At 38.8% G+C, this 72,089-nt stretch overlaps 1 protein-coding gene across 1 annotated transcript; it reads right to left on the bottom strand.

Moving 5' to 3' along the window:
- Positions 1–23,008: 23,008 nt before the first annotated feature.
- Positions 23,009–47,835, bottom strand: SPMIP7 (sperm microtubule inner protein 7). The gene is given in 12 exon segments (XM_071554228.1): positions 23,009–23,132; positions 26,778–26,885; positions 39,095–39,202; positions 39,778–39,819; positions 40,912–40,979; positions 41,456–41,566; positions 41,568–41,595; positions 42,277–42,473; positions 45,428–45,736; positions 45,738–45,784; positions 45,787–45,880; positions 47,734–47,835. Coding segments are annotated over 12 exon segments (1,338 nt in total).
- Positions 47,836–72,089: the final 24,254 nt, after the last annotated feature.

A 72,089-nucleotide genomic window follows, 5' to 3' on the forward strand; every position in this document is an offset into this window, starting at 1 on the left:
TAAAAATCATGAAACAGCAGGAAGAATATCTTTGAACCTGTTTCTGACTGCCTTCTCTCTGTTTTTAATCGTTTCTTGGGACAACATTCAGTTTCATCAATCCCTTTTCTTTCTCATCACACTACAAGAGAATAAACTTCTAGAACCAGAGGTGAACAAGCACCTCTCTTGTTACCAGAGATTGGATTTGTTCCTAAAAGTTGTCTGTAATTCCCAGCATGGGCCAGTCAGCTTTGTCGAGTGCAGAATCATTTGCTTTTCCAAAGCCATTTCTGACCATTCTTTACTTGTGATTGTGATTGATGGCAATCCTGTGCCATGTGCTCTAAAATCACCCTGCTTGAGCAGGAGGTTGGACCAGATGACTCACTGTGGTCCATTTCAACCTGGCCTATTCTGTGATTCTGTGATAGCTACCATTAATAATGTTCAAATTTTTCTACAGAAAAAGAGTGACACTTCTATGTTGTTTTGCACACTTTTAGTAAAGGAGTCAGAACCTTCTTGTGAAACAGTAGTAGCTTCACTATGCTGAATCACAGTTTCAAAGGTAGTCTAAGGTACTGTTATCTGCATAGGCAACACATTTTCTGTTTGCTTCAGCAGGGAGGCTACTATTGAGACTGAAAAAATGGGGTTGTGGTCTCGTGTCTTATTCTGACATCAGAATGTAAGTGTTTCAGTTCATTGCTTCTGCATCTCCATATGAGAATTTTCCACATTTTTCTAAATGATGGCTAAAATCTCTCAGAGGCAAATATACAGCCCACCCAAACTCCTAACTCCATGTTGTCACAGGCTTGGTTAGCGAGTGTGGGCAGGGAAAAGGTTATATAAAAAAGAAACTGTGAAAAAGAAACGGAATATGTAGTACAGAGTTTAAAAAAATTAAGTCTTTGAGTGTGAAGCATTGTTTCCTCTGGAATGAAGTACTCCATTCTTCTTCACATGTCCCACTCCTACCAAACCCAGCCCCTCCCTCCTATGCCACTTTGACCTTCCTGTGTGACTCTCTGTCACTCACCCCTCCTCCTGCTCTCTTCCCACATCCCTTGCCCACTTAGCTGAGATGGAGGTAGTGTGCTCAGTAGCCACCTCTGCATGACACATGTGTTGGCAGCCAGGCAAGGAGCACATGCTGCCTGGTCACCTGCCCTCTACCATTAGTTTGGCCAGGGCCCAACCTGTCTCTTCTTTCTCTCAGTTCAGACACTTCTCTATGTGCAGACAAGAATTCTCTAGAATGGCTGGAAGGAACTTAATATACTTGTGATCCCTACATCATATCAACTTTAGCCAAACATCACTAACCAGTTTGCCTGCTGCCTAAGGTGGTGTAAAAGGACAGCCCCATAACCTTCATGTTCTTAAGAAGGAGGTCAAGAAGAAAGGAAGATCAACTATAAACTTCTCTGCAGCTGAGGAACATGGTAAAACTTAGGTACTGGAAAAACAAGATCAAAATTCAGCAAATGTGTTAATCTTGCATTGACTACAGCAGCATTTCATAGACTTTCTTCATTTCCCTGCTTTTCCTGACAAGACAGGGGCAGCATAGCTCTAGAGAAACCAAGAGCAAAAAGTGCTTGGGCTGTTTTTTCTTCCCTCTCCACAAACTGTCCTGTTCAGATGAAAACAAATCCAGGTTTTTTTCACCCCATGGTGGGACTTCATTATATCACAACTTGTCCGTTCTGAGCCAAACCCTCTTTGTGTTGTAACCACTGGCAGAACTGATTTCACTGGGAGCAAGAGGTTCCTACATCCACTCTGCCAAGTGAGTTCAGAGTTGGGGCTATGAAGTCATTCTCAACATCGGGGCTCATTTCCAAACTCATGAAATCAATCCCATGCAATTTTCCCACCAAGCTCATGTGTGGAAAGCACAAACATGTATTTCCCTGTAGAGGTAAAAGTATGTAATCACCCTATCTACTTTTAAGGTGTAATAAAGTCTGCATTTTAGCATTCATTCTATAGTCCAGTCCTTTGGTATTAATCATTGTGTTGCTTGCTTTTTACTCAGGAATTACTTTGCTTAAACCTTTCCTTCATATCCTCAAAGGAAACCGGAATAAACGATTGCCAGATGCCACATTTCCCATTGGGAAACAGCATTCTCAACCATCTGAACACTTGGTGTACCACTGTACTGCAAGGCTGTGCTACAGATAGTATTTATAGTACATTTTATGAGACCAAAAGTTGTCAGTTAAACCACTAGAAACTAATAAATGGGCCTAGTGTCATTTGAGCTGTCAACAGGATATAAGCTGATGTAAGGGGAACACCTACATTTTGTAGGTTTCTTTTGCATGAATAAATGTACCGTTGATAGTCATGCTTGACTTTGTAGGAATGTTTTGAGTAAGGAATATAGTAATTTCCTCCATTGCTACAGTAATGATCATCAGACCACTAAAAGGCACTCACTCTATAGACATGCCTAATTCTTATATGTTGCTCAAAAATCTCTTTTTTACAGTAAGAGTTGTCACATACTCTAGTTTTGTTCAGTGAGAGAGCCAGCAACAGAAAAATGACAGAGCTGAAAACTGTCTCTGTGATGCAAAGGATGGATGCTAAAACACACAGCCAAGGGAAATACTATTTCATTTAATCTGAAAACCTTTTTGAATTAAATTACAGATTTTCAACGAATTAAAGCCAATGAATGCATTCTCTAAAGTGTTGTGAATTTGCATTTCTGTAAATATACACACATTTATATATAAAAGGTATATATATACATATAACAATAGAAAAACCGTATTTAAATAAAATAAATCAATTTCTCAATTGATGAGATTCTTTCCTTTGTGTCCCCTCCCCCTCTCACCCCAATCATGTGCTATGAGAGTAACTATTTTGAACAGCTGCTTTGAAGACCCAGCATCAAGAAACTATGGATGAACTATAAGCTTAACCAAGGGCAAAGGCTTGACCACAAGGTTTGAATCTGCCAGTTTCAGATCAAGAACTCTGAGTGCCAAAATATGAATCTATTTCTTCATTTGGTTCTACTTCTGGTTATTATTAATGCTTATCTTCATGATCATAGAAAATCAAACTTGATTACAGATCTCTAGGATAAAAAGCAGTTTAATTAGGTTCTGTAAGTTGAAAAATCTCATATTTTCAGTGAAAGAACAGCCTGACTTTCTTGTGTGTTAAAGTTTTGAAAGTTTAGAACAAACATTTAAGTGCACCTCATTCCCTCCTAGAATTATAAGATAAACTACAGGAGGCACCCTGAAAATGTAAATTACTATCTGCTCAGAGAACATGTGCTTTTAAACAAAGACAGATTTCCTTGAAAAGGGAAGCCAAGGAACTTGCTTGTGCACACACTTATCAAGAAGAAATCTGTGCCACATTCTTTTCAGTTTGGAATGGGAAATGTATGTAAAAAATACTGTGGGAAAGATTTTTCTAGAAATATATTAACCTGTTTGAAAAAAGGAACTAGAGAGAATCTCAATAGGTAGCAGGATTTTTAACGATTTCTGCTATTAAAATTTAGATAGGGTTCTGATAAAAGATCCAGTGAACCTTTGAGCTATGCTTTTCCTTATTAATTCTCTCCTGTTCAACAGAGAGAAAACACTCCACTCTTCAGTGTGAGCTCTGAATTTAAGTCAATTTGATGTTAAAAGGACAGGCAGTTTGAGGAAACTTGTATTTAAAGCTAGGAAGGACAAGTTCATCAAATCAAGCACCTCTGTTCCTATGATTTGAAAAATCCAAACACAATGACAAAGAAGAAAGCCAAATCTCAGAAATAAACCAGAAATGTTAGATTTATTTCACACTGGAATTGAGATAATAAAAGAAAACATGAAGAGGACACTTCATTCTGCTACAGCAATGTTTCCAGCACACCTGAAATTTTGCAGTGTGGAGTGAGGCATCTGGTGGGATCATGCAAAAGTCTGGCTGGGAGAAACAACTGTCATTAGGTCAAAATAACTGGTGGCCCTCTGAAAACTCACAGGGCACGTTAGCACTTGCAGATAGAGATACAGCCCTCTAGCAAGGACAGACCTAAGCAAGACAGCTTCAGTCTGGCAGTTCTGCAACAGCAGCAGGGACTTTAGCACAGCCTTGCTCTGGCTGCCCCTGGTACTCCAGGGCAGACCTGCACAGTCCAGGCTGATTGGTGTTTTGCTGACTTGGTTACAGTGGCACTTGGTACTCGAGCTTGGCTGAGTCAAGGCAGAGCTACAGCTGTGATCACGCACAGCACGTCCCAACTGCTGTGCAGAAACCATTCAGCTGTCTCTGGGCTCTGGTGGTTCTGCTGGTAGAAGAATCTTCTTTATACAGGACATCTCTGGCCCTGGCTCCTCTTTCACCAGACAGACAGCACATCAGAGCTACTATGCTGGCTTCACTCCAACCTAGTGTTCCTCTAACGTGAAGGGAAGGGAACTGCTGATCTGTGGGCTTTCTTTGGTGTTAAGCTATTGACGCCGAAAGGGTTTCTGATTTTTCATTTCTATAGATTTTAGGAACACAGTAACTGTAGCAAATGTAATGTTCATATTTGTAACAGCCTAAGTTCATTGTTTATATATCCTAACCCCTACCACAGATTAGTAGCTCAAATTCTTTTAGCTATTTAGGCTCTTTTCAAGGTACAAGAGCTGAAGACTATCAAAAAGGCCTGCAAAACAAGACCAAACATAAACCAACAACCTTGAGTCTAAGAACACTGGAAAAACTCCAAAGCCCAAGGAAGAAGAGAATGAAGAACAGAGGGTCCCAGTGACCCCAGCCCCAAAATCCTGGGGGATGACACAGGGGTGGGACTGGGGCTGGACTGAGAGATGTGTAAAGTAAGGATTGGGTGGGCAATATTATAAAAAAACCATAGAAATTAGTATTCGAGAGAGGAGGCATGAAGATGTCATCATGTATTCCTAAAAGCCCTAAGCCTGGACATTAAAGAATGTACCTTTTTATCTTATCCCACATTAACTTGTCTTGGAGTCCTGTTTTTGGGGGCACTCACGGCATCACTATGGAGGGGTGCAACCCTGCTTGATTTCAGGTGATCCCTTCCTGCATCCCATGCTAAGACAAGGTGCTTATCAAAACAGCTTTATGGGAAGACCTGCCAGTTTAGTGAGCTGTGAAGCTGGATGACCCTGGGTATTTGTGCTTTGCATAAATATGCAATTTTTCATAGGCAAATAAGCACAAATTAGTTATTGCTAAATATGTTTTTTCTTGTTCTTTTCTATTTCTTTGATTCTCTTTTTTTGTAGAGTGAAACACAGATGCCTTTATGCTTAGTCATCTTGAAACTAGAAATGTTCATTACTACATACAAATGACTGGTGTTTAAAACTGCATGATATTCCTCATTGTGTACCTAACTGGGACGAGTCACTATCTGGGACATTTATCCCATGTCCACAGTTTAGTTCCTATTTGAAAGCCCACAGGAAGGAATGAGGATCAGTCCAAAAAGTACCTGATACCAGAAACTATTTCTGTTCCTCTATGGAGAGTTAGGATATACAGGCAAAAGGCTACATTTGCAGAACAAAGGCACTGACACATTCCCCGTGTTACCAAGCAGAGCTTATTGCTCTGACTTTTGGGCACTCAAAATCCTGATGCAATGCAAGCAGAGGAGTTAAGTGACTAGCATGGAACCCCTCAAGAATCACTGTCTGCCTAGAACACACAAAAACTGCCAAGGAGGGAAGTGTAGCTGGAGCCCCAGCTAGGAGAGCATGAGGAATTTTTCCTACAAGGAGAAACCTCTCACTCTGCCCCAAGAGCGCACACTACGTAGCTGTGAATCAGGGATCTAAGCCAAACACCTCTGCAGGAGGTGAGCAACCTTACTTGTAACTCAGTGCTCATGAGGGTCTTTCAAAATGCTGAAGTTTTCTTCACCTGTGAGGACTCAGAATCATCACAGAATGAGCAAAAGGAAAGGACCACAGGAGGTCATCCTGTCCAATCTCCCTGCTCAAGCAGGGTCATCCTAGAGAAACTGGCCAGGATTGCATCCAGAATTCAGATATTCAACCCAAACCTGCATCTCTGGTGAAAGTCCTTTGTTGATCTGACCATAAGTTAATTTGTATCTAAGTTTGTATCTAAAGCTGTCTTAATTCCATGTTGCATTTTCAGTAATTTAGGGAAATATTTATGGGTCAAAAGATGACTCCTAATTTAGAGCCGCTGTTTCCAAGCTGGGGAGAAATCTCAGTAGCTACTAAATATGAAATGGCTAAATATATGTTTACTAGATCTTTTCTTGTCAAGCTCCAAACTATCCATTTGAGTTCACAAAAAAAAACCTTTTCATGTGCTTTTTGTATATCTGAAAAACTGAAGACTATGATAATTCATTTTTATTTCTTGACTTGCAAGAAATATCTTAGAAAATAAGATATCTAAGAACAGACCACTGGTATATCAAATTGCTGCTATAAGAGGAAGAAAGTGAAAGTAAGTGTGAATAAATTCCCAAATAAAAGGAAACTAGGAGAGGAAACAGAAAGCAAGGAGTATTTCAGTACTTTTTTCTTTTATATTTTCTTCTTTTGGCTACAAAGATGGATTTACTTTAAAAATAAGTAAGTTTCCCATGCAAGAGCTATCCTAAGCAATTATCTGTCTACTCTCTAGCACCTGGCTACCAATCCACTAGTTTGAATTTTTTTCACTTACTTGCACAACTTTCAGCAAACTGGCTGCTCCAGGGATTCCACTGCATGAATTCTGTGACTTCAGTAAGAAACTAGCTGGGCAGACTTCTCTATCAACTGGTATGATAGTGTGATATTAAACCTGTGGCTCTGATTTCAGTGCAGACATGGTTCATGTACCTGATCTATCTGCCAGGAAATGGGGCCTGTTCCAAGCTCATGGAAGTCAGCAACAGCCTTTCTGCTGGTTGGCCACGTCACAGTTAAATAAAGTTCTAACACAAATAAATCAGAATATTTAACTCAATGTGAGAATGCAAAATGAGGACAGATCTGTCAAAGTCATGTCTTTGAAAGAAAAAGAAGAGGTAAGGCTTTAGGTCACATCATTGCTAAGTCTACCTTACATCCAGGCGATAGTCATACAGGTTATCTGAGTATTTTTCCAGGTCCTAACTACCATACATGTCTGAAATAAAAGACTACTCAATCCCTAATAACCTTTCATGAAAAAGAATACATAAAAATAGCAAGGTGGTAGTCAAGTAACCCACTGCTCATTCCATCTGGCAGAGTTCAGAACAGTAAGCCTGCCAGTTACTACAGATGTCCACAATCAGCAGTATGGTGGTTACTGGGACAGAAGCAGTCTCTTCCAGTTTTATGTATGATATTCTTTACCTCTGTCTCTTGAGGCTAAAGTCTAAAGTAGAAAACAAAACTCCAAACCTGTTCCTATGTCTAGCTTCATGGCATGTCAGACAGCTTAGTGAGGTTAGGGTTGTTTTGGTTTTCTTAAATGTTTTGTTTTGGAGAGTGGGGTGGAGGACACACACTCTTGAATTTTTCAGTAACACTGTCTCTAGATAATGTGTGGGGGATTTTCAGGTAGTTAGTATTTGCCCAACCCTGCAATCAATGGTTAACAACGAATTCACTAGTAACAAAGTTTCTCCATAGATTTTCTTGGTTTCCTGCAAACCCAAGACCATCTGTTTATAAAGCCATGGGGTTTTTGCTTTTGCCCTTAGTAGAAAGAAAATTTTACATACTACCCCCATAAACCTGTCCTTTCCTACCTGTTTACACTCCAAGACATTTGCTTCTTTACTTCAACAAAGAGATATTTGTGCTCTGTCCCTTAAGTCACTTTCATCTCTACAGCTTTTCCCTTTACCATTCCCCTGCTGTCACGAGCCATTTTGTTCTCATCTCCACTTCCCCCAGTCATTGCATTTTTCAACCACATCTCCCTCTTTCTCAAAGTTGTCAAGGCCCAGCACTTCAGTTGTAATCTTTCCCACACCATCAGTGTGCTCATTTCCTGACCTGCCCCAAATCTTGATCATCCCTTACTGCTTCTTCCTTGAGTGAGGAATTTACAGACAAGTAGTTATGGTTCAGGAATGAAGGTTGTGTTGAATGTGGGGCACTGATCCATTTTCTGCTTGGACGGGTTTTCCTGGAGCTATGGTATGACATGGGAAGGCTTGACAGTCTGTCATAGAATCATAGAATCAATTGGGTTGGAAAAGACCTCTGAGATCATCGAGTCCAACCCTTGGTCCATCTCCAGTCCATTTACTAGATCAGTGCCATGTCCAGCCTCAGTTTAAAAACCTCAAGGGATGGTGAATCCACCACCTCTCTGGGCAGGCCATACCAATGGCTGATTACTCTCCTTGAAAAGAATTTTTTCCTGATATCCAACTTCAATTTCCCCTGGCAGAGCTTGAGCCCGTGCCCACTTGTTCTATTGCTGAGTGCCTGGGAGAAGAGACCAACTCCCACCTGGCTAGAACTTCCCTTCAGGTAGTTATAGACAGTGATGAGGTCACCTCTGAGCCTCCTCTTCTCCAGGCTAAACAACCCCAGCTCCCTCAGCCTCTCCCCATAGGGCTTGTGCTCCAGTCCCTTCACCAGCCTTGTTGCTCTTCTCTGGACCTGCTCCAGCACCTCAATATCTTTTCTGAAGTGAGGAGCCCAGAACTGAACACAGTACTCAAGGTATGACCTCACCAACACAGAGTACAGGGGAAGGATCACTTCCCTGGTCCTGCTGGCCACACTATTTTTGATACAGGCCAGGATCCCATTTGCCTTCTTGGCCACCTGGGCACACTGTTGGCTCATGTTGAGCTTCCTGTCAATTAGTACTCCAAGGTCCCTTTCTGCCTGGCTGCTCTCCAGCCACTCTGTGCCCAGCCTGTAGTGCTGCATGGGGTTGTTGTGGCCAAAGTGCAGGACCCATTGGTGCTGATAATGTTATGGAGGAAATTGGCAAAGGGTCCCAACCTTGAGCTTCCCCAGCACTTGGGAACGCTCCCTTCCTCAGGAGACCCTGCAGTCCTACTTAGGCCTCTCCCTCACCAGTAAAGTCAAAATATCTGGAAATGGGATTATGTAGCCATTTGTCAGGCCTGCTTATGTACATATTTACTGGGATAAACAATGTTATTTCAATTAACAGAACCTCATGTCACGATGAAGGTCAGCACATGTGTAATTACTCACAGAACGGGGCCGGCGGTGGCTGAGCTTCAGGCCATGGCGGTGCTGCCTTCCCACCAGGAATGCTGTGGGAGGCCCCAGGGAAACATGGGGCTCACGTCTGAAGGGAAACCCAACCACCCCCTATTGTGTTAGACCTTCTCAGCTATAATAAAACATAATTATTAAATTAAAGCCACAAGCTCATCTGCTGAATGACAAGAAAACCAGAATTGAAACGAATTTAACTCAGAGGAAGCTTTAAGGTAGAATCTGTTACAGAGCAACTTTTTGAACATTAACTTAATATAAACTTTCAAGCACACTTTCCACACTCCCATACTTGAGAAAAAGCTAGTGCAGTGTAAAGCACACACCTGTGAGCAGCTGGGAGGCCTGCGCTGCTTGGGATGGCACCTTCTGCCCAAGGGGCTCCGGAGACGCCCGGCACCCACTGCGCAGCCCTGGCCTGTGCCTGTGGGGTGGGCCGAGTCCCCAAGGAGGCTGCTGAGGCCCACGGAGACCCATAGGTGTTCCCACACCATTCCACAGCAGCTCCCCAAGGGGGGAATTAACACCAGCAAAGGGTTCTTCAGCAGTGCCAAATGACTGTCCCCACATCAGGCCAAAGGGCAGCCCGGCCATGCCTCCCTGACCACTGCCCAGGGCTGGGGAAGGGTCACTCCTGTGGCCTGTGTGTCTGTCCCAGCACCCCTGCCATGGTTGTGTGTCTATCCCAGCACCTCTGCCAGGGCTGTGTGTCTGTCCCAACATCTCTTCTGTGGCTGTGTGTCTGACCCAGCACCTCCTCCATGGCTGTGTGTCTGTCCCAGCAACTCTGCCATGGCTGTGTGTCTGCCCCAGCACCTCTGCCATGGCTGTGTGTCCTTCCCAACACCTCCCCCGTGGCTGTGTGTCTGTCCCAACACCTCTCCTGTGGCTGTGTGTCTGTCCCAGCACCTCTGTCAGAGCCATGGCCCTCCAGGGGCAGATGTGTGGCTGTGTCCTGGCAGACAGGCGGGAGGGAGGCTTGCCATTTCCAGAAGCCTATCCTAGAGCCAGTGTCTTTTCTGTCTCCTCAAAAGGAAGCAAGATGAGAAGGTGTTTGCCCTTCTCCCTCAGCCAGAAGCAACTAACTTTCTTGTGGTTCCCAAATCTGACTTTAAAATCCATTTTCCATTCAAAAAAATGCTCCCTTTGGATATGTCCATGGCTGCCCACGGTGTGCAGTTACAGGCTCTGCTTCATGCAGCTCTAGCCAAGCTCTGGCCAAGAGTATCCTGGACCACATGTTTTCACCTTGTGGGATTGTTTTGTGAATGATATCCTGATGTCTTTTGAAGACCAGGAGTTCAAAGTCCTCAGGCAGAGAGGCGAGACTCAGGTCTCCCAGGGAAGTCCATGGTGGATTGGTCCCAGCTCTGTGCAAGTGTAGGGGATGTCATCTTTCCTCCCAGGACTAAAAACAGTGAAGAAAAACACACAAAAACCCCCTCCAAAACCCCCCAAAAAGTAAAAAAGAAGACAAGAGCACCCACCAGTTTAAAAATGGTCTCTCATTATCTTTCAATGAAAGGTAGATTTTTTTAAGATACTGAAATGATACAGTATGCCCTGCTCCATATTCTCATTAACCAACTAGTCTATCTCAGGAGTAGTATCCCCCTACGTGTCTCTGCTAATGTTGCACAATAATTTCCACTCTAACCCACTCTTCTCAGTCACCCGCCTAAATTGTTTGTTCAAACTTTCATCCTTCAGGTTAAAAATTTCCATGCCTGGCCTCTGCATGAAGATACAACTTTTTGGAATTATGAGATAAAACTCGCTTCTGAGAATAAGAGGGAAGGAAAACACACTCCTCTGTGTCAAAAAGCATCCAGCCCAAAACAGAATAAAAATATTTCACTGCTTTTCCACAGCTCTTGGGATGGTGTAAGATGAAAAAAAAAAATTATAAAAAGAGTCTGGTAAAAGAGGAGAATATTGCCTGGGCTAGAAGGCTGCTGGCTTGGACTTGATAGAAACATGTGTCTGAATGCTTTAGTAAACAGCTGAAGTGTGAGTTTATATACTTTTATATAGAGACAGTATAAAGTACATACTTTTATCATTATGGATGCATTTCTATATATGTTTATACATATATATAGTAAAAATGTGCATAATTATGCATAAATGTGCTCCCTACAGATACTGTATACGTAAGTTTGTAAGGTGCCTATTGAGAATCATGTGTTTGAGAGAAGGTGATCCAGCACCTGGCAAAGGCACTTCTGGATGTCTGTCACACACTAGCCAAGATCCTGTCTAGATTTTCTACGGTAAGCAATGATTCATAAAGGGCAGTCAGGGACACTGAATCTCATGGTATTTCATCTAATTATTTTGAAACTTTGGGGACTTTTATTTCTTAAAGACTGTGAACACCTATGTGAGGAAGGCCTTGTAGTGTACCTCCCCCATATCCTCAGCTGTCAAGGACCCCCTCTTTCTTAATCACAGACAAGCCAAGCTCAGGCAAATATCTACCAGGCAAGATCTCTTCTCTGAGCAAGGGATTTTTATGCAAGCTGATGAACTTTAGACAAGCTTCAGAAAGGGAAATAATTCCTTTGAAACTACTGTTTTTCTGTTTTAACTTCATAAGAAATTATGTGGAAGAATTTTTCTAGCAGAATCTTGATCATGACTAAAAACTGGGGAGAAAGTGTTCTCTGTGGTAAGTGGATCTACTCATTTAGAAGAGAAATTGCTCAAGAGACCATCCCAGCAGGCAATGTCCACCATACCCACTGAAGTTTCCTCTTGCTTCCTCCATCCCTTGCTAGCTGTCGCCCCCAGGTAAGCAGTGATCTGGGAGAGATACTGACTCTAATGACGTGCAGTCCCTTCAGACTGTGTAAGAGCACACTGTCATATCCTCTGTGCTTCTGCTGTTGTTGACTGACCCTTTTCTGCATTTTGGGGCATTCTTAGAGCTGCAGTTTTTAAAAAAAAAACAACTGAGTTGAAGTGAGTGCTGATGTCATTGCTGACATTATGCTCTTTCCATTTTACATCATGTATCTATGGCTGTAACTAAAAATGGCACAGTTTTACATTTTATTTTAGAAATAATACTGAGTCACATAATTCCCTCTGCCTATTTACAGTTTCTTACCTCCTTTTCTGCAAACATGAAAAGCATACCTTTGACAAAGCTGTTTCAAAAAAAGATAGAATCTATTTTTAAGTAGGCATTAAGAGTTGGTCTTATTCTATTAATAATAAAGTAATTCTTTATTTGTTTTTTTATTTGAATAATAAAGAATAAGACAAAACACTGTCTGATCAGAAGTCCCCTGAACCCTACAGATATGCTCATCAGACCACGGGTGATCAGGAGTTTTCTCCAGTTCCAGGCCAGCAAAGGTTTCTTGTCCTGACTGTGCCGCTAATGGGTTGTCAGTCAAGGTTTTGACCAGCATAATTTCCAGAGTGTCATGAGATAGGGGCTTCCTGTCTTCAGAGAGGGCACTTCAATCCAGAATGAAAACTGTGTTCTCAGAGAGTATTTTAAATCAGCATCAGTGCTGTTTGTACAACAGTTGTGCAGACGCTATTCAGATGCTGTTGACAGATCCTGCATCTTGCAGATACTCATCACACACTCTTGACAGTTTTGTAGATTTTGTTCTCTGACTGCACAAGCTCATGACAAAGTGAAACATGGAAAAGTTGTCTTAAAATAGTTAGCAAAACTTCAAAGAAACAAAAAAGAAAAAAGAGAAGGCCTATAAAATTCAGTTTCTCTAGTTCTCTGATTTAAGTATTACTAATAAGGAAGTTCAGTGGTCAAAGCAAAGCTTCTGGACTTCATACAGTAATATTTTTCAGGATTAAAAAAATTTCTTTTTTCCAAAGACCCAACATTTTGGGCCTTTCTGGTTGTGCTTTGTGTGCTCTGCTTTCAAGGTACATATGCTGTATGTTAGAATGCTTTCTCATGAAGAGCAAACAGTTTTACAGAGATAATTAAATTAATCTAATTCTAAATCATGTGGATTTCTATTTAAGTAATCAACTCCCTGAAATTAAGTATAAAGTAATCACCTTGTTTAATTGGGATCTCAACAACTCTTTAATGGTTCCACCATTTTTTGAAACATTATAAGCGATTTTTATTTGTGAATAGGACAAAAGAGGCTTTCCTGACTGATGGATTTGAGGTGGAATGGGCTGATAACAAAGGATCTATTAAAACATCATTGGAAAAAGCTCTATAGTTCATGCATTGGCTCAGTTAATCTCTATAGATTTTTTTAATGCTGTTGCTGGAAGGCTGGTGTTGGAGAGGGAGAAAGAATGCAACCTTCTTTTCTGTACTTCATGGATCCTTAACCCTTATTTAAAGACCACTTTGGTTTTCAGACCAAATAACTGTTCTTGTAATTATATCAAACAGTTAAAAAAAAAGCTAGTTAATGATGTTCAACATAAGTAATCATGTTAAATAGTGAAATTTAATTTCTTAAAAACTTAAATCCTCATATCTTTTGGAATGCATTGTACTGTAGGATGTCTGAGTAAATTAAATTCTCCCCTGCACACTAAAACATCAATTTCCTTATGGTAATTATCTGCTAGATTGGATCTGTCAGTAGCAGGGAAGCATGCCTGACATTATACCCTTTTTACAAAAAAATGATTACAAAAAATTAAGACGAATGAGTAAAATTAAGGCTGCGGCTGGTAAGCCCATATAAAGCTCTCATAGATCACTTTACATAAGCTACCATTGTACTGGATACTAAGCTTTTAATGACTAGTTGCATAATGAGGTGAAGGCCATTAAAGAACAGCAGGGGTAACCGATCACAGAGATAAGAGTTAAAAAATGATTTTCAGCCAACTAGAAGCAATTTATTATACACAAAAACACAGGTCTAAATGAAATGTCTGGATAGATGAGGAACTTTTGAAAATTGACAGGATTTCCTTCCTACTAAAGTTTTACAAATATGGTTGGAGCCCGTCTCTGTCATATTAGATTCCTTTGCTATTCAGTACTCCAGAATTGGGGTAGAAAGTTTTTTTTTTTTTATTTTTAAAGACAGCTGGACTGTAGCAATGCATTTCATTAGCCCACTTGAAAGGTAAATGAGACTGAAGAGTAGCTGATAACAAGGAAATTCATAGCACAGTGCCAAGAAGTGGTATATGGAAGAAGGTTAGTTGTTGCAAGTCAACTGACACCCTGTTCTGGGTTGAAAAATAACATCCAAAGTACAGAACTGCCTTTAAGGAAGGAGGCTTAGGGTTGCAAAGTACCATTTTGCTCTTGAGCCACTGTGACAATGAGTATGTAAGTAAATTACCCCACAAGGATCAGTCACTTGGGCCCAAACAAAAAAAATCAACAAACCAACCAATCAACCAAACCCCCCCCGGCCCCGCCCCCCCTCCCCCGCGCCAAGTATCTTGAAGATTTTGCAAAGTCAAATTTTAAGGTAGCCTCATCTCATAGGGGAAACCACATCCCTAATTTAGATAAAGGACATGTAGGAAAGAGTGCCTAATGGGAGGCAGGAATGGCAGGCACAGGGGAAAACCTGAAGCTGGGCTGTCTGAAACACTGGGTGAGTAGCCACTTTAACCCAGGCAGTGGGAGATAGATACATATGTGTGTGTCTATCTATCTATCTATCTATCTATCTATCTATCTATCTATCTATCTATCTATCATCTATCTATCCACACACATAGATATGCACACAAATGCACATGCATATGAGCAGATTTACTGTGTCTATTTACTATCTTGTCAAACCCCTATTGTTTACCAAGAGAATAGCCTTTACAACAAAAGAGTCTTCAAGAGGTTTTCTAATAAAATAGATCCAGGGAAACTGCTTTCTCTTCTTTCCTCCATCACCTTACATGGTATGGGAGTTCATTAGTCTTCTGGCTTATAGGATTCAACAAGGCTGGATATACCATAAGCTGACTGGGGACAGGGGATGTTACTACTGACAAACAGAAGTGTCCGGAGCAGGGCCACAATAATGGTTGTGAAGCTGAAAAACATCATCCGAGGACTTGGGAACTGGATTGCTTTGGCCTGAAGGAAAGGAGTCAGATGAGAGGGTGTAGTAGACAGGTTACAGAAGAGATGAAGCCAAATGTCTCTGTGAGCTGCAATGCCAAGTAACACAGCACAGTAGTTGCAAAGAATAACAAAGGCACTACAAAGAAAATATGCTCTCAAGGACAGTTGGGAATCACTGGAACATGTTGCCCAAAGATGTTGTGGAGTCTCTATTCTTGGAGATTTTTCGTAATGCAGCTGGACAAGGCCCTGAGCAATGCTTTGCCTTCACTGTTAGCCTCATTTTGAATTTGTAGTTTATGACCTCCACAGTGCCACTCCAAACTACATTTTTCTATAACTTCATGATTCTTTTCTGAGGCTCATGGCCCTCTAATTCCCATTGGAGCTGTGAGTCCTATCCATATCTCTTCTTTCCAAGGACATATCCTAATTCTCAGGTGACAGGCTGCTTGGGGAAATGGTTTCTTTATTGTTATTCCTTTCTGGAACTTGATCTGGCTTATGCATACACTTTATCAAGTAATTCTGTATAAGCTCTGAAAAACATTTCTGCAGTTGTGTCTATGTGAGCTAATGGAACACCACTGGAGCCTGTGCTTGGCAACACAATTGGAGCAGCTATACTGTTAGATTTTTAGAATGATATTAGCATGGTTTTGGTTCATGCTGAACAGCATTCTTCACACATCAAAGGATATCTCAAACATAAATTTTGAAATAGGCAGGAATTACCAATTCTTCTTATTGGTGGCACCCTTGTTTTGGAGTCTTGTCAAGTTAACAGTCCAAATATTGGCTGTTCCTTGACCCAAGTGTCATCAAGTGGCCCTTGATGTGTTTTATTTCATCAGCGTGGTCACAGCCTCACTTTCTAGGCAACTTTCAGGCCAAAGGGTCAACTTCAGGATGTGCTGGCAGTTGTGCAGCTTGATGTATATCATGAGGAGGAGAATGAACCTGTTTTTGAGCCAAATAACTAAATTCCATCTGACTTCTGTTTTAGGCATATGTTGCCCGCTGTGCACCTAATCTTTATTTGTTAGAAAGTTGCAGCCTGATTTACATAGCATTGGAGTCAGTGGACACTGTCATAAATGCTTTTCTTTTTAATTGCTTGCACTCGTGATGTGCCTTGCCTTCTACAAAATCTTCAGTCATTTCAGTAATTTCTCCTTTATTGTCTAATTGTTTTAAGTGTAAATTAGTTTGATCAACAGCCTGCTGGCTGTGTCATTATTTGAGATGTGTACATACCAGCATATTTGCTGTTTCATATTGATAGTGGCTAATAAAATTATATGTTTTTTTACTGATATCTGATCTGTTAATTAACTGGAAAATATTTTGATTGGGGTGAATGCTTACCTAAATTATTTAATTGTTCCAAGCAAGGCTGTCAGAAAAAAATATGCAAATGAGCCTAGGAAGTTCTATGAGATTTCACAGTAATAGCTCTCCAGTTAGGGCTGGAATGAAACAAACAAATAACAAGAGAACTTGGAGCCTGCAATAAAAGAAATCAGCTCACATTTTAATTTCAATACAGAGTAATAATAATAGAACTTAGGTTTTGTCAATCCCTTTTCCACCTTGATTTTCTTCTCTGCAAAGACAGACTCTCTTATCCCAAAGGAATGTGTGTGTATGAGATGAAGGTCAAGAGAACTCGGAGCGCTATGTAGGTAAATTGGAAAGCCCTCTTAGGTCTGTTCCTGGTTAACTGGACAGGACTTCTTTCCTATCTTCGGGTGGCTTTTTATCCTGAATTGTCCATCCGTCACTGTTGAACTGAACATGACAGAAAGTTGCAAGTAGTTTTGTCAACCAAGAGTTTTACCCCATGCGCAATACATTAGACATTCTTTTTTTTTTTTTTCAAAAAGTATAAGGATCCTCCTGCAAGAAACCTGGTTCAGTTTTTTAAGGAGAAAGTCTAAGAATATTGTTTTCAACATAAAAGTAGTGGACTAACTGAATATTCAAATGTTCTTGCTGAAGGAAATTCATGGATTTAATTGTATATTAGACTTCATATCAGCAATGAACCAGCTAACTACTTTAAGTGGTGTTGAGCAAGTCATCTATGGGATTTTTAGAGGACATTAACATAAACAAGAAGGTTTATACCACAGGATTCAGGAGGGTGTATGCTGTTCTAAAACTGAGAGACAACAATGAGCTTGTGCTCTGTGTTGTCTGTAAGTATTTTGTTATATAGAAATAATTTCTTGGACCAAAGGGACACATCAAAGATGAAAAAAACTGTACAAATGCAATTTTATTCATGCGAATAGTTACACTGAATTCCTTTACACTGCTATGAGTGTCATTTAAATCTTTATTAGCAAGTCCTGGGAATGTAATTTTGTATTCCAATTAAGAGAATGTTGAAGTTCACATAAAAATCCTAAACTAATGAGTGTACATATAATTTACACATATAGTTTTGATTCATGTAGAATGACAACAAGAAGCCTTACAATGACTTTTATCTAAAGGTGGAACCTGATATAGGTATAGGTATATGCTGTCAGAGGCCTGGAGTATAAGCAAAAGCAGCATCACTTATGACTGCTGAATGTTACTCAGATGCAGAATTAGTGATGTTCTAAAGTTGCCCTTGCAGGCAAACAAAACCACCAGTCAGTGGAATGGGGATGCCTAAAGCCCTATGACTTTTAGGACCAACATGTCATAAACTTACTAAATATGCTCATTACTAGACTAAGTAACAAGCACAGAGCAGCTGCAATGGCTTTGCCTGGTCCCGTAAGCAAGTGCATTCAGGTTTGATTCCTATTTCTCTGGAAGCCCCCAGTGAAACAAAATTTTGTAAACGAGTGATGATCTGGGGGCTTATTTCCCTTCTCAGTCTTTACAAACACATTTTCTAAGGCTGATCTCAGAGATTATGTCTTTCAGAGAAAATATGAGGCACAGTCTTGACTTTTTTCTGTCATTAAACGTAACACAATGGTATTCGCAAGAGAAGGGGTGTCTTCACTCCTTGCTACAAAGGCAGCAATTGCATGTTCTAAGGACAAATGGACCATGGATGAGGTGATAAGCAGCCATCCTGCCTCAGCACAAGACAGGTCTGTATTTTGGGAACAATGTCATCTAGTATGGCTTGATACATACCTTACAGGGCTGTTTTGCATTACTGCACACTAGGAAAAACACAGAGGCCTGTTCTAAAGCATAAGTCAAGCCTCTCGAGTCCTGCATTGCTGGGGGGGCAGAAAAGAAAGCAAGGGCTGAGAGATACTGAGACCCAAACCAAGATTTTAGCCACCAATGGAGGGGAAACCCCACTTAAACTTTGTTTTCTTCTCTGCTTTCCCAGACTTCTCCAAGGAAATCATACTTTATCTCTCAATTTCTGAAAGCAGCACAAATTCTCTACTTGGTTATGATGTTTTTCTGTTTTTAATTGTACTTATCAAATAAAAAATGCTGTCATCTACAGTGAAACAAAACAAAGTTTCCAGTTATTAAATGCTTTTGGTTTCCAACTTCTCTATAAGTACCTTATTTTCTCCAGTTATTTTCAAGATTTCAGGCTAGGATCACCACAGACTCTCATATTATTTTCCTACCATGAAGTTGTTTATGTGTATTGTTTACCCAACAGACATTTCTCTTTCACTTGGTATTTTCATTACTAAATAATTCTGTGAGAAGATACAGGCCACTGAGTTTTTGCAATTTGCATCCCCATACTCTAAGCTACGTTGAAAGCAAAGCTTTTTGGTCCTCTTGCTTTGGAAGTACATTAATATTTCTATGACCTTTACTAGATGGCAGATGAGAAGCATTAGGAATAAAATAACAAATAAACCAAAGGAAACCAATTTTTTAAAATGTGTATTTCTGAAAGGAGAAAGGGGAAAAAGAATCTAGTCTAAGAAATATGAACTTTAGCTAGAGTTATGATAATTGTTCTATTTTATCTACTTTTCCATGTCAAAATGCTTCTTTACAATCAATCCAATCAACATAATGCAAAAATCTATTTGAAGGGCATACAAAAATATGTGGATATTATTCAGAGGTATTTAGAAAGAAATAGAATAGTTTAAGACATGATTATTTACTGTGCATATCAAAGTGGTCATATTAAAAGCATATCAGATCTCAGAAGCTCAGCAGGGTCAGCCCCGGATTAGTACTTGGATGGGAGACCTCCTGGGAAATGCCGGGTGCTGTAGGTTCTAGTCCTGAGGACTTCACTGGCACTGTCCAAGCTCGCTCGGCCGTGCCAGATGAACCTCAGGATTTAAACGGTGGGACCAGTTCTGCGCACGCTGAGCCTCACCTGAACAATCCACTGTGCAGGCTGGAAGGGCCCACCCACATGGGGACAGCCCTTCCCAAATCTTCGTTCACGAAGATGAGCCACACAAAAGCATGGTCCCTATACTAACAACTACTTTACACAAAATGACTTCAAATCATTTAACTTCCAAAGCCTGCTGGTTAAAAAGAGAAATTCTGTTAAAAAAGCTGCAAATGCAGTGACTTTGTGTGTGGTGTAAATCCTCTGCTTTAGAAGACTATACTTTCTGAGGGCTTTAGAAGACTGTAGGAGGAAACCCACCTAAATTCTGCCCAGGAAACCATTTCTCACACTGTTTTTCAGTAGTTCTACTATGCACCGGAAGCCTACTCTGTTCCTGTTCATCTAGTTGTCGATGCTGAAACTCAAAGGGACAGATCCAAAGTTCATTTTTACTGACTTGAAATTTGACTGCTTTATGAACATCGTGTATACATTAACACTACCTGAGATTCAGCAAGTCATTTAACAGGTGGAAAGCAAAAGTTGTCCCATGAACAGAAGTATTTGTTTACTGGTTTAACTGGAGGCAAAGCTGAGATTATTTATAAACAACTCTCCTTCATAAACTTTCTAACATATACTTTATATCGTATGCCACAGTATTCAGTGAAAGGATATTCAGAGAAGGGGAAGAGGTGTGGGTTATTTCTCTTTAGGCTAGTGTGGAAGAGTCAGAACATTTTAAAATAGCAATAACCAGATCATCATGACTCGAATCACATTAATCTAGAAAGGTACAGATGAAATCAAATGGTGCTAGTTACAGGATTGACATGATGGCAAGAATCCCCTTCTGTTTTTAATAACCAGTGCAATGCCATTGCAGCCAGTAGAATCAGGCTAGACCTTATATTGAATGTCACATAACTATTTTTTAATTATTACTTTTACAAGTTGTTCTGTAGGAAAGTATTCCCTCATTGAGGTTTCAAGGAATACTATATTGTAATCTTAGGGATGAAATAATGGAGTTTTATAATTATAAGAATTTAATGGGAAAAAAGTTTGAAAACATGCTTATTATTGTTTCAGTTGGTTTATTTTAAGTGTAATGAGGGATTTCTTTATAGTTTGGATACAAGCATTTCCCTTTCCCTTGCTCTTTAAGTCCTAGAGCTTATTGGTCTTTGCTCAAGTTTTCACAGAAACCAAAAGCAACTGGAAACTGACTTTGAAAATATCTTTCCTTCCCACTGTTTGTTTGTTTTACTTTTTAAAAATATTTTTTCTCAGTTTGATCTATTAGTAAATCATCCTTACCCTTTTTGTTTGTTTGTTTTTTACAATTTTCATTTATCTAGAGGATTTCTATAACACAGATTCTGCTCATTAGATGTAGACATTCTGGCCCTTAACCAATATTCAAAGTCAGGGGAAATGATGCAGAGTCATCCAGCTAAGAATCAACCCATTTTAAATATAACTCCCATATCCTTAGGTTATTTTGCTTTAATTATGCCATGTGTAAAATGTCTTTATACATAAAGCATCAAATCTGAACTTACTCAAGTGATGGCATCTGTCTTTGAAGTCACTGTTGTCAGCCCACTGCTGGTCTAAAATATAATCATTTTCATCTGCTAGTTTGAATGCAAATAAACTTTCGTTCAAGATATAGCTGTGATAGTGCATTGCAGTGCACAAAGACAGTTACCCAATATCACATCACTCCTTTTGCACTGCAGAATTTGGGCTCTGAAAGATTTAATTGGAATCCCTCTCAAGCATATAACAACATAGCCTTTGTAACCAGTAACAAATTTGCAAATATTTTTGTATGGTACGTAATAATTCAATAGGACACTGTAAGCCAAATTTGCAATAGAGGCTATGTTTTCATTTAGAATAATATCCACTAGTTTGTGTTCATGTGTAACTCCAAATGGACAAGCACAAAAGGCAAAGGCAGGTTGCAACCTGCCTGTACCTGTACATATGCTTTAACTTAGCATGTGTACATCTCAGGTTAAATGTAATACGTACAAAAAACTGATTAGATGACAGTATACCTTTCAAAAAATCCTGGACTGGTGATTTGTGCACGATGAAAATACAAAAAGTTAGAAGTGTAGAAGTTTTTTATAGGTCAGACATTTCAAGTACTTTCTGCCTCATTTCAGGATAAACAATCTGCTACAGTCTTATTAGAAGAAATGGTATATCCTAGTGTCTTACTTAGCTCTCATCTCACCTTCCTTAGGGGGTTGAGACATTTGCACAGCATTTTCAGGGATTTGGGTGCTCAGTTTCCATTATTGTTGCTGAGGATCTAATGCCTTTGTTAAGGGATATTAGTTCTTCCAGTGGATTTTCTGTCTTTTGGCTCTGTGGTTTAGGTTCCCTACCTTTTAGGATTTTCAATGAGTGTTCAGTCTGCTCTAGAAAAGGCCTTTATTATTGGTGTGCTTTATAATCCTTCACAGAAAGCCCTTCAGTGGCTATGGGAAAGCTCTTTCTTACAAAGTTGTTACACATGTACCTACCTCAAAAGCCTAGAGAAGCCTGTACTAGAGAAAGGCAAACGGGAGAGGTAGTGGAGCAGCAATATAGATTATCTGCATAATACCAGAGACCTCTGGACAGAAACTTCTGAGGAAGCTGCAAGGCTGTCCAAGTTAGTATAAATGGTTTGGACTATTTTGGCCCCTGGAGCACAGTAGAACTCTCTGATCTACATATTTGCATTTGATCTTCTCTTTCTCAGGGCTGCTCCTTCCTCATGTTGTCTATGCTAACACAAGAAAATAAAACAGTACCAAGACAAATGCTTAAGTACTGGTCCTCCATCATGCCTATTTAACTGTTTTCAGATTAAGCATATAAGAATTTAAGCATGGATACAATGCACACAGTCTTAATTAGCCTCCAAACCAAAGAACATAACCTGGCTCCTTTTATTCACTACAACACATAAAGCCAGTACAGGCAAAGGTTAAAATCTCACTCTGTGATATTTAATCATCTTTGCAAGGCATACTTAGGACAGCTGGTGATAAGGGCTGTTCCCCTGTAATGATTTCATAGTTAATAATATATTCACATATTTGTGTCCACATGTGTGTCTGTGTGTACACAAAATGTTTATGCCAATGTATGAAACAGCTACAGCATCATTTTTAACCTTACTTGACAGGGCAATCCAATACAAGGCAATCCAGTACAAAGGACATGCTTCAAGTCTTTGACTTAAAACTGTACTTGTTTTTAATATGGTTTTAACTGTCGATGTTAGGGGGTCATAAATATGAGAATAATGCACAAAAGACTACCACAAATGCCCATTTCTGTTTTTTCTGTGTTATTTTATTCTTGTTTTCTATTTAAAGTGTCTATGCATCTTCACACATGTCATTCCTGCTCACTGTCAGACACTGAGGCTCTCAGTTATCCAAGTAAAAAGACTGACACATTCTAAATAGTAACAGTTTCTTGTTCTGCCTTGTTGAGAGAATTCTGAGGACCAACTGGAGTCAATACTTGAGAAAAAGGTCCTTGGTGCTTATACTGAGACAAGATTCCATGTTTTGCTATGTATCTGCAGTAACAAAAAACAGAGAAAAATATTTTTAAAAACATGTTCTCATATTCCTAAACACGCTTTCTTTCCCCCCTCACTATTTTCTTCAGCAACACTTATTCCCACTGGCCTCAGAGAATATTAACACCTTACATTATCCCACAGTGTTAGAATCAGCTGCCTTAAGAACAACGGCAGTAAATCTTCCTAAAAGTTTTAAATCTTACTTTCTGAATATATGTAACATGCTGTAATAGTAACTGTAATAGAGTGTGTTATGCCCTTTGCTTCTTTTCAGCCTTTCTGGAACACACACACGCACACGCACACACACAGAGTTGTTTCACAACTAACCTGCACAGTATCTGCAGAACTGCTGAATGCTTTCAGGCACATAAGGCCCAGTGGTGTCTGGAGAAGATGCTGGAGATTTGGCTTTCAAGCGTTTTAAAAATACTTTGCTGGCACCATTGCATCCCTCCTTGAGATGCCCAGTTCTCATGGTCGGCACAGAACACTCCACAGAGCTTTATGTTCATTAACTCTCCAAACAAAAATATTGTTTTGACCTAAGGATACCTTTTGAAATCTTCAAAACTACTTGCTAAAAGGGCACAATCTTTCTAAAATCAAACTAAATCTAGCATTATCTTACATTAACTATGGTGAAGTCAATGAGTTTCTATACAACTTGAGATGCTATTGGATTTGTATTTTCTGTGTAGCAATGGACAGTTCTTTTAAACAGAAAACAAAACAACACCTAAAACATTCCTTCCTATGTGAAAGCTAAACAAATCCTTCAGAATTTAATTGCACAAAAGGACTTTGAAACATAATTTTCTGACTTCACCTTGGGATTACCTGGAAATAAAAATACAATAAAAATACATCAATAAAGCTTGACATATAAAAATGCTATTCATATTCAAAGATGAAGAAATCATATTTCTACTGTTTCATATTCCATACAGCCCTGTTGACTTCTGAATGCTTAACACTGGTATGTAGGATTTTGCCCCACATACTGTGGGAATGCTGTGCAATAGAAATACAGTGCAGTAGTGGTTGCATGCCACCTGCTCTATCTGATACCACTGATACTTTTGACAGGAACATTTATTAGACCGTGTTAGCAGTAGACAAGAGATTCCCTCTGATATCTGTAATTGTCTTCTGGAGACTGACCATATGTTGTAGACATGTCAAATAAAGCAGCTATAAAATATCCACCACATGCAATCACTTGGTACTTTCTGAGAAATTATTACAATCTTGGCTTGAGAATGATCAAAGAGGGAAAAAAGGGGCCACCATTTTAAAAAGAGTTAGAAGGAGAACATGTCCTACATGAAAAGCACACAGAGGTGAATTGGGTAATTTGGCTCCAAATTCCAGGAACAATCTCCCTTCACTTCACCTCTCCACTGCAGTCTAGATTGACCTGTGATTACTGAAATCAGCAGGATTTTTTTAATAATTTATGTTACAAAGAGAGAGAATCAAATGTTAAGCATCTCTCCTTTATGGGCACCACTAACTAATGTTGAGGGCAGATCCTCAGCATTTCTCATACTTTTATATATTAGTTTCATAGAGGATGGAATGCGCCATCTTAAGTCAGTGAACATCAACTTACTCAAGTAGCACCAGTGCAAGTAATATAGAACTGTTACAATTTTGCAACCAGAGATACTATCTACTCAAGGGAGTATACCACACAGCTCAGGAAAAGGGTGGCAAAACCTGCTCTATAACCTCTGTCTGGGATTACCTTTGGTACCTGTTTCCTACACAAGCTCATTCAAACAAGTTGGGGGATTCTGTCCTGCTTCTGGATAGCATCCATTGTGTGTATGGCCAGACTTCGTGAACAAAGATTTGGGAAGGGCTCTCCCCACGTGGGTGTGCCCTTCCAGCCTGCGCAGTGGATTTTTTAGGTGAGGCACAGCGTGCGCAGAACTGGCCCCACCGTTTAAATCCTGAGGTTCATCTGCCACGGCCAAGCGAGCTTGGACAGTGACAGTGAAGTCCTCATGACTGTCACAGCACCCGGTACTAACCAGGGCTGACCCTGCTTGGTATCCAAGATCTGATGGGGATGGGAGAGTAGGGAGGCATTGAACTGCCAGGGGACGGTCTCCACTGAGACTCGAACTCAGGACCCTGGGATTTAGAGTCTGGAGTGCTCTCCATTACACCACAGGACCATCCCCATAGTATCCATTAGGAGGGAATGAAAACCCTGTTTTTGATATCCACTAAAAATGAAGAAAATTTATCCACTGTGAATTACATCCACAGTAACATCTGTTTAAACTAGAAGGAAGTAAGTGATGTTGTTTTCCATAGATCACAGGGGCACCTGTCTTTTTGCTTTTGAAATCTGGTAACTCTCTGAAGTCTGTCAATGATCTTTTCTTAGTCGCTTTTGCCTTTTCATTTGCCTGTGACATTTACAAGCAAATTAGTGCTGCATCAGGCTGCTGTGAGTTCAGCTTTATTAGCCTACAGAGACTCAGGACTTTGTTGCATCTTTTCACTCCCTGTCAATAACAGCCTGTGACTACAGCTGACTGTCTATTTTCCAAGTTTAACCACAACAGAAAAAGAGCAGGGGTGACATGGATGGAGGGAAGCAGAAATGAAAATCAGTGCATTCATCACAACAATGAAATACTCGACAAGGTGAAATCTAAAAGCTCCCTAAATCTCCTCAAGACTTTTCTGGATACTTTACAGTGGCAGTGCTGAAAAAGAGTGGGATGTGTTGTGAACAGAATACTAAGGCAAATGAAACAGTTTAATTAGAAGATAAATTTTACATGAAAACTCGGAATAGTGTTACTGTATCCTAGATCATTACAGATAACAAGAAAGCACAATCTAAAGCACAAAATCATATAAGAGAGAGAAGAAACAAATAATTACTAAGCTGTTCCAAAGCTACTGGAAGAAAGTCTAGGTTGGTCCTCTCCCAGTGTCAGAAACTCTTTGTAGTAACAATAGGAAAATGATTTTTCAGTTGCTTTGATGTGTCCAGCTCTTTTGAAACCAACAAATTAAACATCTAAATACTTATACTAGCTCATACTTTTAAAAAGCCTTGTATGGAAGAGCAAGAGAGAACAAAGATTAATTCACTAATTCACTTCATGAGGCAGCCACAATAGTCATGGGCAGCTATGATGATTTTGTACCACAGGGTCCTGAGCTGTATCAGTGTGGTGACATGGCGTGATTTTGTCTCTCACTGACTTTTAAGTAAACTCACTGATTTGTAGCAACTATTTTTGTAGAAAATATCAATTTCATAAGTCTGTCAACACTAATTTGGAAATTCCACACAGTTTTCTTTTGGGAATTTGTAACTGACATTCATGAGCCTCTTTGAAAACACAGAGTTTAGTTATATATATATGTGTATAAAAACCTCACGTTCCCAATGCATACCTTACAACGTTCCAGAAAAATTCGAAAACCTCAAAGGGATTTCAGATTAGCATCACAATAATGTGGTGGAACCCAGAACAAACTGTTCTGTATTTTTTAAACAAATAGAATGTCATTCTTAACATTTAATTGTTCTTTAACTAAATAAATGCAATTATGATTTTCCCTGTAATCTTTCTGAACAAGCTGAGAAATATACCTCATACCTACCCATGCATTTGTACAATTACTGATGGGGTTGTTGATGGAAGATTAGAATTTGCCGGGTGAGTTGCTGACCAATGAACCTTTTCAGTGTATCCAGGGATATTTGGAGTGCTAAAGGAAACAGTTAAAGGGGGGATGGGGGTGGAGAAAGGGTAAATTAAATGACTATCGGCTTGAAATACAACTTATAGATCAGTTATAAAATGGTTAGTGTTTATCAAAGATGGATGGGGTAAAATGTCTTCATTATATAATAAGTAGTCTGTAGAGTGTATGAACTGGCACAGCCTCTTTAAGGTTCGAGAAACAACTTTATGATGATCTAGCTGATGATCTGGGCCAAAATCTCTGGTCAGACATGGTAAAAGTGATTTCTTTAGAGAGTTTTTTCAATTTGTTTAGGTTAATAGCTGTATGATATTCCTGATTATAAGCAACATTTAATCACAAAGAAGAAATGGAATCACAGGGTTTACACAGAGCACAAAAAGCAAAAAAAATTCTATAAAATTGTGATAAAGATTCAGATCATATTTGGTTTCCAGGTTCAAATATGGAAGTTAGATAGCAGACTTTATGCCATCAGGTGTGATTTCTCATGGGTTAAAACACAAATGGTTTTTCAAATTAGAGTTCTCTAAATTTCCCCTAGAATCTATTAAGATGTAATATTAACAACACTGCTTAGACACATCAACTTAAATTCTAGTTCGAGCGTATCAGTGGAGTGAGACAGTATGTGCCACATCTTAGAAAAATAAAGCCTTTTATTAATTCTGATGATAAGTTTTAATGTGAAAATGAAAAGCGGAGTTCCTTAAGGAGATAGAGTTAAAAATTTCTACCTATCTAAGGCAGCACAACAGAAAATTTTGATAACTACTGTAAAATGAAGACCTAGACAAAATTAAATTTAAAAAGTACTAATTCAGACAAATAATCCATGAATATTAGAATCAAAACAATATAAACCCCCAGTATGGTATGGTTTTCTGCAGCTCAAAGCTATTCAGAGAGCATCATCAATATTGTTCTATACTGACAGCTCAAAATAGGACACTGTTGAATTATACTTACATCCAAAGTGCCCACACACATAGAGGTAAAGGCTCATGACAGGCTGTTTCATCCACTGAATTGACTAAATATGTGGAATTATACACCTTGTCTCCATTAGTCCCTTTGGGTTTTCACACCATATAAATCCCTCCTTCAAAATAATTTCTGAGGTACTTTTTGGTTCCCCTGTACTCTGGTAAAAATAAACAGTCCCTTTAAATATAAAGTGCATAGTGCTATTAGTTTCATACAGCTGATCAGCTACTTCTCCACGAGGACATTCAGCACAGGATGCAAAAATGCACATATGTGAGAGATGTGGCTTGTCAGACTTTGTGTATCTTTGACTTATGTACTTGGAAACTTGGCTCTGAAATTCCTCACCATAAAAACAGAGGTAATACAAAAAGCTGTATCTACATAACAGGATTATAAAAAAGGACTGTGGGGGAACTATATTTGCCATGGGAGCATTGGGGGTAAATGTTACAGTCTTTGTACCCATAATTAGTGGAAGCACTATCAAGGTCTTTGTCTTACTTTGGAGTAGCCTTACACTAACTCATACATTCACACACTGCTACACTCCCTGGGCCACGCTCCAGTATCCAACCCTCCAGAGAAGGTGGCTTTCTAGAATCAGTACAGAGGTTTTGTAGCACTTGGGAAGTTGTTGCCTGTAGAGAATCACCAAGTAGCTGGCTGAACAAGTAATAAATCTGCTGTCTGTCTTTACAGCAGCCATGCAGGAGCAACAAGAGGCTTGAAAATCTAGTACACCAGTATTTTCAGAATTGGCCAAAATTATGTGCTGTTTCATGTTAAAGCAGACAATTAAGTGACTCTGTAGGAAATTTCTTCTGCATATCACAATCCCACCAAGGGACGCAATGGATATTGGATGCCTGTGAGTATAAGCACATGCATCCATCCAAACCTGAAAATATACCTGATACTACTTTGAAGGACTCAATTAGACTCTGAATACAGTTTAATTACCCTGGTGATAGGGTATCTTGGTGATAGGGTACATACCAAGATACATCTCTCACATGTCATGGAATGCCATTAACTTCCTTGAAATTGTATGGTTGTCACAGAAAAGAGAAGCAAATCACAAGAAGTCCCATATTAGCTTGTAATATTTTATAAGCCTATTTGAAGTTAACTCACGCAATAACTACACAACTGTGGAGATATTAGAATATACTGTAAAGTGTCTAATAAAATCTTCTCATCTGTAAAACTTGCAAAAGTAGAAGACAAAAGCATCATAAATGGCCAAACAAGACCCAAAAGTCAGTCTGAGAGATGACACAAGATGAAGACTTGTTGTAAACTGTCTGTTAGAAACAACTGAGAGAAGTTGGTATGTTCATAACACATGGGATGAATGCAGATCTGAGAGAGAAGAGAGGTAGGCAGAAAGAAGATAAAAGCACCAGGAAAGTAAGTAAGCTTACACTAAAGTAAAGCAACTGCTCTCCTGGGAACCTGCGAAGAAGATGCATAAATGTGCTGTGGTTATGTAGGTGATAAAGCAGAAGAAACTGAGGTTAAAAAATATCCCCTTGGGTTTTTGTTTTTTGGATCATGCTGTTTAGCTCTTGTGTGCTTTCTCTGATGAGCTGTTAAACCATATTGCTGCTTCTCAAGAAAACAACTAAGTGCCAAGCTACCACTGGCCAACACAAAACTCCTCTGTGGTTATGTTGTCGTCATCAAGCTTTCTTTCTGTAACCATGACAACTTTCTTGTTCATACACTTCCTTGTTATTGTCCTAGCAGCTCCTAGTCCCGACAGTGAGAAACATGTAGTGTTGACAGTTGAATCTGCATGAACACTAAGATTTTTCAAGTGGTTTGCAGTGATTCTGAGTGCCTCTGCTTTGGTGTGCCTCTGTTTTGTCTGTCCGTAGAGTGATAGAATAATTAAGGTTGGAAAAGGCCTGTGAGATCATCTAGTCCAATTGTTAACCCAGCACTGCCAAATCTGCTACTGAACTATGCCCCTCAGTGCCACATCTACATGTCTTTCAAGTATCTCCAGGGATGGTGACTCAGGCAGCCTGTCCCAGTGCTTGACAACTCTTTCCATGTAGAATTTTTTCTGAATATCCAATCTAAACCTCCCGTGGTGCAACTTGAGACCAATTTGTCTTGCCCTATTTCTTTTTACCTGTGAGAAAAGACTGACCCAAAATGCTCCCCACCTGGCTTTTGGGCAGCTGAAGAGAGTGGTAAGATCCCCCCTGAGCCTCATTTTCTCCAGGCTAAACAAGTCCAGCTCAGCTCCCTCAGCTACTTCTCCTAGCCTTGTGGTCCAGATCCTTCACCAGTTGAGGTCTTCTGGACATGCTCCAGCACCCCAATGTTCTTCTTGTAGTAAGAGTCCCAAAACTGAACACAGCATTTGAGGTGCAGCCTCACCATTTCATAGAATCACAGAATCATAGAATCAACTGGGTTGGAAAAGACATCCCAGACCATCAAGTCCAACCCTTGGTCCAACTCTAGTCCATTTACTAGATCATGGCACTCAGCGCCACGTCCAATCTCAGTTTAAAAACCTCCAGGGATGGTGAATTCACCACCTCTCTGGGCAGCCCATTCCAATGCCTGATTACTCTCTCTGGAAAGAATTTTTTTCTGATATCCAACTTCAATTTCCCCTGGCAGAGCTTAAGCCCGTTCCCCCTTGTCCTATTGCTGAGTGCCTGGGAGAAGAGACCAACTCCCACCTGGCTAGAACTTCCCTTCAGGTAGTTCTAGACAGTGATGAGGTCACCTCTGAGCCTCCTCTTCTCCAGGCTAAACAACCCCAGCTCCCTCAGCCTCTCTCCACAGGACTTATGCTCCAGTCCCTTCACTAGCCTTGTTGCTCTTCTCTGGACCTGCTCCAGCACCTCAATATCTTTCCTTAACTGAAGGGCCCAGAACTGAACACAATACTCAAGGTGTGACTTCACCAACACAGAGTACAGGGGAAGGATCACTTTCCTGGTCCTGCTGGCCACGCTATTTTTGACCCAGGCCAGGATCCCATTGGCCTTCTTGGCCACCTGGGCATGCTGTTGGCTCATGTTGAGCTTCCTGTCAATTAGTACTCCAAGGTCCCTTTCTGTTTGGCTGCTCTCCAGCCACTCTGTGCCCAGCCTGTAGCACTGCAGGGGGTTGTTGTGGCCAAAGTGCAGGACCCGGCACTTGGCCTTATTGAACTTCATCCCATTGGAATCAGCCCATCTCTCAAGTCTATCCAGATTCCTCTGCAGAGCCCCTCTGCCTTCCAGCAGGTCGACACTCCCTCCCAGCTTGGTGTCATCAGCAAATTTGCTGATGATGGACTCAATCCCCTCATCTAAATCATCAATAAAGATGTTAAACAGGACTGGACCCAATACTGACCCCTGGGGAACACCACTAGTGACCGGCCGCCAGCTGGATGCAGCTCCATTCACCAGCACTCTCTGGGCCCGGCCAGCCAGCCAGCTCCTAACCCAGCAGTGGGTACTCTTGTCCAAGTCATGAGCTGTCAGTTTTTCCAGGAGTATATTATGGGAGACAGTGTCAAAGGGATGTCTTTGAAGACCTTTTTTCCCCTGTGGTAATGTTCAGGAAAAGCAGTGTGGACTTAATTTATCTGGCTCTCCATACCGATATTTATGGCTATTTCAGATGCCTTAAGGTATCTGAGATAATCACCTATAGCACAGGACTTGCAGGAGATACAAATTGTTCCAAAGCAGCTGGAAGTGATGGTCTAGGGTGCCTCCAGGGTATTGAATTCCTAGGTTTGCCATGTAAGCTCCATGTCATCTGTGTTTTGGAAGAAAAATCAAGATTCCCCCAAATAATTTGTAATTCCTGAAAACTTTGTGTTTAGCACTTCAGCTTGAGCAATGGTAGTATCTGAATTCTTTCTGCACAACTTCTGTCTTGTGAGCACAATCCAGTAGATTCTTACCTTGCACTTAAAAGCAAAGAGTTCTTAACTTCTTAGAAATACTCCTGTATAAATGTCAAAGAACTAAATCAGCATATTACGTTATTAACTAGCTCTACTGGTTACTGTAATTATAATCAGATCTCATTTCCAGTACATAAGACTTGCAACTGGCTTCCACCTCAAATTCCCTTCCAGGAAGATTGATATGTCCCATATTTGTGGCCCTTCTCAATCCTATTTATATCCATGATCCTACTTGCTAAACAGAATAACCTGTGATAAATATACCTCATATACAATCCTGTTTCAGGAAACTCAATGTGTTGGGAAGTAATATACCTGAGAATATTTGTGAAGTCAAAACAAAGTTCTTCATGCAGAGAATGAGACTGAAAGGATTTTTGAACAGTGCATTCTGAATTGTATTTCATACCCTTCTTCCTCAGCCAGAAAAGCGAGATGGCGAATGGGTACTTACAAATGGATTTGGGGTTCCTAAAAGGATAAAACCATCAAAATAGCAACTCCCCTGGAAAATTTTTAATCTTGTTGAAATGGAACATTTTGTTTCTACAATTTCAAACTGTTTTATTCTGCTTTCAAGTTTTGCAGCAGCCCCTTTTATTATGGGGTAATATTTTTCAGAAACAATAAAGCATTTCAGGGCAGCAATGAGATATCATTTGGAAAATGTTGAAGTAGGATCCTTCAGCACACCCATGCCCTCTGCCTCAAACTCACCAATGAGTCAAACTGGAAAATCATAAAAAGGCATACATGGCAGACAAGCTGCTAGTTTCTGAAGAAAAGATACATTGTGAGAAAGCTTTTAGGCAGTCCATGAAAATGACTGTGCAAGGTGCAAGGCAGCAGAGGGTCCTGTTCCCAGCTAATTACGGCCTGTGAGGTTTCTGTTTTAACTTGAAACTATAAGGAATGCATGCACACAGTCAGTCAGAAAATGAGTACACTGAAGAAATATGACCAAAATTGCTACAGATATATTGATGTGAGAGCATTTTGCTCAATGTGCTTGACAAACCATTAATAAAGGGGAGTTTCAGAGAGTAGCTTTGTGCAAGAGCTGCAGGACTTGAAACACTTAGGACTTTATCTTCCTAGAAGCTGTATATATTAAGTTCCCATTTCAATCAAGTGCTTTTGGTCAGATCCTGCCCTCTCTCTGACACAAACAACCTCTGTGGCCTTGGACAGGTCACTTTAGCCTCGCCAGTCCATATGCTGCCAATATTGTAACGTATTTGCCAGTGTTCTGGTGATGCATAGTTGATGTTTCAAAAGTGCTCCCAAGTAACCAACACATAGTGAGAATATACATGCATTGGGTAGGCACTGCCCTCTACTGTGGATTATGAGAGCTGAGGAATTACAAATAGCAAGTTTTAAAAAGCTAATGACTGCCAGATTTTTTACTTAATTGTGGAGGCAAAGGCTTTTAATGTGGAACAAGAAAACATAATTACTCTTCTGCTTTTGTCGAATTTCAAGGGGCAGGTTCCAATAAGTATCACAGTGAAAGTCAGGAAGTTGTGCTATAATACAAAAGATACACAAAAGAGGAAAGCTCAAGTCAGACACAACACTTGCTTGATCTGAACAATTGCTGTGCATGCTGGAAAGCATTGTGTGCTGCACGATTACTGCACCAAGTACTGCCAACTTCCCAAAGGTGTAAGTGAGCTCTAACCATGTGAAGGAGTGTTATTTGTGCCTAAAATACCAGAGCCCTGCCCATGAATGCTGCAGAGGAAATCCCCATCACCAGCGTGGGAGGCTTTTTTCCATTGACCCTTAAAACACCTGCAGAACTAAAATACCACATAGAACATAACCTTGTTTCAGCAGCTGATTGGAGAAGAGATCAACAAAGGAAAAAAGCTGGTGACTAAGGGTGGAGGAGAATTATACAAAATTACACATGTATAAAGATTTTTCAGAAAAAAATAGCAGCAGATGATTATGTTGGAAACACATATGATGCAATAAAAGCACCTTCTCTATAGTTATCTCTTAAATAATTAAGTTCAAAATGCATTTCTGGATAAGAAAGAGAATTTTTCAAAATAGCTGTTAGTAACAAATAATTGGCTAATTGTTTATTTTCACTTTTTAACAACATGGAATATCTCAAAAGTGCCCAGAGAATTTATCAGCCAGCCTTCCTGGAAGTCACTGTAGCTGTGCTGCAAAGTTTCCTCCCCTGTATAACTTGCACAGGGGAGAAGAAAATACAGTGTTTCTCCAGAATTTGGACTGTCCTGCTCTTCCTTGATACACATTTGGGTTGAAGCAGCAGTTACGCACAGGAGATAAGATTGTGGTGTTTGTGGGCAGGTTTTCACAGGAGCTCAGTGATCAACGTGCACTCTTTCAGAATTCTGGTTTTCATATGTGGTTGCTGAGCTATTTTTGAAAGCCTGGCTGGCTGCACAACACATACTTGTTAGCATTTGGTGGCTTACCTACCTAGTATATGGTTAGTTATGTGACATATAAAACCAAATGCAGTATTCATCCTTCACAATTAAATAGATATTGTAAGCAAATAATTAATAGTCAAACCAGTGAGAAACAAATTAAAAATAACCAAGGAAAACAGACACAATCAAATCAGAGTTTAAAGGTTTGCAAAAGAAATCACAGAGGTCTCAGTTCTGCAAAATACATGGACACTCAGTTCTATCCTTGTTCAGGAAATCATGCTAGGCAGATACCTTTAACTCACTGATTCCAATGGAATTTGCACTTCATGGGTTTGAAAATCAATGAAGCAAATACAAGAGAGCTTAAAGACAGACAAGTAGAGAAAAAAGGAAAAAAAGACAGGAAAAAGAAAACATGCACAAAAAAAAAAAGTACATTTCAAAATACAACAAAAGACGCTGTCCATTGAGCCACTGGACAATTTTTGTTTGGCATACCTAATAAAAGCAACACACAATGAAGATGCAAAAAAGCATCAATGCATTCAATTTGGAACCTCGCTATTTAGCAGCATAAAAAGATGAAATTCAAGTCTGCAACACCCATGCTCTGACAATGTAGTCTACTCAATGGAAGCTCGGTAAAACAAGATCATACTCTCAAAAGTGTATAAGTGTAACTCAAAAGTGTAAAATGATGGCACTCTGTAAAATGAGACAAGTTTTATAAAAGATTTTTGGTCTTCTGTTGGTGAAAAAGGACTGCATCAGAAAGATTTTCAGAGTGCTCTTTCACAAAAACTTCCTAATTTTTTGACCGTCTCTTAAAAAGAACCCCAACAAATTTCTATGTTACCCTTGGCAAAGAAATGATATATCACAGCTTTTAGGCATACATTGCAACATAACCAAGAATGAAAGGGAGGAACGTGTTCATTTTAAAACAAATTCAACAATGCATATACTAAACATGGATATTAAGAATGATGCTACATTCCAGGGCTGGAACAGACGGCAAAAGATTATGCCACTGATAACTTTTCCTCAAGACAGGTTTTAATGTAAGCCTGGAAGAGAATGAGAAGAACTGAACTATGGTCCAGACCTTTTGGTCAAGTGCAAAGATGAAGCATCTGACCTGAAAAGCCACAGCTCCCTTAGAGAAGTTCCCACTGATCATCCTACACTGTCACTAGATCATAAACATAGTTATGATTAATAAGTTCAGATTCATAAGTTAAGCACTTCTAGATGAATCACAACACTTATGACGTGGCTTTTTATTCATGCTGAAGGTTCCCACAGTTATTCCATGTCTGAACCACTGAGACAAATTGGATACATGACTAAGGTTCCTAAGTCTTCACTTATGTCTCAGCCTAACTTTTAAGAACTATGGCCATCATTTTGCGCTAAATAATGTTATTTAAAACCAACTTTCAGGAAAGCACCATTTCAAAAGCTTAAGGATGGGAGTTCAGTTCAAAAAAAAGCACAAGCTTGGGCTCAGGTTATATGAAGTCTCATTCCTAAGTGTGTTACAGATTCTGAATGGGATTCTGTAAACTACTTTATCACACTGTACTTGTATTTCCATCTGTAAAACTTCCAAATTCCATTGTAAGGATTTCAGAATATTACCTGGAGTGCTGGATATAGGCACAGCAGCTCTTCACAGCACTGATCTTATATTAAGGGCTTTTAGACTAAGCTACAGCACAAGTCAAGACTTTTTTCTAATTCCTTAAGAAAAAAAGAAGAAAAACAGAAGATGGTTTCCTGTTCTGCCAAAAGGAAGAGAGGGTGGGTGCAAGGCTAACATACAAAACATGCCCAGGTTCACCACTCTTCCTGTTTGTCTCTGCAGTTACATGACAGATGACTCTTAGCTACTTGCAGCTTTGCTAATAATTTGAATGGCAACCACTTTGTTGCGTGGTCTGGGGAAGAATAGTGTCTCAGTCCAGAGCAATGCCTGAACACTGATATTGTTGCCCAAGTGCTACAGGCAGGAAGTGTATTTGCTAGTCCATGAGAGTGAAAGTGACTGTCTACAAAGGTATTTTTACACTTTACACTTACAAACCATATTTAGGCTTCTAAATCTAAAGCAGATATCTAACTTTTCAAGGATTTTAATGGGAGTTTAGTAGCATTAATACCTTTATACTTCTTTCCAAAACTACTGGCAAACACACAAAGTAGGACAAACAAATTACAGGCAACAGTTTTATGCCTTCTGACTTTCTTCTTTCTTCCACTTAAAATCATAGCAATCTTGATGTCTGAAAGTCATAGACAAAGAATGAATATGAAAAACTTAATAGTACTTTCCAGATGGAATTGAGTTTTTCACAGCTTTGAGATGTCAGAATCTTTTAAGTCTCAGAGATCTTGGTCTCCTGGTTGCTGGAAATCAACAAAATCCATAGCTTCATTCCCTAAAAAACAGAAAAATGAGATACAGCACACCAGAGAAGGTAATATAGAACCAGTTACTCAAACTTATAAATCCACCATGGTACCATATGCTGCAAATAGTTCCATACAGGATGTCTGCTCGCAGCAGAGCGTACGCATCTGCCTCTATTCTTCAAAGCGCCACAGCAACAGCAATACAATCTAGAAGAATTAAGGGCTAACAGCTCTGTAATTTCACCAGAACACAGACATCTCTGTTCAGCACTATGTTGTATTCTTTACATGCTGTATTTTTAAAGCACATTCTTTCAGAACAATCATTTTATACTATGTTTTAATGCAAGCAGAAAGATTAGATGCAGGCTATGAGAAACCAGATGACTTGTGCAGCTATTGACTGAGATAGAACAATTGGACTAGTGCATCATGTCATAAAAGCTTGGCATTAATAGGCTTGGTTGCAGTAATATGGGTCAAATTTTATCACCTTACAATGCTTGGCACCTTTCTTTGCCTGTGAACCTACCCCTGCAATGTGTAAGCTGTCTGAAGAATGATGTGCTGTTTCCCACACATGGATGCCAGCATTTGTTGCATTGTAAAAGGATAGACATGCACCCTGAACGTCATGTAAGAAACATAAATGAACTGACCTAAGGTGGAGCTCAGAAATTCCAGCAATTTACAAGGCCATTCCCAAGAACAAGGAATGTTTAGCAAATACACTGACATAAGCAATTATGATACAGCATTACATCTTTTCTTCAGAACAGAGAGGGCAATACTTGTACAGCTTCTGTCCCTCTGCTCCCCCAGTGAAGTATCTCTTCTGTAGTTTCTTCACAAATGTGAACTGTGCAAGACCAATGCTTGGACACACAGGAAAGGCTGATGCAAAGACAAATTCTGATTAACTAAACAGAACTAAACAGTCTCTTCCCTCTTTTATCATTTTTAGTTTTGACCATTAAGCTGTTACTTTTACCATTTTACTTTCTAATAAGTTTGAAAATAAATACTTAATATAAACACAAGTTACGAAAGACAGGATTAGAAAAGGCTTAGAAGGAAAAGTTTATCATCTAGCTCTAAGTATGATGTTCTAATAACATTCAGAGAGCTTTTGCACACTCAAAGGCCATCTAGTGACTAAAGCTGAAAATCACACACTGTGAACATGGCAATATTTAAGTCATACTATCAAACAAGGGCACAGGCACTTCTATGCAACAGACCTGTTAATTAATACTAAAGAACAGAAAGCATGTGAAGTATGAAACTATGGCATAGTTTGAAAATAAACATAATTTTTCTGGAAGTAAGGACTGTATTCAGAATGGCATCAGCAGAAATTCCTGGTGCATGCTATGCTCAGAACATTCTCTTCCATGTCCTCCTCAATGGAGCCTTGAATGTAACATAAATCTACTTGCTGCTGCTGGACAATTGCAAGAATGTCTGTGTTAGGTAGTCTCAACATCATTAGGATTCACAAGCCAGGTGTTTTGGGGTACAAGCTAACAGATGTGTGCAAACAAGCTTCACATGGAACCTTTCTCAGCTGAGAAAAATGGAAAGGTGTCTGCTGAGTTCTTAAACCTTGGCTGTGCAATTAGTGTAGCAAGATTGACAGCAAGATTAACAGCAGGAGAGATATGCTGATTTCCATCTCAGCCTAGGTCAGAGCCTGCTGATTGTTAAGAGTTCAATATACCCTGACAGTATATTGCACTGATGTTACCACAAGCAGCTTTTATGTCACAGGATGGGCACACCAAGGGTAGCTTTTGGTCTGACAGTCAATTATTGTCAGTTCATTATGACCATTCTGTGGGTGGCAGGGTTGCTTGGGCCACAGAGCAACTCCTGGATGATAGAAAAACCCCCAAAAACATTTCAGGTTGAAAAGCATGATGAGTGGTCTTAACAGCATAATTTCCCTGAAACTATAACATTAATGCAATACAATAAAGAATCAGGCCTTAATGTTCTATGAAAAATTCATATTTAGTCAAACAGGTTTGTATTTAAGCTTACCATAAGACTAGTAGATGGATAAAATCTGTTATACTATCATCTCAGCAGACATCCCCCCTGCTCATTTTGTATCAGCCTCCTTGATTATTATTATATATATATATATATATGCTGGATGATCCTTTAGATTTATACAGACCTACACAGACAACTGGAGGCAGCTACCACTGCAGGCCATTTACTACTGACTTGATTATTAAAAAGGACTCTCTAAGTTCAGCCTTGAATGTGAAGGCTCACCGTGCTTCCTGTGTTAACAGACTTCATTCAAGTTATTAAAAAGAATAAAGAGCGTTCCCATCAAATTTTTCCATTTCTTCACCAAGATCAGATTTTTGACTATTTTTCCCCCTTCTCCAAGTAACAAGGACTCAAGATGCAGTATAAAAATCATACAAATAAGTGAAACATATTGTGAAGTGCTTGTGTAGCAAAACTTTGAGGTTTTGAAGTTGGTAAGAGGGATTAAGTCTACATTGGCATTGTCAATGTCTTCAAAATATATTGCAACAGCACAGCCACTCTTTGGATAGAAAGGAAATCAAAGATATGTACATTATTCATAAGACAGTTGGTGGAGGCAGCTGAACAATATACTGCATGCTCCTAAATTCTAGGTACTTATTAAAATGGTCCACAAAAAACCAAACAAAACCAAACCAAACCAAAAAGCAACAAAACCACCAAAAACTCACAGAGATGAACTCCCTTGGCATGTCCCAAGATGAAAACAATCATCTGCTGAACTTGCAGCACATAACAAATGACAGCTCAAGTACATATGTGCAGACAGGATGCTTGGGAAAAATGGAAATAAAATAGAAATGTGTCATTTCTTTTCATTTTGGCTATGCTCATGATCAGATTGGGATATTCTTACAAAGAGACTCTGATTTTGAGTTTGCAGGTAAAGGGCTGGAAGCACCCACAAGCCAAGGAAACTCCACACACACTCTTCCCCTTTGGCACCAGAAAATGCCTTAAGGTTAGATATTATAGTCCATCTAAAACTCTTGTTTCAAAATATGAGAAAGGGACTGCTTGGGCTAAATAAAAAATGTAGAAAGTAGAAAAAACCCAAGGACATTGTACTTACATATACAAAGGGATATGACAGGGTCAAGAGATTTGCCTTACACTTCTAAAGACAGACTAGATCAATCACTTTTTTTTTTGCCAGACAGAACATTCTGATAGAATATTTATGAGGTCTTACAGGTGGTAACAAGTCAAGGTTTTGCTCTTGGAATGATGCAGTGCTCATTTGAATTTGGTCAAAGACTGTGGTAAATGATTAGGTTGGCATGTATGCTAAATGAAACCAGTTCTTCAGGAAGAATCTTAGCTTTTAATCTCCTTGGATACTGGGACTTCAGTAAATTTTGTAGAATAGTATCAGCACGTTTTCTTTAAAACTGAACTACTTCCCTTCTTGTAATACTTCTCTCATCCAATTTTTGAGAACACGGGGAAACTTTACATCAGGTCTGAATTTCTCTCTTCGTCTGTCTCTGCAAGCAACTCTTACTGTCCATGTCTATATTCCTTTGAAAAAGCAACATTCAAGAAACCATGACAGCATTTTCTATCTACTTATAGTATTTTTCTTCCACCTTGAAGAGGTACCTGTCTCTCCTATTGTATGTCTGACTGTGCCCAGTAGCACACCTGTCCATTGATTTTGTCTGAGCAAATCTGCTGGCTCATGACCTGGAAAGAAGGCAAGTTCTTACTTTTCTGTCATGCTTTGACCAACTTTTCTTTCTCCATCTCTACTTGGCTCTTATTTCAGCCCTTTTGAAACTCCTGTAACCCTTTACCAGGCTCATCTGAAATACACCACACTGTATAGAATAGAATAGGTGAAATACAGAGTGAAGGAAAGACACCAATGCACAAGTGATTGATTTGGATTCTACAGACAGCAAATAAAACCTTAAGTTTGTACATGTGTATGATTACTATGGTGTTTCCATAAATGTCATGTCTTAATTAAAACATCAGATATATGAAATCATGACAATCAGTCCCTTTACAGGTTTCTTCCATTCTGCTTTTTATATTTAACTCTCTCACAGGAGAAGCATGTCAGAACATATTTTTCATATGGTTATTGGCCGAGTATCTTAACTTTTCTAGTTATTGAATGCTGCTCAATTGATTAACTGTACACAGACTTCATAAAGGAACTGTTCAGACAACTCCAATATTCACAAACTCAGAAATTTACAAATCGACAGATCTCTGTGGAGAGATAAAAGATCTTGTTTGAAATCTGTCCCACTAGCCTCCAACAACCTCAAATCATAATTATATGCTTCTTGTAGGCAGTATTACCTAATTAATCTGACTTAATAGTTTTTTTCATGCAGCAATGAGAACCAGTTGCAGGACTGAATTTTAGTTTAGTAAAAATATTAATAATAATTATTACAGTTAATAATCACAAGTAAACTAACTTAATGTGAGATTTGTTAAGGTCCAGCATCATTCCTATCAGCCAATTCTTCATCAATATCCTTGTCCTCTGTTTAGATATTGTGCATGCATATCTTTTTCTGTACCAATATACAGGGAAGGAGGAGAGGAAAATGATGAAATATGAAATTATTTTGAGTCAATTACTGGTCTGTACTGATATCCTTAAATGCTCACTTGGGGCTGTTTCTATTTAAAAATACTTTTATGGATTTATGTGTACAATCTACACAAAATTTAGGCTCCCATTCCATTAGCAAAATCAAAATGCACGTGGCAAGAAATTGTTCGCTGACCTGGCTTATTTCAGGTTCAGGATTGTATCTCCTTTTTGTGAAACACTGGGAAACAGAAGTAGCCAATATTTTCCCTGTTGATTCCGGAGGCTGAATTTTGGAAGGCAGCATTATTATCCCAAGGAACTTCTTCATAAGCTCTAGATCAACAATAAAAAAGTAGATAAAAAATTTCCCAAATAATCGTTAATGAATGACAATGGTAGGTAGATACAAGGAGCATATGACAAAGATAACAAAGGTCTATGTTTGTCTTCTAATGGGAAATGAAAGCCTGGAATTACATGCTGCTAGTTAGGGAAGAAATAGTTACAATGAAGTTTCACAGGCTTATCATCTTTAAAATGGTCTCACTCACTAATTTAAAGAGGTAGTTTATCTTCCAATAAGCTTACAGTGGTGATAGGATTTATTTTCTCTAAATTTGAATAATCAGTTAAGTGAGATGGGACATAAATAGAGATTGGACACCAGTCATATCATGCCTCTGACAGACGTTGGAGACAGATGTACAGCACGCCTTTTTGGAAACTCCAGTTTCTCTTCACTGCCCACAGAGGAAGTGGAGATGAAAGGCACAGACTGGACACAAGCTTCTAGATAACTAAAGTTCATGGGCTCAATCATATGATAAAGGCTGTTAAACAGCAGAACTTCTGAGTGATTGGAAATTTGTTTATAGTCTTATATATTCTCCTACCTAAAGGTACTTAGTAGGCCACCTACCTCTTTAATGTAGAGGGTAGTAGTATATGTATGCCTATTAAGTAAATAAAACAATTCAGACATAAAGTTTAGTGGAAATGTTCCCATATAAGTACACTTCCTCAAGAGCCTCTTCAAGTAACAATGGAAAAAAAGACAAATCTTCACAAGAATAAATAATTGGTTCAAAGATCAGAGATGGAGTGGAGGGATGAATGACCAATTTTCCATTTGGACAGAGATCACTGGTAAAGACACTCTTGGGTAACCATCTGAACTTCAGTCTTTGTTGCCTAACATATTCACAACTTACCTGGAAGTAGAAGGTTGGAATTTAAGTGATGTGTTAAAAAAGCAAATGGACATATTCATGAAGAAAAATCTGTGAATCCATGACTATTAACTAAAACCACACCATCTCCTGATCACAAATCCATGATCAACAAGCCATCACATGATAGGAAAATATGCAGAGGAAGGATGTTGTCTTTACTACTTATGCACACTCTTGGACAAAATACCAGACTAGCTGGGCTTTTGGAGAAATCCAAATATGGCCACTCTAGTAGCAGCATACATTAACTACTTATTTCCTAAAGACAAGGTTTACTATCAAGTCTATAAGTAAACTCTATAGTGTTTCCCATTTTCTAGCTTATGCAGAAAAGTGTCTACACATGCGTTAGCTTCCAGCAGGGGCAAGAAGTCATCTCTGCTCCTTATCAGACTTGTCAAATAACCAGGTTTGTTCTGCAATCCCCACGCTCATCTCTCTGTTAAAGCTCCACAAATAGAATAACATTTACACCAGCTTTGTCACCAGGTTCTCAAGTATGGATGAACCTGCATGGTCAAATTCTGAGGTGCTGCTAAACACTGCAAAGAAAACTTGTGACCACAGAGAAAAGGGTAGAAAATTCTGTTGTCATGTGAGTGAGAGAAGGGGACTCTACAGGCAAACACTATCAAGACCTTGTCTGCTAGCACGGAACACCTTCTCTACTGACTCAGAACACATGAAGAATAGTTCTTCAGCTGCCTCCTTCTTTGGAGACTCTGATTCTGAAATCTTAGAACAACCTTGACTGTCAACTTCTCACATTTACTTTGGTATTACAGAGCTTCCCTGAGTTTGGTTTGCTCAGCAGGTGCAAAAGACTGATAGGGAAGTTCAAAGTTGTTGACTGCCAAAGCCATACCACGACATCTTCTCACAACAGAGAAGCTCTTGTCTGCTGCAGATGTTTTATATAATGCAGCTTATCCGTATCAAAGGCTGCTTCTGTCTCCTTTTTTTACATTCATCCCAGACACAGTGGAGAAAGTGACTGTAGAATTTGCTTGCAAAATCCCTGATTGATCTCTCTTTCAGCACAACTTCCCCAAACAACTTAGCTGCAGAATGTCTTGGGACTTCTATCTAGAAAGATTAGCACCTTACATCAAATCACATGCCTGGGGGGTTAGGCTCTGAATCATACAGCTAAAATCTGGAATTTGTTTATGCAGTCTCTTTAAAAATAGTATTTAGAAACTCATATACTTTTTATACCTATATTTATAGATTTATAGTTAATACCTCAGCATCACAGGACAACTTGTAAACTCACACTATATTTGGAAGAACACATAACACTTTCCTTAAGAAATATATGCTGTACCATATCTGTTTCAAGGTTTGTGCCTGAGTTAAGTTTGACTTTTTCTGACAGCTTCACTGGAGTCAGCACTTCACTCCAATAGTGAACTTTACCCCCCTGCAAAAAATCCCCAGAAAGCCACCAGACAGTTTCTATCTGCTTTCTGGAACTACTCTCCATTTCAGACCACTTATTTGACTGTAACCTGAGTTACTGACTTGATGATATTCAGTTTCAGATTTTCTCTGTGCTCATTTTAGCTGTGTCTCTATCTGCCAGAGTATCTCTGTCTCTATCTGCTTTTCTCTGCATTGGAAAAATTAATGGTCCGATAGAATTGTGTATCTCAAACATGCTTTACACTTCACTTTTGCAGAAAAAACAGCTGAACAGTTCTGACTGATGTCTGAGGTCTAATTTCATATGTAAATGAAGAACACAGTAACTGAGAAATAAGAGTGAAAATTACATGGGATGGGCAAGAAAAAAAAAAGGAAAATTATTTAGTCTATTTTTTATCCTTGTGGTTTCTTGGGTTCTTTAGGGTTCTGTTATATGGCTGCAGTAGGCTTAAAGAGATTAAAAATGCAAAGTTTGAAGACAGCAACAAGGAACCAAAACCACTGCCTGAATTTATGGCACTTAGAAGCTTTTTGGTTAACATAACACATCTAAAGTATCTATAATAATATATAACACGTAATAACTCATATACGGTATCTCTAATTGTGCAGTAACTGCACTGCTGCATAAAAAATATGGAATAAGAAGCTTATTTACATTTCTTTACTACGTTCTAAGAAGTGCCTCCCCTCATCTACAAGCATGTAGCTTGACATACTGTAAAACTTTCTTCTAGCTATAATAAGCATTTCTCTATGAAAACCACTGCAATTTACTTCAAACATATTTCTTATTGGTAATTGCATCTATCCTTAGAATCCCTGGGCAGATATTTCTGCTTTCCACAATTTTTATGAGAAAATTCTGAAACCATCAACCCAATTTTGCTCCATGTTATAAGCAGTGAATTTCCATTTTGATGCTGTAATCAATACAAAATGATCAGACTCAAGTTTATGTGTAAGACATTGATATAAAATAAGAAGACAATATGTATTTACACCAAAACGTGATGGCAGTCCTGAAGAGCTTCTGTTCCCGGATTAGCTAGACACTGGAATAGGCCTATAAATGTGCTGCACTGTAACTTATCAGGAAATACTAAAAGACGCAGAAATATGCAGGGGATTTCCCAATTCTGGGTTGATTTGTTCTTTTGGTTTGCAGTAAAGTAGGTGCTAATTAGAATGATGGTATATAACTTCGCAATTTACATAAATAGATTTTTAAGAAACATTGATTACCTTAAAAGATTTTTTTCCTTTTTAGCACTTGAATTCCCATTAGAATTTGCTGACTGGTACCTTTTTGCTACAGCAGTGACAATGAAACATACAAACTATTCAGTTCAAATATTGAGGGCAGATATATTTTGTAAGCTTGTTCTTTTAGGACCCTGGGGAATGGAGTTCAGAAACTCATTTTATTTATTTGTTCAGCATCACAAATTTCTTTAGTGTTTAAGAAATAAAAATAGTACTTTGCTTTATCTCTGGAATCATGCCTTGACTTCCACCTTCTGTCCTGGCTGGTTTCCTCCTGGAGGACTCCTGTGGGTGGGGTGGAGATCACTGGTGTCACTGCAGTCTACCAGCCATTCAACAGCTCTTCCAACACTGAGCTGCTGTTCAGCATCTGCTATTGGACTTGTGAAACCTAAGCAAGGATCTACTAAAGGTACAACATTCTCGTGTGGGAATAAAGAGTAATTCACCCCTACTGGATGGGTGAGTAGATAGAATTTAAGGAAATAATTATTATTTTGCTCTTTGAAGATGGCAAAGACATGATTGCTCTCAAAGCCCCTCACATACAACAGGCATGCACATCTTCTTTGACAGACTTGGATGCTGCTGGTGATCATCCTGTAAAGTGGTTCAACTGCTAAGGCAGACTTTTCAAAAGCAGTTGTCTGCCTTTCAGGTCCATTAGAAAATAACCATTCTTTTCTATCATCCTTATGTGGCAGTAAACTTAAAAGATGCAACTTGCTCCTGTTTATTCAAGTTTCTGAAGTCTCAGACAACAAATCATGGTAAAACTAGAGGTCATTCTCCAGAAAAATCAGTGCATAGAAGAGCATAGCAGTTGCTTAAGTACTGATTTCTTTCCTGAAAAGAGATTTATCAAGTATGGTACAGAAAGAACAGGGCCATTGAATGCACAGAATTTCTCTGTTGCTTGGTAATGATGGAAAACACCTCACAATGAAATGTTTTCTGGTGTGAAACATGGCCAATGCATACCACCATAATCTAGTCCTTAAAGGGGACACACATAGCAACTTTAAATGGCCCTACAAATTACTTACTCATCTAGTAGAGACAAAATAAAGAAGTTTTCAATCTCACTGAGACTGTATAGTGTTTTCATTGGAGCATTTTAAAATAAGCTACTGTGTTGCTATCTAGATGACAAACATGAATTAAACTGAAACACAGATTTAACACAAAAAATTAACAAACAACCTCAGAGAAATGCAAATCCAGAAAACATAAAATAACTGAATCACATTAACGTCAGAGTTTTCCATGCAGCTCAGTTATCTCCAGAGCTTGCCAGTTGATCAGGCTGGCAAATCCATTAATGTTTCAACTCTGAATAAGTAGCACTCATTTCCTGATCCCAAGGTTGATATGCATTTAGCACTCTAAACAAAAGCAGTCTGATTTATAGAGGTCCTCTCTGAATGAATTCAGTGTCATCTGCAAAGGTCTGCCTCTTCAGAAAAATCAAACCATGTTTATTTGGACAGCTTAATTCAGACTGTGTGGCCTTGTCAGAACAAGCTGGGCCACAGAATGTGATAATTCCCTCATTTATGTTAATTTCACACTGATGTAACCTCCCTGAAATCCTAACTTGCTGTTGATTGACATGAAATTAGAAATAGGCCTAAAATTTATTACAGTCCAGGTATACACCTTCCGTCTTTACGAAGATGGCTTTCACATATCAGTCACAAGAATTAAAATGCATGAAAAGTGACAGCTGAGAATATTTTATATGCAGTACAGGCAGTGTAAGGCTACACCAACACTGAAAAAACAGAACTCTGTCTGACACTTCCTGTGTCCGATTTCAGTCACAGTTGTACATTCACCTGAGTGAAAAGAAACTTCCAAAATTTGACTTTTGCCAGTAACAAGCCAGGAAAATGCCATACTGGTGTCTGGACTTTTTCCTCCATACCTTCTTATCTCCTCCATACCTTCTTATCTCCTCCTGGAAAGCTTTAGAAACAGATGACAGGAGAGGTAAAGATGTGGGAACCAGATAAATCACAGGATGGAAGACATGGCAAGGATGATTCACATTTTTGTTGTATTAGTTTTGTAGAGTTAAATGCAATTTAAACTTTATATTGGAGTTTGTTGACAAGGATTCTGTCCAGTTTATCCTGGGAAGTAAATTTATCAAGGAAGGCTGAATTATTTCTACTGTCAACATTCTAGAGTGATCCATGTTTTTCAAGAAACACATGGATGTGTTGATCATGTGTCCAAGCTAGTGGACACATGACCAACTTTGGTGGATGTCTGCCTTTTACTTTGCTTTAGAATTCCTGCAGAGCAGTCTTTTTTGGTTCTTGGACAATAAACAGTTGTTTTTCTTCTCTGGCACAGTGACAACATACCAAATTTTCCAATATAGTGACATTTTCCTGTCAGACTTCATTTGCTTCCAGGATAACTCCTTGTGTCTTCCTCCTTGTCCTTCAAAAAATCCCTTCTCTACTGTACTGCAAATTAAACACTCGTGTGCCACGGGAACATAAAAATGTCCTGAGATTCCAGTCACTTTAATTGCCTTTTTGAAGCAGCGCACTGAAGATGGAGCAGCAGACCTGTACATGCTCATGGCAGTGACTGGATCGGCGAAGTTCTTTGACTCTGCAGTGGAAACTGCCATGGTTCCATGGTTGCCTTTTTTTTGTTGTTTTTTTTTTTCAGGAACAACGACAGGGAGCATGAGGTCAGTTCGCTGTGCCTCTGGCCAGGTGCAGTCCGCGCTGCCGCAGGCCTGGTGTTTTCAAAGGAGCTGCCCCTGGATTGGGAATGGATTGGGATTAATTAATCACAAAGGAGGGATGATTTTGGATGGCGCTGCGGCGGCAGCAGCAGCAGATGTTTCCCCGGGGTTTGAGGATGTGAAAGCCTCCCCTCCCCTCCCTTCTCCGCTTTCCCCAGAGATGCAGGGCTTGGCTCTGCGGCTGGGAAAGCCCCGCCGCCTTTCCGCGGCAGCTCCGGCGCCGGGAACGGCCAAGGGCCCCGAAGCGTCTGCCGGGCATGGGGCTGCTCCCGCTCCTCGGGATGCTGCTCCTCTATCAGCGGCCCCGGGACTCGGCCACGGGCTGGGGGTTCGGGACAGGGGCCGCCCCTTCCCGGCCGAGCTCAGCACCACACCGTACCCTGCAGCGCTGCACCCTGCCCGCAGCACCGCACGGTGCCCACAGTGCCGCACCGACGAGTGTAGAACGCTTCTAGGGATAGCGACGTGAACACCACTTCCCTGGCAGCCTGTTCCAATGCCTGACCACCATTTCAATCAAGACATTTTTCCTAATATCCAATCTACACCTCCCTTGGCGCAGCTTGAGGCCATTTCCTCTGGTCCTGTCGCTTGTTACTTGGGAGAACGCTCTTTGCCACCTGGTAGTTTTAAGTTTGTGCTGCTGTTTGGGACATGCTGCTCCATAATACTGGAGTTGTGCCCTGTAACATCCAGCTTTCCCCTGCGGGTTTTCTGTTACACCTGCCAGTGCTTTTCCCATCTGGACTGACCAGATCCACACCTGTGGGATTAAACTTCCTTTCCACATGAGGATTTAGAGATTGATGTAGGAAAGCTAAAGCATTATCTAATTTGATTTTTTTTAATTCCACAGAAATGAGCAGCTAGTGCTGTTGGGAGAGGGGGTTTCCGCCTTGCTGTGTACCACAGAAGCTGCATGCTTGGGGTGGGGATGACAGCACAGGTGAGTTGTGTGGGCGGTGAGTAGCTGGTGATGTTGGTACCCAGCTAAAGCAGCTGCATCACTTGGTCAAAGGCTCTGAGGTACAGAAATAGTACCAGGATTGCACATTTCTAGTGTTCTAGTGCTGATTTTGTATCTGCTCTGTCAATACTTGCATCTGTCAGCATGGAGAAATTCAGTTGTACAGCTTCCTGAGATGGGGAATGGCCTGAAATTAGTCACTGCTTCGTAGTGAGGTTTTGAAATTTGAACATGGTTAGTTGCTTAGGCTTTCTGATGGTATTAAATTAATTTATTTTTTTTTATGTTAGTATGCATATGTGCCAGATCTTATTATATGGTCTGGTTGTGACTGAGTTTCATCAATTCCTTTAGAAAGTCAAGGTCTTTTCCAGGAGCAAGATCAGAGGTGATTTTCAAAGTTCTGCTCCCTGACAAAAAGGGAAAACCGTATGCAATATTCCAGTATATATTCACTGAAATTTCATCGTATTTGTCCTGTCTCTGGTTTTAGTAGGCATAATAGGCATTGCCAGCTTCAGAAGAGACACTTCAATTTTATTGCACTGGGGTGTTATTAATATAGTCTGAGTTCAGACTGATGTAAAGAAGATGAAAGTTGGGTAAGTTGGGTTTGGTTGGTTTTGGTTGGTAGGGATTTTTTTTGTTTACTAATGCTGACAGTTCTGGCACATGTGTATTTCCTTAGGAGAATAATTAAACTTTTTGAGGACAATGCAGAGCATGTTTCTTAAAATGTCTTAATTACATTTGAATTTTCTGAACCGTCTTATTGAAAATATACAACCTTTTTAACTTAAGCATACAATATGATAAGCAAAAAAGTCTCCTTTTTACCTTATCTAATGCATTAGTGGTGTCATTGACAGAAATAAAATATGAAGGCTCACATGAACATGTTCACATCTTATCACAGTTCATATCTTGCAGGCTTTTTGTCTAAAGGGTTAAACTTAATTGAGACAGATTAGAAACTGAAGTTCAGTTTCTCCTGTATGACTTTAATATGACTAGGAAAAGAACTGGTAATATTTCTGCACACATCAGTAGGCAGCTTAGAAATGCCAGCTGTAATTAAAATACTTGAATATAGAACACCGCATGACTATTAGTGTGATTGAGCAAAAATAACTTAAGTAGAATTGCTAATTATATAATCTCTTCATGCAGACATCTCTTTACAAAACTTACCTCAAAACATAATTACTTTGAAAAAACTTTTAGCAGTTACCATAACTTAAATATTTTCCTATCACTTTATAGAATTTCCATTTCTAAATGAATTGGAATTATATCAGTTGAGCATTATAATAATACAGAGTTTTATTAATTAATGAATTGATTGTTTAATTACTTAAGACTCATTTTAAACTGTTTCCTGTCAATGCAATTTTCAGACTAAGTTTATTTCCCTGATAAATTATTCTGAAGATGATTGATTTTGCAACTGTAAAGCTCATTTTAAGGCTAAAAGATTCATAATAAAATATTTTATGAAATTGTCAAATATACTTGGTGTGAAACTGAGAGGGTGAATGGCATTTCTTTTCAAATCAGTAGGCATAGGAATGAATGTTAATTCAGTCAGTACTAATCTACCCAGATTCCTCCTTTGGGCAAGATGTGGGAGGGAAGAAACCCCCTTTACATGAGGCTGTTCTAACTTCCTCCTCAGGGAGGAGCAGGAAGGGTTGTTTTTCTGTGCAGGCACAACCCACCTACTGTTTCTCATCTCAAACTGAGACTCTTCCCTGTGTGTGTAGAACACCATAGAAATACACAAGACCAATTTCTCTGTGTTTAAGTAGAACCTGCACAGCTGCCCAAATATATTTTAAATGCATCAGACAAGATGTTAGCATTTTACACTTAAAATTGAACTCTTTGGTCTGTTTCAGTGGCATGAATTGGTAGATAAGCTGTAGAATTGAACTCAGTTTGATTTTAAAGTTGCCCGATGAGTCCTCGAGTAAGAGATACTTTATATGGCAAAGGTACCCTTTGTAGTACATTCCAGTCTTTGGGAATGGCTCTTCTGGCAGCTGGGAGGTTTGAACTACCCTGGACTTGGGGGTGAATTACCCCAAACTTCTGCATGTCTGATAGTGATGTAAACTATTTGTCTTCATCTGTGTTCCTCTGCAAAAGGAACTGTTGCTCACTCCTTGTGTAATGCCTCTAAGAAGTACTATATGATGAGGAATCAGACACTCTATATTTCTAGTGTATTTGGCTGCCTAAAAAATATAATTTTGGGAATTAATCCAGAAGCTCATTTATTTTTTCCCAAAAATGACTGAAAAAAATTACTTTTTTCCCAGTGCTTGTTAAGTACAGGTTCAGACTGAAGGGGTAGAATAATATATTTAATGATTAAAAATCCATTTTAAGCAGTTCCCTTTTCCTTTATTTTTTGTTGCTCTTTCATAGGACTTAATGACTTCTTAATACTTTTTTCCCCCTGTTGAAAGGGTCTTTTTAACCTGTCACATACTGTCTTAAAACAGAGTGAGAATGGGAACATCATTTGTAGTAGACACTGCTGCAGGAAGTACCATTTAAACTCCAAAGGAATTCCAGTAGAAAATCTAAAAAAAAGTTTTGAAAACATTTTGAAAGACAGTGTTGAATGTGAGGGAAAGGGTGTTTGAGAGCTGGAACTCATATGCGGACAGAAACATTTACTGAGTGAAATGGCTGCTTTGCAAGTGAAATGTGGATAGACATGAAAGAGCATTTAAGCTGACTTTCTCACAATCTAGCATGCAATGTAATTGAAGGTACGAAGAATGTAATCCAGAAGTTTTAAACTATCTTCCTCCAGCAACTATATTGCTTTCTTTTTCTAGTTCTTTTTGAATAAACAGTTCAAGAGCTCCATCTTCGGGTTTAAGTTATTATTGTAAAAAAATATTACTTTCCTTTTGCATTGATTAGGTATTGCCTAAACATCCTATAAAGTTATGTATATCTTATGTTCAGGTCACAGTGCTCAAGATTTCTAGATGCATTTGTTCAGTTGCCTTTTGATAAACTTTGAAAACTTTCTTTATAATAGTGTTGGGTTTATTTCTTCTCTCATTAATTTATTTGGTTTTGGTTGATTCTTTTTCCTTTCCAATTATGATACATAAATCAGCTTGACAGTTCATAAAATATTTACCGACCATGAGAGATATTAGTGGCAGAGAGAATTTTAAAACAGACTGTTTTTTAAGTAGGCTTTATTATTTGGTAGAAATTAGCATGGTTTTGTTAAAATCAGAGTATGTGCTGATTTTTGTCAATGAGGAATCTGATCATGCTCTTTTGGGAGCAGAATTTTAGTAAAAAATTAGTTTTATTTCTTCCACTTCAGCAGAATTCTAAAAGACTTAAATCTTCCAGTGAGAAATTTTTAATCCATTTCATTTTTTTCAGTAAAAAGCCTCCAATCATTTCAGAAGATCATTGGGGAAAATAAAGTTATTTGAAAAAGTTTGCTCCTCAAACCAAATTGTGGAAGTGGAAACTAATGAAAGAATATTGCAAGTAAATGATGCTTTAATCACAGAAATCCACCATATGTGGGATACAATTACCTTCTGTCTTCATTTTTTTCCCTTCTCAAGCTAAGTTTTATTTCTTCATACTTTCTAAGTATTTTCAATGGCATACTCTGCCGACATTCTGAAATGATAAGTAAAGAAAGTTCTTTTAACTTACCTTACTTGTCTTGTCCTTACAGATGGAGAATTTTCCTTGCCTCAATTTTCCATAACAACACTGTAGAGAAGAACAACTGCTATTTTTATAATAAAAGAGGTGAACTGATGCTTAACCATTATTACTTAAATCAAGATAAATAAAACAAAACTGACTTGACCTCATCTCTCTCATTGTCCCAACCAAATGCCTCAATCTATAACCAGATTATTGGACTATTTATTGTTGCTTTAAGTTTTTGTTTATAGTCTAAGTTAACAAAGAGCATTGATCTCGTGCTTTTTAGCCCATCTTCATAAAATAATTGCTCCTTTCAATATGTTCAGTATTTTATTGCTTCGTGTATTCGAGACTTTCTCTCCATTTTTACTTACTTTATTTCCCAGATTTCTCCAAAAGAATTAAGATATCGCGATACGTTAACTCCGTGTAACCCACGTTCTTTCTAAGCAGGAGGGGGAGACAAAGAACACAAAATGCGGACAGGCTCTGGTTACCTTTCCGCTGGCTGCAATTCTGTGTCTCTGAACACTCCGTAAGAGAAACTCAGATCTGACTTGTACTGGGATCCCACCTGAAAGATACTCCAGTTTGCTTCCAGAAGCCTTGTACGTCTTGCAAGTTTTTCACTCCTTATGAAAATGTTTTTAATTTCTATTTAATATAGATGTTATACTTACAATAGAAATAAAATATATTTCATATTATGAGGAAATTAAGAAAATCACGATCATGACAAAACTGAAGTTCAGTGCTTCATTAATGCTTGTATATTGACTGACATACCAACGGAGGGTATGTCAACAATGCAGCTAAATTTTGTCCAAATTTTGGACAGTGCCTATTCCCATTTTCTCCATTATGGACAATCTTAATTTAAAATGTGACAGATCTTTTGTACATTAATATATTTGAAGCTAAATTTAAACTTAAGTGCTGTTTAGAATAAGGATGCTTTTCTGATATCAGGTGTTTGCTGTTTTTTATTGCTTTAATGAGTCATGATTGTATAAGATATCAACTAAATAACCTTTGAAGAAAAAGACTATTAAAGAGTGTAGATTAAGGAGTGTTGCTTGCTTTTTCAGATAAATTAAATAGTTTTAGTAATATAACTGTTTTCTCTTTTAACAGTTCAACTCTTATACAGTTTTTTTAAAGTGCAATGTCAAGACAAAATAGCTTAAAAATAGTGGGATCTGTTCTGATTTATGTACACTTAATAGCTCATCCCACAGAGCACTTTGAATGTTTTTCTTTTCTTACTCATAATTTTTATGAAGCCAAGACAATTATTTTCTGATTGTTGCAACAATAACAACATTCTGTGTATTCTTCCATCCAGTAGGACTGATCCAAAATATTGCTTTCTTCCACTGTAGTATTCCAACTTCATCTAACTTGTTATTTTCACAGAACCCGAAGTCTGAAGTTTATGTTATATTCCACAACAAAAATTAAGAACAGTTAGGAATTAATTGATTTGTAAGTTAAATCTAACTTCAGAATACAATATTATCACTTTCTCTTCTCATTAAACAAAACAATTATTGGAAAATTTGAAAGTTAAATTAAAGACCAAGCTTTTTGTGGTGGTGCAACTTGAAAGTTAGAAGGGCAGATTAAAATGTTTTATCCCAACCCTGTTTCTCAGCAAGTTACTATGAAGAAAAAAGGTTTTCACTATGTCTGGGACAGACCATCATGACTATAGGTGTGGATCCAGTGTTGCTTTTTGATGCTGGGCAACAGTTCTATTTTGAGGTGTGCTTTTCTTTTTTTCCCCACCAGAATTAGGCAAAATGCAACCCTGCACATTTTAAATCCTGAAGTTTTAAAATACCTGATATAAATGTTCTTTTTTGGATCACCAACTAATCTAACGAAAATACTTTTATAATGGGGAGAATATGAACAGATAAGGACAGCAGCAAAAAAACTTTAATTAAAGAGTCAGACTACTTTGAAAGGAAGAAGAAAAGGTTATACATGATAGATATTTTTTCAGCCTTTATTTTCTGTCAGATGCACTTCTATATCCTATGATAAATGCTTACAAAACTGTCATGGAAACTTACAATGGTGTGACGGAATTTACCACCCTGACAGGTTATGATGATAATGACATCTTAATTTTGTTTCTTTTTATTATAGATGTGTGATTTTTTTTCATATTGCTCCAAGACAGAACAAAGGGACCTTGAGGGGAAAGAAATAAAACATGAAGAGGGAGACAGTTGCAATGTCTACACTTTTGCCCCAATAGACCACTACTACAGCCAGATGGTTAGTACGTTTTAAGAAAGTGTATTAAAGATTTGCAATGGAGAATGACTGATCATATTGGACAATGCATTAATATGTAGAATTCATATTAATTTTCATCCTTCAATGTTGAAAACTGAACACTACCTGAAATTACATTTATTTCCATGATATAGTATTGTACAATTGAAAAATGTATACTTTGCTGTTTTCTGCATTATATAGTACTGTAGAAAACCTGAGTATTAGCTGGGATAGACATACCTACTGATCTTAAGGGTATCAAAATTATGAAGTATTCTTATGTCTTAAATATTTTATTTAAGTCTTTATTCTACTTAAGCAACTTAATACGTGATGTGAATATAAGTGGTTTTTCTTTTTTTAATGGAAGCAAACAATCATACTTGGAGTGGAGAGAAAGCTGTGGTGGCATTACTGCCAGTTACCATAATGGAAAACTGAAAACTTTCTGTGCATTAATCCTTTCCTACAACAAGTACTTAAGCTGTTTTCCACTTGCAGGGTATCTGAAATAGTCAATGGTAAGAAAACATTGAGACAATTTTCTTATTTGATTCGGTTTTAATTATGACTCAAACTCTTCAAATCTCAAATGTTGTAGTCGCTGAATGTTTTATACTTGTAGCTCTTCAGTGGCATTTGAGTAGCCTGATACAGATCATGGTATATTTAAGTTTGGACCTTACTAAAGTGTAAATATCTAGCACCCCATATTTCTGAAGGGAATAAATGCTTTGCAAAATGTTAATGGAATGAAAGTGAAAGAAATTGTATACACTGAAATCCTGCATGTTATGGAAGTGATTATCCTGGTAGCATCTCCTCTAACTCTGGTAGAGCCTGGGGCAGGGCTGGAAAACAGCTCTTGTTGGGATTGAGTCAAATAAGGGAGATGCTGCATACCTCAGTGTTTTCCATATCATTTGACACTAGGTCACCAGTCTCATTGTGCTTGGGGATGACGTTTTTATTGCCCTTCCTCAGCTCTTTGGCTCTTCACATCCCTTGCCAGTTCCAGCTCCTGGTAATCCTCTCATGGAGAATTGAAACATTCTTTTTCTGAAAGATGCCTCTAATTATGTCATTGTCCCAATGCTACTACTATGGCATGAAAACCTGAAATCATTGTTTCTCCATGGGGTTGGGTTACTTGTACACATGTTATTTTTCTCATGTAATAAGGGTTGCTTAGAGATTGTGACTGGCTTATCAGTAATATCTTTCCAAGTTCTGTTTTTTGTTTCCTTCTGTGTATGACTCAATTACCCTTTAGTGTAATTTCATTTTTAAAAAGAATAATAAACATTATGATGAATTTATAAACCTGTTTAATCCCGTATTTTAGTTTACAATTTAGATTGTGAACCATTCATCCTTTTACAAGACAAATCCTATTTGCTTTTCTCTTAGTCCATAATAGTGTCTATCAGAACTCTGTCCTTGATCTTATATTTTCCTGTTATACAATCTGAAATACCATTTATACCATAGTGATTCTTCATTCTTAATCCTCTACATGCCAACCTTCATGGTAGAGCATCTCTCATTTATGATATCTATCTAGCACTGCCCTGTGTTTTTGCTCAGAATCCGATAACAGAATTTGCCCTCAGAATTTTTTAGCATTCTTTGCCTCAGAGCGGTTTTGTTTATATTTAAGCCCGTGGGCTATGTAGTTTTACTTTAAGCTTCTAATCTCCCTTTGGTTGCATATATTCTGGTTATCTGAGTGTCCTGCATTGTAACCGATATATTTTGATCCCCAATCTGTGATGAATGACAAACACAGTATCGGGCATATTGTCATGAGCTTAATTGGATACGACAGAAGAAAACCTCCTGATTCACAATTAACAAAAATTGCCCATTTCACTCCTCTGGCTTCTGTTTACTCAAATTGCAGTTTCACCAGTGTAGAACAGAAAACCATGGAGACCTCAGACTTCTTCCAGTTGACAGGGTTAAATCCCTTTGGGCACATTGCTTGAGTAGTATCTGAAGTTGCCATGCCAACCTTGGTTGCCTAGCAAAAAAAGCTATGGTGGTAGGGGTTCTTTGGTCTGTGGCCACTTCAGGTGGACAAGAATCAGCAGCAGGCAGGGAAAAAAACTTTCAGTAAGAAAAGAGAAGAAAACTTGTGATTTCCTTGTGTAACTTTGTATAGTGATGAGATAGGTTTTAGAAAAAAATATTTTTAAAAAGTGGTAATCAAAGGAGTTCAGCTTCATCCCCCACAGTTTTGGGTGAACACCGCAAAGACAATTTTTATGTTAGAGCTGTTGACACATTCTTTTTTTTTTTTTTACTTGAAATATAAACAGTCAAAATGCAATTTAAAGTTTGTAGCTCCTTAAACATTTGCTGTGTAAAAGAATTTGATCACTTGGCCTCCTTTTAGAACGGGTGTAATCCTCTCTAAGTGGTAAAAAATATCTGCGTTTTGGTGTGACAGTATCTCTCATAGCAAATCTCCGTAACAGTGGCAAATTAGAATTCATAAACCTTGCTTGATACATCATTTCATACTTTTTCAGTGTGGTTGTAGGAAAGAAAAGAATTCTTTCAATGGAAATGAGAATTGGGAATCAAGTGAATCAAATTTTAGCAAGAACTAATACAATACTGCTTCTTCAGAAGCTTTAAAATAAATGCAATTATTTGAGCATAAATCTGTAGGAAGAGAGTCTGTCTTTCATTATACTATCTATCACAGTTGGAAAAAACAGATTCTCTTTCACGCCAGACACACCAGCTCTTTACACATACATGCCCTCAGAAAGTGTTTTGTGCCCCCAAAGTCAGTCTCGTTATTTGCATCAGACACCATGACTACAGTAAAAGCCCAAAGTGCACTTTCCTTTCTGTAGCATTAAAATCAGTTAGTTTTTTAGAAAGCAACTTTGTTCACAGATTGTTCCAGTCCACTTATATGCAGTTGAAAGAGTAATGAAAAATTAAATACTCCACAAAATGTAATTTAAAATCGTTACAACTTTAAAATTAGCAAGTAATTTTTCTTCAGTTGGCACAGTGACTCTTTTGTACTGAGATCTGGAAATTGTACTTTGAAGTTTTTAAGCAGCTGTTGGGCTGGTTGAGAATAAGAGGTTTTCAAAATATTCTTCAAATTGAGGAAAAAACTCTTCAAAATAATTGCTTCTTATGTTCAGGATCCTAAAGTTTTACTGCATAAACCAGCATTTTTGATGGTGTTCTGAACAGCTAAACTGAACAGAGAAGAGAACTTCTGTTTTAAAACATGCCAGTTTCACTGACTCGAGAACCTCTGAACTTGCTTTTGTTCCATCATGCATATGAAAACCCTCCTGTGTAATGAAGGCATATTCACAGAATCACAGAATATTCTGAGTTGAAAAACCCGGAAGGATCAATTCCATATCCTGTCCCTGCACAGGACAAGAGTCACATCATGTGACCATTGTCCAAATGCTCCTTGAACTCTGTCAGGCTTGGTGCTGTGACCACTTCCCTGGGGAGCCTGTTCCAGTGCCCAACCACTCTCTGGGTGAAAAACCTTTTCCTGATATCCAACCTAAACCTACTCTGACTCAGCTTCATGCTGTTCCCTCAGGCCATATCACTGACCATGACAGTGAAGTAATCGATGCCTGTCCCTCCTCTTCCCCTCACAAGGAAATTGTAACTGCAATGAGGTCTCCCCTCAGTCTCCTCCAGGCTGAACAGACCAACCGCCCTCAGCCTCTCCTCATATGGCTTCCCCTCAAGGCCTTTCACCATCTTTGTTGCTGTCCTTCAGATGCTCTCTAACGGCTTAATATCTTACATTGCAGTGCCCAAAACTGCACACAATATTCAAGGCAAGGTTGCCCTAGTGCAAAGCAGAGTGGGACAATTCCCTCCCTCGACCAGCTGCTTTGCCTCCCTCGATGCTTTGCCTGATGCCCCCCAGGACACAGTTGGCTCTCCTGGCTCCTAGGGCACTGCTGACTCACATTGAACTTGCTATCGACCATATTAAATCTTATAATGCAATTTAACAAACCTGTTCACTTGTCTTACTGAACCTGCTGCATAGGAAGAACATGGGGAAAAAATACTAGATTTCAGTAAAGAATGGTTAGCTTAATCAATTTAAAAATTTTGCTTTAAAGCCTAAAGTTTGTATGTGAACCCAAACCCATCCGAGTTTTTCATTTACATAATCCCATGGAGCAAGGCATTTTAACTGTGGTTTCTTTTATAAAACTAGTGAGAAAAAAAACAACTAAGGGAACAACATAACGGGCTCTCAATTTCATGATCCAAAAGGAGACTCTTTGCACACAGACATACCATTAAAGCATTATTTATTCAAGTTAGGATAAAATTCTGTAATGAAGTTAGGAATCAGTCCAGCAGAAGAGCAGTTTACTTGTCTCTTGCTGCTGATATACTTTCAAAAAATATTTGTGATCAGATCTCTTCACTGGATTTCCAAGCTTTGTCTTTTGCAGAATAGCAAAGCTGCCTGAGATATATCTTACAGGTGTTCAAGCCATCCAGTCAACTAACAGTGGTGTACTTGGCCCACACCAGGCAGTTCCATATGTCAAAGATCATAACTATAGTTCTAAAATCTATGCAGTCTTTCTGACAATAATAATCTATATATTAGCTATTCCAGCATACAGTAGAAAATGATATCTAATTCATAGACTAAAAACCTTTTTATCATCCAAAAAGTGAAAGACAGTGTAGCATTAATGTGAGAGCTTAGGCTAATATGGAATCCCAAACCATTCTGGTCAAAGAATTCACACTTTCAGTTTTTTTAATAGTGTTCACTTTTTATGAGCACTTGAATTATTTTTTAGAACACACTCACATATATGATAAAGTCAAGTTAATTAAAAACTTGAATGGTTTCTTGTAGAACAAAGTTGTCCTATATCCTCCTGCTAAGCATGTAAAAAACTGCACTTCAATTATGTTATTATCCCCAGTATCTTTCTTAAAATCACATACCAGAAAAATCAGTACAAATCTACAGTAACATGTTGGTTTGAATAGGAATGTGACCTTGAAGTGAATTGCTTGTTTGTGCCCACCTAACACATTTTGTTTGCATCACGATCTCTTACTGAGTGCACAAACTGAATTCATTTTGGATGAAGCTAATTGCAGGGGTTTGCTTCAAGAAATATGTGCTCCATCTTTAAAATGAGATTACTACTAGATTGAAGCAAAACCCCTAAGATGTGTGTAGTATAGACCTCCCATTGAATTTTTTTTTGGTCTAAAAATATGCTGGTTTTGCACTGCCTAAGCTTGCATTGTCTAAGCTAAATTATTTAGAATGCTAAAGGCTTTAATTGTTTTGGGCATTCTTTTGTCTGAAAATGAAAACAAAAATCCTTACTCAAAATATTTTATCAAAGTGAGTATTTTACCCTGAAATCCATTATAATTGACTCTAAATTAGATTGCCTTTGACAGCAAGATGGGCTGCGTATTATTACTAGAGAAACCCATTGAAGAATTTTCAAGTCAGGAAAGGATTTACCATGTAACCCACATGGAGATTACATGGGATGACTGCTTGGCTCATGTTCAGTGCCCAACTGACCTTAAACAGTGCTTTCCTTTCTTTTTAAAGACCTAGCTTAAGAGCTATGCTTATATTATCAAACTCCACCGGCAGCTGATTCATGAAGCAGTTCTGAAGACTGGTTGATGGCAAGTCTGACTACATAAAAGTATAAAGAGACATTTGTCCACTTTGACTTTTTTATCTGGGAGGTTTTTTGAGTGGAGTCTGCATTTTTTCTCACTGTTTATAAGATAACAGCAGTATGATCTCATAGACCCTCATAATAAAGTATCTTATTTATGGTAAGTTATCAGTCCAGGTAAATGTGGTGGTGTACGTTGAAAAAGTATTATTTTTTAAAACATATATTGCTATTTTTAAACAGATAGGCTTATATAGAATTCAATTTGCAGAGATAAGAACATTTGTTTCTCTGGTAAATTGTTTTTAATATTAGTTACTACCAGGCAGTTCCTTTAATGTCATTTAGAAAGCCTCAAATGAAACTCAGTGGCTGACTGAGAAACTTATGATCCAGTTCTTTTATAAAAAGGAAGATAAAACATTATTAAATGTAACAAATTGAATAGGCAGTAATCCTTAATTACATTAAAATAGTATAATTTTAAACAGAATTATTCTTTATGAGATTAATTTTAGCACAGCCATATGGATTTATTTCACATGTTAATGCCTTAATTATCATCTGATCATGTTTTTACAGACCATATAATCTAATGATGTAATATTTGAAGCTTATTCTGATTACATTTTCTATTGTCAGCAGGTAAAAAGTCTTTGATAAAGTGAAAGATTTTAAAGGTAACATCATTTATTCATTACCAGCTCTTCCTTTTTCGTTAAAGGGTATTTTGTTCTTGGGGAGATGCAGGCAAGAGTTCTTATTGCCTTCAGCAGGAACTATGTTCCTGAACTTAAAATGCATACCAGTGCTCATTTAGAAACATGGTAAAGTACAGTAGCTTAAGTTAACCTCTGGCGTGAATTGATTTTGTTTGGCCTGGTAGCATTCACTCAGAACAACCATGACTTTTATCAGCTTGCTTCCTTGACAGAACTGGAAAAGAAAAAGTTTCTTTGAAAGAGTTTTGATAGAAAAGGTTACAATTTTCAGCAATGCAGCCTTACATCCTTCAATAAGGATTAAATCTGGATGTTAGCATAAAAAATTCAAGTTTCATATATACAAAAAAGTCTGGAATATGCAGCATCAAGGTAGAGGATCTAATGAGCTGTCTTAATTGGGTACCATATATTGAATGTTCTGCTTCTTCTTTCAGCTGGTTTTGTTTCTATTCCTTTGTTCTTTTTTTCCATGCTGCAACCTTCTCATTTCTCTGACTGTTACTCACATGATGATGACCCCTGTTCTTCTTTTACTCCTGTTTTTTATTTAACATTGTGGTCTGTTGATCTTCACCTTTGGTTAAATAGAGTGGTTATTACAAATGAACTAGAAACATTCACATTATGGTACATTGGCTTATTTGTAAAAGATGTCCAGGTCTGCATTTAGTTTCAAAGTAAAGGTGAAATAGCTGATCCATCCATAAAAGTAAATTTCATAACCATATGGAAGCTCTTTCAGTTGCATCTGCTCACAGAGATGGAATTTCTGTTCATCTTTTTAGTTCCTCTTCTATTGATCTCTGGGCAAGAGGATGCAGTTTGTAAACACTTTAAAATACTTTTGTAATAGTTGACTAAAAATATGTAACATACGACTGTAACTGGCTATAACATGTGAGATGAAATATTGTGTCACATACCAAAGAGTATTTTGTATGCTTCTTACCCTTAGAGATCATATTCCTGATGCCTTTACTGTAATCTTCTGTTGGTTTAATTTTTTTTTTAAAAACTACAAAAATAAAGAGTAAAACTTACCTATGGATATAAATAAGCATGTTGAATTGTAAAAATCCCTTTAGTGTTTCCAACTGGCCAAGTGTATGCTATTTTATCATTAAAAATTCCCTGTATGTGCAAAAATATGATTTGTTTATATATCAAGGATTTAAATTGGCAATTTTATTTTCAAATAGAGAAATACTTGTCTTCTTTTGACGTCATGTATGTTCTTCATCATCTTCCCCATTTTTTCTTGCAGCCTATTCTGATTCTAAAAAGTTGCTGTAAGTTCACAGTCTGGTATCAAACAGCCCCCTGCAGCAGTTCTTGTGAGACTTCTGAGGAAGCATTTCTTCTAATACCAAGGAAAATTGTTTCTGAACTTTGTGAATGTCCATCATGTAAAATGCAGGGAGGAGGTCTACAGAATTTTACATTTCAGGCAAAAATCTGCCTTGCTTTAAAAGAATGATTAGAATTTTTATAGTTCATAGTATTTATTGCTTATATGCAGAAGGTATTGTAAGGGTTTAAAAAAATTTCTTGATTGCAAAAGTGATTCAAAGTATTGAATGTGAAATTCATGTCAATAGCAAAAGGAGAGTCTACTCAAAAGTGCATATTTGACATTATTTCAAAGAACTTTAGAACATTTTATAGCTGTGGATAGATCAAGATGTTTTTAATTTTGTATCATAAACCATTATAATGTCCGTTGTTGCACAGTAATACAGGAAGGAAAGTGATGCAGTGCATTCTTCTCTTGCCCAATAACCTTCATCCAGCCACCTACAACAGGGGTATAAATCACTCCATGGATGTGTCTGGGTCTTTATAAATAGCTTCCAAATGACAAACTGAGGCTGGGTGTCTGATTTTCAAAATGTTAAATGAGATGAATCTCAATACATTTATTCATTAAGTGGTAACAGTAAAAAAGAAAGATTTCATAATTTTCCATTTCTTTAAAACAAAAGGAACACGAAGGAGACCTGGGTGAAACTGAGTTGCCAGCAATGTTGACTTGATTTAAAGCAAACAATTAGGGTGGCTTGAGAAGATGCCACCAAATTATGAGATATTTAAAGATTTTTAGTGTGATTAAATATTTTAATAATTATAAAACTTTATTTCTTATATTTAGATAAATAGGTATTTATCTAAATTATAAATTATTTTCTGTTTATACATAAATGGAGACCCCATAGAGTCTTAGGATCTTATCCTCCTTTGATGAAGTTTAGTTATTAATAATATATTTTCACTTTAGCATGAATTTATTTTCATAGAAGATTTCCATTACCAGATTTTCATGGACTTCCATTAACTGTGGAAGTCAGAAATCTCAGTGTCATGTTAATCCAAAGGAGATTGTTTTTTCTTGAGACCCATTCTCAAAACAATAATTCTGATCACTGAAACCACATGCAAAGAAAGTCTCAACTCATTTATGCTGTAAGTTCTGAAGGAGCAACTGTGAAACAGTCCCAATATATGTTCAGTTAACTTGATTTGTTATTAAAAGAAATATCTAAATCCCAAAGAGATGCTACTTATAATTGTTGAGATGAACGTACGTAAGAACATCAGCAATATTTTCTTGAACTTCCTGTTTCTAATTTCAGTTCTAAAAAGGCCACAGTTTCCACATGTTGTATTAGTTTAGTCACCATGTACCAAGACTTGCAATTTGAAAAGATCCCTTTCTGAACAAAGTATACCAATTAAGCTTCATTTATTTTTTCATGAAAACCATTAAACAATTAGTCAGTTGTGTTTGTCTGAAAACTGTGTGTGTAGTGGATAGCACTGATGTATCTGAAAAGTCTCCTTACTGGTATGTTTGTGCAGGGTGCTGGAGTAGCAAAAATCTTTAACAGCATGAGATATTGCCTTGATTGACTGCACTTGAGGGAAAACTTGAATCCATAACAGAAAAATTCAGAAGCTGGAACTGTTAGGATTCCTAGATTACTGTTTTAAACACTGACTCTTACAAAACCACAACAGGAGGCAAGGTGAGAGGGAGTAGCTTATTTATTTTTAAAAGATTCTCCTATTTATAAATCTGGGAAGAGCCCAGAATTTGCAAATGACAGTTCCTGTAAAACATTTAAGTATACTGAAAATGAGACACAGACATGTGATATCTATAAGAGGTTAAAAATTTCTTAATACTTGTGTCGCCGCCAATGCCTAGGTGAGGACTGCTCACCAATGTGATGTTCAAGCAAATCCCAAGTTTATTCAAAAACACAGGTATATATGACCTCAAGTGACCCCGCCCCAGGTGCGGTGGTCTGACTCCAATTGGTTGAGGCTGGAAACATGTCCTTTTAAGGTGAAAACGAAACTTGTAAGGTGGTCACTCAGGCCCACCTGAATCGGGCTGCAACATCTCCCCCTTTTGTTTCAAAGAACAAAGCAAAAATGCAAACAACAGAATACACATCATGCATATTGCAACTTGAACAGAAAGGCTGAAAATTTTGAAAATTGAGAAATAACATTTTGAAAATCTTAAATTTTGCTAATTCAAGACTTAACAGGGTATTTGCAGGTTACACATCCCTACCTCCCCCTCTCTTTTCAAAATAGACTTTTTGGAAGGAGGTACAGTAACCTTTGTAAACTCACACAAACTAATACATGACTAAGACATGTATGTTTGGAATTTGCAAACTTACAACTAGTGCAAAACAAGAAACTTTTCTTTCACGCGTGAAATTGTGGTCCTTCCTGTGCAGTCGTCACCACACAGACCACTGTAAACAAACTACAAATTTTATTAAATTTTGTGTAAAGTGTTCAAGAGTGCAGAGTGACTTAACTTAGTAAAGAAGCAAGTTCAGTCCAGCTGAACTAAATCTCTTTATGTTCAAGGTCCATTCTTAGAACTTCTGTGTGGCCATCACAGAGGTTTGAGAATGAAGCTTTGATTTTTAGTCCTTATACACTCTTGTTGAAGCAGTAAACAAGTGTGAATTCACAGAGAAAATTCACAAAGGCTAAACATAACCAACACTGAAAGAGAGTAAGTACTGATGATCTTACGCTCTCTAGAAAACGTTCAGCAGCTTAGGGGGGCAGGTATCCTTACCCCTGCAGCTTGCTGGGCAACTTGGCAGTGCAATAAGCTCAAAACTGCACTTTAACTGAAAATTTTACAGAATTTTAAAATATAGGCTAAACAACATGCTCTTGAACTAGACTGTTCTTGTTTGATTGGACAGTTAACAACTAATTTTAGGCTACTGCTGCTTGTGGTTGTGCTTGCCATATGGGGAAGGCAGTGTGGCTCCAGTTTCCATGAGCTATTTGACTGGCTGCGCCCCATGGCCTGCAGCCCCTCTGGTTTTTTGGAGGTCCAGCTCCCCACCCCATGTTTGTTAGAGGAGTACCATCCTTTTTATATTTAGAATGGCAATCTTGGGCTTTGTGACCAAGCCTGTGACAACGGTTACATTCTCCAGTGAACCTTTGAGTTCTGCTATATTTTGGTTGTGCTGGACAAGATTTTGTTGTTAAATTCCAGGGTCTTTTCCCCCTTTTTTGGGTGGATTGTTTGCTAAGAACTGTGGCTAGAGCAGAAGCATGTAGCTTTGCTTTTTCCTCCTCTTCTACCCAGGGCAACCTGGCACAGGCTTCAATTAACTGTACCAAAGTAGCTGTGGCTGGTAGAGAGGCTATGAGCTGTTTGCATTGAAGATTGGCATTATTAATTACCAGATCTTTCAATAATACTGGTTTAATGTCAGGGGTAATATTTGGAGCAGCATCCAAAGCTTCTGTTACTTTATCTACAAATTCCATGAATGTCTGTCCAGGTTTCTGCATTATTTGCATATAGGGTAGAGAAGGTTTTCCCTTCTTAGGCAGATTAGAGAATGCGGTCAAAGCAGCATTCTTTGACTGTTCCAAAATATGAAAATGTAATGCAGCTTGTGTTTGTGGGTCTTCATAAGCTCTTGATCCCATTAGCTGGTCTAAAGATGCTAATTTTAAGGGATGTCCAGTTTCTAAGTGTATATTTTTTGCCTGTTCCTCCGTTAACTGCTCTTTCCATTTTTGTAAAAATAACATATAAGCAGTAGGAGGTAGAATAAACTCCATTAAAGCCTTAGTGTCTGCTGGGATTAGGTTATTGTATTTTATGAAGGCTGTGATTTGGTTTTTTACCAAGGCATTGTCATAGCCGTATTGAAAGACTATACTGTGTATTTTTTGTGCAATTTTCCAATCAAGTGGCTCCCATTTTAAGCCTTGTGTAGTGTTAATCACAGGCGCAGAAACCAGGGGTTGCACGGAAGGTGAGGATGTACCTACTTCTGCAGCTATGGATACTAACTCTTTGTACCTTTGCTGGGTATTAAATGTGAGGTCGCGAGGTGGCTTTGTGACTCCATCTGCAGAATCTGGTACCTGGGTATCAGAAAGCTTTGAAATTAAGTTAACAGCATTGCAATTTCCATCTCCCCCCAGCATGTCCCAAACAGAGGCTTCTTTTTCTGTTGCTCTCCATTCTGGGATACAGCTGGTGGGTGTGGCTGTCGGTGATGGAGGCTGTATGTACCAGGTTGCCGGCGCAGGGGCAGTCTCTACCGGCGTGGGGGGTTCCAGTGCCGGTGCTGGCAGCTGCGGGCAGCGCGCGGCTATCGGGGAGGGAGTCCCCGCTGGTGCTGCAGCGCTTGTCTCCTGCGCGACCGGCGCTGTGGGAACTCGCTCTCGGGGCACTTGCTCTGTGGGTGGCACGCAGTGAAGGGAACGCTCAGGGGGAGCTCCGGTGGCTCCGCTCCACTGGGGAGGAGTCTCTCCCCTCTCCATGACGCGGTCGATCCACGCAGGAGGTGGTGGTGGTGGCGCAGGAACTGATCTGCCCCCGGAGCGGGCGAATTCGGAGCCGACCCCGGCCCCTGCGGGCTGCGGGGGACCCGCGCCTGGTGCATGCGCTGTGATTTGCATGCAGTGGGGCGGGGGGTTGGGCGGTCCTGGCGCCTCGTGGTCAGGGCGCGCCGTTCCTTTGTTTGATTTCGCGGGCTTTGCCACCACGTGGTCTCTTTGTTTTCCTGGCCACGCGGTTATGCCGGGCGGCTGTAGCCCTGCTGGAATGTCTGCCTCAACAGTCTCCTGCCGCAACGGAGCGACTCCGGCGTACCCGTGGGGCGGCGGGGAGCGCGGCGGCGGCGCGACCCCAGCCCCGAGGTACCCGCAGGGCATTGGCGGCAGCGGCGGCGTTGGCGGCGCCGAAGGTGGATGGACAGGGGCAGAGAAACTCCAAGGGGTTTGTCTCCCCCTCCACATGTCTCTCTCGGCTGAGGGCATTCCCCATCGCGCCTTCTCGGAGTTAGGATTTAAATAAAACTCACTCACGGTTTGTTTCTCTGCGGCGTGTCTCGTGGGGTTCCAAGGTTGCTGCTGAGGTCCGGCCGCTTCTACAGCGGCAGCCGGTGGTCTCATTCGCTGTACAGAGGCGACTTCTTGGCTTTTCGCGGCGACGAACGGCATGGAAAAGCTTTGATTCCATGGTTGCTGTGATCTTGCCGGGTTTTCCGGAGCGGGAGCGGGCGGTGCCGCGTCTGGGTACCGCGGCGGTTGTCCGACGGACGGCACGGGCGGCACGGGTGGAGAGGGGTACCGCGGCAGCATTTCTGCGAGCGGCGGTGCCCACGGCGGTGCAGAAGGATGTTCAGGGGAAAAATCGCCCTGCAAAAGCTGACTGTTTTCCGTCCTCTCCGGTAGATCGAGGTTTTTACGGGCTCGTTCTACTGCTAACAGCATTTTCTTTACAGCTGCATATGACGGAATGAGCGGCAAAAATTCTTCGGGTGCAGTTTGCGCTGAATTCCACAAATCTGCCCCAATTTTTTCCCATAATTCTATGGAAAGCATGGAATTGGCATCTGTTAAGTGCCCTTGCCTGAAGCACCATTCCAAAATATTTTGTAATGCCTGTCTTTCAATGTCCGTTTTTGTTACACGAGCTAGTTTCTCAAATTTATCAAGCAATAAGTTGGTTTTAGACGAGTTGGAATTTCCCATGTTTCTTTAACTCACCGGTTCGAAGGTCGTGGTTCCTTCAGTCCACGTTCTTTCAGCAGCTCTCAGGGCCACTACACAAAACTCCCAAGTTTACAGGAGACAGAAGCTCTCAGGGGCTTCTCCACAAAGCACCCAAAAAAACTGGGGCATAGTAGCTCTCAGGGGCCACTTCTTAAGGCTCTAGGCAGGCCTGCAGGTGGGTTTCATGTTCTGAGACACGTTGGGGTCCACCATTTGTCGCCGCCAATGCCTAGGTGAGGACTGCTCACCAATGTGATGTTCAAGCAAATCCCAAGTTTATTCAAAAACACAGGTATATATGACCTCAAGTGACCCCGCCCCAGGTGCGGTGGTCTGACTCCAATTGGTTGAGGCTGGAAACATGTCCTTTTAAGGTGAAAACGAAACTTGTAAGGTGGTCACTCAGGCCCACCTGAATCGGGCTGCAACATACTTGCATCAGAACTGACTAGCATCTTAAACCAGTAAATATAAAAATAGATTTTTATTTCATTGACTTCGTTCTTCTACAATTCTTCTATAATCAGATTGTGTTTTGTTACAGTTGCCTCCTTAGACAGAGAAAATAAACAACAACCTTTGTCATCAAAGTGCTTTTGATGCAACTCATAGACTAAACAAGGTATAGAAGATGGAAGAATAAAGAGGCAACTAACATAATGAGCTACTCTCATAATAAAGAAAAATAACATTCACAAATGAAACTTACTTTGTTTAGTAAATTAATAATCAATAGAAATGTTTTAGTAGATATAAAATTCTCTCAGTTAAAATTGCTAATATTCTATCACCATTATGGGTAAGGCAGATCACACTATCTGTCTACATTAAGAGTATGAAAAGTAGCAAGATAACTGGGAAACTTTGAACATGTGCTATCTTAAAATATCAAACATCCTGTTTTGCAATGGGAGTGCCTTTCCATCACTTCAAAGTGATTTTATTATTGATCTTGCAGAATTTTAGCTTCCTGCTGGCATTTGGCTTTTACATTCAACAACCAGAAGGCAGAGTCCTGCATACAAGTTAACTGTTAATTCCAAGATTCTTAAAGGCAAAAGGACAAAGGGGAAGGGAAGTACTGAGGGAATACCAAGATACAGTAGGTATAAAACTGTGCTTTGGAATTCCAGCAGAGGGTGAGGGAGTCTAAAGTAACATTGTACTCATTAGGCAGCTTCCATCCCATCCACTGAAAAAACGTTCTAAATTTGTGGGGGAAAACTTCATGATCAAAACTCATATTTTCCATACAGACAAGGGGATCAAAATAAGAAATGATGAATAAATTTGTTTTTGCCAATTTATGTGTGTACTGGACCTTATAAGCCTATCAAAGGCATCATTTTTTTTTTCTTTTTCCTTTTCCTTTTAACTTTATATAAGTAATCCCTTTATACAAATAAAGCACTGTCTGGATATGAAGCACTGATACCTTTTACTGTTAGACTTTGATTGCTAAAGGCTCTACTGTTTTTGTTATGTCCTTTATGTATTTTTAGTCAGCTCAAAGTCACATTTTTAAATTTAACCTTTTGTGTTCCAGTGGAAGCCACGGCATAAAAACTGGTCAAAAATTCATGAGAAAATAAAGCATTTTTAAAGCAAACATTGTCTTTGTCTAGGGAAATGGAGTAGCTGTGATGGAATAGAGATCCCTTGCATCCTAACATTTCTGTGATACTGTGCTGGAGGTTCTGCACTGATGGAAAGGAATGGTCTTCCTATCTAGGATTGTACTTTTGCAAATCTTTATGAGTAAGGGCATTAGTCTTCCATGAATTATATTTGATAAATAATCATCATTATCCTCCATATATTTAACTTGGATTCAGAAGACTTTTGGCATTTTCTTCTTTTGAACAGAAATATCTAATAATGATGGAAAGTATGTCTGATATGTAAATGAACCTAAATAATAGTACCTACAGTAGATGGGAAAACTGTGAGTCTGTTGATGGGGGGCTACAGATGCCTACTTTAGGCAAAATTGCCATGGATTAGCTTTTAAAAATTCTTTTTGTATAATCCTGAATGCCTTCAAAGACAGAGTTGATTGCTGGGTATTCCCAGGTATATCCACGGAATATCCATGGAGTAAATGCTCTAATACATCCATATTGTTGTGATAAGTGGCAAATTCATTTATCATACCAAGTATTAAATAAAGTTACAGTGGGTTTTGCTCTGATTGAACTCAGTACTTTCCTATTTAACTTTATAAAATTGTTATGTCAGACCATCTTGGGACAGGTCTGTCAAGGTAACAAGTACTAGATCAGGTTACTACCTGGGTAGAACTTTCATAAGACTGTTTATTTAGATTTTAAGTGAAACCCTAAATTTCTATGGCTGATTCAAATTAAAACCAATCAGATTGAGTTCAGACCTATAGATAGCAGTGGGTGTTTTTTTTGTAATTAGCATAAAAAGTTCTGTAATCTGACAAGGTATTTTTCAAGTGATCTTTTACAGGACAGCAAACAAGAAAATTACTTTTATTCTCAAATTTATAAAGCGGCGAATGATAATGCTATACTTTGATCTAATTACAAACTCAAATGCTACATTCCAAATCTGAGTAAAGTAAGAATAATAGATAAAATAATTACTCTGTTCAGCTTTGCAAAATAAAACTAAATTTGTAAATATTTGTGATCCATTTTGAAGAATAAGGAAAGGGGTGGAATGAATTCTGATAATTTTATTTTTTCCAATCCTCATATTAAAACAAGATGCTAAGGAGTGGATTGGTGTTTTAAAGAGTGGCTTTACTGGATTGCATGTCATCCAAAAAAAGGTTATTCATACAATTCTCAAATACTGAGCCTGAAGTCTCAAGGGAACAATGGAAGACAAGACACATAGAGAATAAATCTGTAGTCGAGGCTCTGACAAAGATGATTCCCTGTAGACCTAAAATGGGCAAAGAAAACACTAAATTACATATTGAATGACAGTTTACAGAATGGAGTACACTATGAAAAGAAATAATATAGAAGAAAATAGAGACAACTCTGAAATTTCAGGACATGAGAAATATTTCCACATGTCATTGTTTTTTTCTATTTTGCTGTCTTAATCTGAAGATACTTAAATATTTTGGTTCATGTTTTTCAGCAAAAATAACAAATATCTGAAAGAATATATATAAATACCAACTTTATTAAATTTGTTTTAATGCAGAGTATTATTGCAGATGATTTCAAAGAGAGGTACATGAAAATCAAGTTTAGAAAAACAGGCTTTCTTTAGGATGATTTGCTTTGTATGGACTGCAGTTTTATTTTGGGCTTTACCTCAGAATATTTTACTCCATACTAAACTAATTTCTATTTATTTTTTCTTCAAAACGCAACTTTCATATTAGCTCTGGTGCCCATTTAACATAAGTAGTAAAAATAATACTGCTTTCTTAGCTTTCATGCTCCATTACCTCCTGCACTAGTCAGAAATACTACTTAACCCTACGCCAGTCTCAGTCCCAAAAGCTGATCCCTGATCAGCTGGGATAACAACAGACACCTCTTCGGCATATACAGGGCAAGATTTCACATCTGAGGAACCCAAGAATCTGAAACTGTCAGTCCTGAAACTTGACTGATTACTACTTACCATAGTTGAGGATGTCATTCTGTCATGATGCTCAAAACCCCCCTCTTTTCCTTAGATGACTTCTTCATAAAAACC

The sequence above is a fragment of the Pithys albifrons genome, chromosome 4, assembly GCF_047495875.1.
Source record: "Pithys albifrons albifrons isolate INPA30051 chromosome 4, PitAlb_v1, whole genome shotgun sequence".
Classification (NCBI taxonomy): Eukaryota; Metazoa; Chordata; class Aves; order Passeriformes; family Thamnophilidae; genus Pithys; species Pithys albifrons.